At 49.8% G+C, this 72,089-nt stretch overlaps 1 long non-coding RNA gene across 1 annotated transcript; it reads left to right on the top strand.

Annotated features, from left to right (window-relative positions):
* The first annotated feature begins 28,963 nt into the window (after nucleotides 1–28,963).
* Nucleotides 28,964–37,481, top strand: LOC146829718 (uncharacterized). The gene is made up of 2 exons (XR_014962287.1): nucleotides 28,964–29,489; nucleotides 34,535–37,481. It is a non-coding gene; the product is annotated as an uncharacterized LOC146829718 (long non-coding RNA).
* Nucleotides 37,482–72,089: the final 34,608 nt, after the last annotated feature.

Raw genomic sequence — 72,089 nt, 5'->3', positions numbered from 1 at the left:
AGACTCAGGAGAGCTGCGGCAGATTTCATATTACAAATGCTTTACACTCGTAAACAACTCTCTTGTTGTCAAGAGCCCTCTTCAATGTGATTTTACTTTACACCACAAATGGAACCCCGTGGCATCCTGGTTTCGGTTAACTATATACTTTAACACAAATAAAGATGTAATTATTGGGCACTAGATTCACAATCATCTGTGGCAGAGGCTTGTTTTAGAGATAATGATAGGCACTTTGGCAAAGACAAATAGGCCATGTTATAAGTTTCGGAATCCTTTGGATCAATACCTCTCTGAGATGAAACACTTGGGCCTCATCGTCATCACAGAGCAATGATCGCCAGATTTCGGATGAACTGGCCACAGTACGTGGCCATTCCCAGGAAGCTATGGGGCATATTATCAAGAAACGGCATTAAAATTATCGCCGCTTTAGCGGCAGAAAAAAACTGCCGCTAAAGCGGCGATAATGGGCTTGATAATATGCCTCAGAGAACTCCCATAGAAGCCCATGTTCTGGTGTCAACATGGGCTTCTATTGGAATTCTCTGCGGCATATTATCAAGCCCATTATCGCCGCTTTAGCGGCAGTTTTCTGCCGCTAAAGCGGCGATAATTTCAACGCCGTGCTTGATAATATGCCCCTTCATTCATTCGTCTGAAGAAGGGGCGTCGGCTATTATTGCAATGAGCGCGTGTGTGGGAGAGGAACAGATGGTACTTCATGTGTGATACAAATGGACCACACACCAAGATTGTGCGCGGGGTAGGTTGTTGCAGAACATGGAGTTAGGGATGTAAAGTTAGACCTATATTAGTTCATAAACCACATTGCACTTTGTACGAGCATATTACTGGAAAGGAAAGTGGCTGGGGGAATGTAGTGTGTCAGTTGATGTAATCATGTCTGTATGTGTCACCTAGGCCTCCCACAGGAGAACAAGTGAGCGGAGGTGGTTGATTTCCTTGCACCTTCTAATTGTGGTAATGATCGGCATTTATTTTCCTCCTGGTTTTAGGGTGCCTATTGACACCCCCTGGATGCAGCACAGGGGGTAATGTCAGAACAAAGCTGAGCAGAAGACCAGTCTTGAAGTCCATCTCTCACCGATGACACCTCTGGACTAGGGGCTGTCATAGGTCACCAGCAGAGTACGGGGGGTCCATGGATTCAGAGGAAATGTTCCCAGGCCATCAATGTCCATGTTTTTCAAACTGCAGCCAGCCCTGATTTGTTGCCTTGAAAGCTGTGCATAAAGGCCCCGTTTGAGAATTGTTGAAATGGTGACCCTTCCCTGAAGCCCCCTCACACTGGGGCATATGTGTACTGAATGTCTACATATATCTGTGTTCCACTGTTTCTCCTTTGTTGTGTTATGTTATGTTATGTTCATTTGCACAGTGCACTGTCACCTGGGAGTGACACTAACCAGGTGAGGGTCTAGCCTCACCTAGGGTGGGCGGGGCTATTTGAAGAGCCGGTTCTTTAACTCAGTAAGAAGAGGAGGAGGAGGCTCTAGGAGAAGGCCTGGTCTAAGGACCCGTTTCTGTGTATGCGTGGGTTGTGTGCGAATAGGAGTCCAGCTGAGCGGAGGTGTCTGGAGGGTTTGTGGAGGGAGATACGATTGTTTTAGGTAGGCAGGGTTGATCTTGTGCAGTGCCACAAAAGTGTGAGTGAGGAGTATGAACTGAGCATGTTTGGGGATCGGGAGCCGAGGGAGCTCCATTAGGTGTGGCGTGATGAGGGTTCTGCAGGATAGGTTGGCGGTGAGTCTGGCTGCCACGTTCCGGATGGTTTGACGTCTTCTGATGAGTTTCTTGCTGATTCCTGCATGGAGGGTGTTCCCATAGTGTAGCTTGATGGTGACTACGGTGTGTGTGATGGTCATTCAGGTCTTGCTCTGGAGCCACTTCAAGATTTTCTTCAGCATCTTGAGGGTGTGGAAGCAGGATGCTGTGATGGCATTGACTTGCGCGGTCATGTCCAGCTTGTTGTCAATGATGATCCTGCAGTTCCTGGTGTGGGTCCATGGTCGGCTGGCTCCCAGGTGGAGTGTCATGGTGAGGTGTTCTTGCCAAAAATCACTACTTCTCTCTTCTCGATGTTCGGCTTCAGCTAATTGGACTTCATCCAGTTGGTGTTTCCGGCTGTGAACTGGTCCCGTGTGTGGGAGGTCTTGTTGGAGAGAGACAATGAGTTTCATGTCGTCGGCGTAGGAGAGGATGCTGATGTGGGCGTGGACAACCCTGGTTAGAGGGATCATGTAAGCTTTGAAGAGGTTGTCGCTGAGGGCAGGGCCTTGTGGCACTCCACAGATACTTTTGTGGGTTTCCGATGAGTATGGGGCCAGGCTGACAGCTTGGGTTCTGCCTGTCGGGGAGGAACATCTTCACTGGAGAGCGGGTCCTTGTATGCCAATATCACACAGGCATCCAATGAGGATGGGGTGGGAGGCCGTGTCAAATGCTGTAGAGAGGCCAAGGAGGATGAGGGCCGCTGTGTCTCCTCTGTCCCGGATCCTGTGTAAGTTATCTGCAGTGGAGATGAGCGTTGTTTCTGTGCTGTGGTCATTTGTGGTGATACGGGGCCTGTATAGGTTTTCGTTGGTCAGTGGATGCCTACAAGTGCTAAATGCAGGACTGGTGTCAATTTTGAAATACATCGAGCCGGAACAGTGGGTTGTGGTCTTGTCTTATAGTGCAGAAGCCTTGTCTTGTGAGGGTTATCTGTGGTGTCTGAAGCCTGATCTGTGGGAAGACTGTGAGGTCGCTTGGCTGTGTGACCGCTGTATGTAAACCATGTGTGTAACTTGAAGCCTGATCTGTGGGAAGACTCAGAGGTCGCTTGGCTGTGTGACCGCTGTATGTAAAACAGATGTGCAACTTGAAGCCTGTTCTCTGGGTAGACTGAGAGGTCACTTGGCTGTGTGACCGCTGTATGTAAACCATGTGTGTAACTTGAAGCCTGATCTGTGGGAAGACTCAGAGGTCGCTTGGCTGTGTGACCGCTGTATGTAAAACAGATGTGTAACTTGAAGCCTGATCTCTGGGTAGACTGAGAGGTCGCTTGGCTGTGTGACCGCTGTATGTAAAACGTATGTGTAACTTGAAGTCTGATCTCTGGGTAGACTCAGAGGTCGCTTGGCTGTGTGACCGATGTATGTAAACCGTGTGTGTAACTTGAAGCCTGCTCTCTGGGTAGACTGAGAGGTTGCTTGGCTGTGTGACTGCTGTATGTAAAACGCATGTGTAACTTGAAGCCTGATCTCTGGGTAGACTGAGAGGTCGCTTGGCTGTGTGACCGCTGTATGTAAAACATATGTGTAACTTGAAGCCTGATCTCTGGGTAGACTGAGAGGTCGCTTGGCTGTGTGACCGCTGTATGTAAAACATATGTGTAACTTGAAGCCTGCTCTCTGGGTAGACTCAGAAGTCGCTTGTCTGAGTGACCGATGTATGTAAAACGTATGTGTAACTTGAAGTCTGATCTCTGGGTAGACTGAGAGGTCGCTTGGCTGTGTGACCGCTGTATGTAAAACGTGTGTGTAACTTGAAGCCTGATCTCTGGGTAGACTCAGAAGTCGCTTGTCTGTGTGACCGATGTATGTAAAACGTATGTGTAACTTGAAGCCTGATCTCTGGGTAGACTCACAGGTCGCTTGGCTGTGTGACCGCTGTATGTAAAACATATGTGTAACTTGAAGCCTGATATCTGGGTAGACTGAGAGGTCGCTTGGCCATGTGACCGCTGTATGTAAAACATATGTGTAACTTGAAGCCTGATCTCTGGGTAGACTGAGAGGTCGCTTAGCTGTGTGACCGCTGTATGTAAACCGTGTGTGTAACTTGAAGCCTGATCTCTGGGTAGACTAAGAGGTCGCTTGGCTGTGTGACCGCTGTATGTAAACCGTGTGTGTAACTTGAAACCTGATCTCTGGGTAGACTCAGAGGTCGCTTGGCTGTGTGACCGCTATATGTAAAACATATGTGTAACTTGAAGCCTGATCTCTGGGTAGACTGAGAGGTCGCTTGGCTGTGTGACCGCTGTATGTAAACCGTGTGTGTAACTTGAAGCCTGATCTCTGGGTAGACTCAGAGGTCGCTTGGCTGTGTGACCGCTGTATGTAAAACGCATGTGTAACCTGAAGCCTGATCTCTGGGTAGACTGAGAGGTCGCTTGGCTGTGTGACCGCTGTATGTAAAACATATGTGTAACTTGAAGTCTGATCTCTGGGTAGACTCAGAGGTCGCTTGGCCCTGTGACCGCTGTATGTAAAACGTATGTGCAACTTGAAGCCTGATCTCTGGGTAGACTCAGAGGTCGCTTGGCCCTGTGACCGCTGTATGTAAAACGTATGTGCAACTTGAAGCCTGATCTCTGGGTAGACTGAGAGGTCGCTTAGCTGTGTGACCGCTGTATGTAAACCGTGTGTGTAACTTGAAGCCTGATCTCTGGGTAGACTGAGAGGTCGCTTGGCTGTGTGACCGATGTATGTAAAACATATGTGTAACTTGAAGCCTGATCTCTGGGTAGACTGAGAGGTCACTTGGCTGTGTGACCGCTGTATGTAAACCGTGTGTGTAACTTGAAACCTGATCTCTGGGTAGACTCAGAGGTCGCTTGGCTGTGTGACCGCTGTATGTAAAACATATGTGTAACTTGAAGCCTGATATCTGGGTAGACTGAGAGGTCGCTTGGCTGTGTGACCAATGTATGTAAACCGTGTGTGTAACTTGAAGCCTGATCTCTGGGTAGACTGAGAGGTCGCTTGGCTGTGTGACCGCTGTATGTAAAACAGATGTGTAACTTGAAGCCTGATCTCTGGGTAGACTGAGAGGTCGCTTGGCTGTGTGACCGCTGTATGTAAAACATATGTGCAACTTGAAGCCTGTTCTCTGGGTAGACTGAGAGGTCACTTGGCTGTGTGACTGCTGTATGTAAACCATGTGTGTAACTTGAAGCCTGATCTGTGGGAAGACTCAGAGGTCGCTTGGCTGTGTGACCGCTGTATGTAAAACGCATGTGTAACTTGAAGCCTGATCTCTGGGTAGACTGAGAGGTCGCTTGGCTGTGTGACCGATGTATGTAAACCGTGTGTGTAACTTGAAGCCTGATCTCTGGGTAGACTGAGAGGTTGCTTGGCTGTGTGACCGCTGTATGTAAAACGCATGTGTAACTTGAAGCCTGATCTCTGGGTAGACTGAGAGGTCGCTTGGCTGTGTGACCGATGTATGTAAACCGTGTGTGTAACTTGAAGCCTGATCTCTGGGTAGACTGAGAGGTTGCTTGGCTGTGTGACCGCTGTATGTAAAACGCATGTGTAACTTGAAGCCTGATCTCTGGGTAGACTGAGAGGTCGCTTGGCTGTGTGACCGATGTATGTAAACCGTGTGTGTAACTTGAAGCCTGATCTCTGGGTAGACTGAGAGGTCGCTTGGCTGTGTGACCGCTGTATGTAAAACGCATGTGCAACTTGAAGCCTGATCTCTGGGTAGACTGAGAGGTCGCTTGGCTGTGTGACCGCTGTATGTAAAACGCATGTGTAACCTGAAGCCTGATCTCTGGGTAGACTGAGAGGTCGCTTGGCTGTGTGACCGCTGTATGTAAAACGCATGTGCAACTTGAAGCCTGATCTCTGGGTAGACTGAGAGGTCGCTTGGCTGTGTGACCGCTGTATGTAAAACATATGTGTAACTTGAAGCCTGATCTCTGGGTAGACTGAGAGGTTGCTTGGCTGTGTGACCGTTGTATGTAAACCGTGTGTGTAACTTGAAGCCTGATCTCTGGGTAGACTCAGAGGTCGCTTGGCTGTGTGACCGATGTATGAAAAACATATGTGTAACTTGAAGCCTGATATCTGGGTAGACTGAGAGGTCGCTTGGCCGTGTGACCGCTGTATGTAAAACATATGTGTAACTTGAAGCCTGATCTCTGGGTAGACTGAGAGGTCGCTTAGCTGTGTGACCGCTGTATGTAAACCGTGTGTGTAACTTGAAGCCTGCTCTCTGGGTAGACTGAGAGGTTGCTTGGCTGTGTGACCGCTGTATGTAAAACGCATGTGTAACTTGAAGCCTGATCTCTGGGTAGACTGAGAGGTCGCTTGGCTGTGTGACCGCTGTATGTAAAACATATGTGAAACTTGAAGCCTGATCTCTGGGTAGACTGAGAGGTCGCTTGGCTGTGTGACCGCTGTATGTAAAACATATGTGTAACTTGAAGCCTGCTCTCTGGGTAGACTCAGAAGTCTCTTGTCTGTGTGACCGATGTATGTAAAACGTATGTGTAACTTGAAGTCTGATCTCTGGGTAGACTGAGAGGTCGCTTGGCCGTGTGACCGCTGTATGTAAAACATATGTGTAACTTGAAGCCTGATCTCTGGGTAGACTGAGAGGTCGCTTGGCCGTGTGACCGCTGTATGTAAAACGCATGTGTAACCTGAAGCCTGATCTCTGGGTAGACTGAGAGGTCGCTTGGCTGTGTGACCGCTGTATGTAAAACGCATGTGCAACTTGAAGCCTGATCTCTGGGTAGACTGAGAGGTCGCTTGGCTGTGTGACCGCTGTATGTAAAACGCATGTGTAACCTGAAGCCTGATCTCTGGGTAGACTGAGAGGTCGCTTGGCTGTGTGACCGCTGTATGTAAAACGCATGTGCAACTTGAAGCCTGATCTCTGGGTAGACTGAGAGGTCGCTTGGCTGTGTGACCGCTGTATGTAAAACATATGTGTAACTTGAAGCCTGATCTCTGGGTAGACTGAGAGGTTGCTTGGCTGTGTGACCGTTGTATGTAAACCGTGTGTGTAACTTGAAGCCTGATCTCTGGGTAGACTCAGAGGTCGCTTGGCTGTGTGACCGATGTATGTAAAACATATGTGTAACTTGAAGCCTGATATCTGGGTAGACTGAGAGGTCGCTTGGCCGTGTGACCGCTGTATGTAAAACATATGTGTAACTTGAAGCCTGATCTCTGGGTAGACTGAGAGGTCGCTTAGCTGTGTGACCGCTGTATGTAAACCGTGTGTGTAACTTGAAGCCTGATCTCTGGGTAGACTGAGAGGTTGCTTGGCTGTGTGACCGCTGTATGTAAAACGCATGTGTAACTTGAAGCCTGATCTGTGGGAAGACTCAGAGGTCGCTTGGCTGTGTGACCGCTGTATGTAAAACATATGTGTAACTTGAAGCCTGATCTCTGGGTAGACTGAGAGGTCGCTTGGCTGTGTGACCCCTGTGTGTAAAACGTATGTGTAACCTGAAGCCTGATCTCTGGGTAGACTGAGAGGTCGCTTGGCTGTGTGACCCCTGTATGTAAAACATATGTGTAACTTGAAGCCTGATCTCTGGGTAGACTCAGAGGTCGCTTGGCCGTGTGACCCCTGTATGTAAAACATATGTGTAACTTGAAGCCTGATCTCTGGGTAGACTGAGAGGTCGCTTGGCTGTGTGACCCCTGTATGTAAAACGTATGTGTAACCTGAAGCCTGATCTCTGGGTAGACTGAGAGGTCGCTTGGCCGTGTGACCCCTGTGTGTAAAACGTATGTGTAACTTGAAGTCTGATCTCTGGGTAGACTGAGAGGTCGCTTGGCTGCGTGGCCGCTGTATGTAAAACGCATGTGTAACTTGAAGCCTGATCTCTGGGTAGACTGAGAGGTCGCTTGGCTGTGTGACCCCTGTATGTAAAACGTATGTGTAACCTGAAGCCTGATCTCTGGGTAGACTGAGAGGTCGCTTGGCCGTGTGACCCCTGTGTGTAAAACGTATGTGTAACTTGAAGTCTGATCTCTGGGTAGACTGAGAGGTCGCTTGGCTGCGTGGCCGCTGTATGTAAAACGCAAGACCCCAATGATAGTTTCTCATGTTGCAAACAGATGCCGAATCTGCTGGAACTGGTGTCTCTGGAGAGGCCGCACAGCGTAACAAGAGCGCTTCCTGTGTCTAGGCGCTGCATCACTGTGTCTTCCTTTTCAGCCTAGTGTGGTTTGGCAGCAACATACTTGTGAACCCTAACTCTGCTGTGAAAGTAAACCAAGCCTGTCAAAAGCAGCATCACTCCGAGCATGACAGGTTACCAATACAACATAAGTGTGTACATTATACGTGTCCCCGTCATTAGCATATATGTTTAGGACTACCATTACAGAGAATGTGGACATCCTGCCAGAAAGCGGTCTGAAGAAATTAGTAACAAAAATACGCATTTTATAGCACATTCCCCATGCAACATCTACCCCTGATTATTTGAATGATTTTGACAATGTATGTGCTGTGGGTTTAGAAGAGAATTGAAAGCAGGCTGTTATAATGTATGTTACTATGAGACACTATTTCTGTTTCTTTCGGAGTGACGTCATCACAGGACACAGAACCAGCTCGGTGGCTTCCTGCATGGACGAAGCTCCCTCGTGCATTGCATATGAGAACTGCTCCATGTGGGGGGCTAACAACAGCTATGGTATGGTTAAGAAGACTCATGGCAGGGCAATTAGCATGTTATAATATTACCAGCTGAGCGGCATTCCTTCTATCTCAGGAGGAATGAGCGATGTATCTGGAAACGTGCCGGTCGCACACCCCAGCCAGGTGCGTTAACCCACTAAGCTCAGTTTTTGTGACTTGTGCATGAGTGCACCCTCAAACAGGTATATGTTGCAGCAGCCCAGTGACTAGACTGTAATCATACCTTTGGCCAACAATCAGGCACGCGCCACTCTGGACATGCAATTATAAATACTTAAGGAGCGTGTTATCCTGCCAAGAAAAACAGACCGAGAATTGGCCAAAAAGGGACAGAATCACTTTACGAAAACCTGTGTGTTGTGCTTTGCACTGAAATCTATTTCAAGTGCTTGTTACTTCGTTTCTTTGAAACCTTCCTGTAAAGTTCTCTGTAAGTAGCCGAGCTACACTGTAAAGTCCACACAAACATCTCTACTAGCATTGGGTTTGTCCAATATGTTTAAAATGCACAGTTTGTGACAATTTTGTATTTTGTTGTATTAGCTGTGAGGATAACTTCGCCCCCAACTGCTTGGTGTGTCAGCCCCCTCTCCCCCCCCACTCTAAAGCCCCTCCCCCCTAAAGTTCCGGTCTAGCTGAGCCCCTGGTTACAATGACAGAAGCAGGCCATCTCAGTTCTTTGGTTTTCGGTGGGCTTAATCAGTGTTGGGGTCCTTTATTGCAGACAGAGACATAAAGGGGTTTATTTAATGATGCACATGGCTGCTTTTACTGCAGTTTTAAACCAGCATCCGCTCCAACCGCAGAAATCCTTCCTGTAAGAATGTGCCATGCAGGAGGGATGCTCCTGCGCACTGATATCTGCGGCTGCCCTGGCGCCCACAGGGCGCCCTAGAAGGGCGGGCTTCTTAGTGTCAGCCAGGCACCAGCCCAACCCCCTTCTGCTAGGGGACCCTCGGGGAGGAGTCCCCCCACTCCTAGCAGCCAGTGGCTGCGGCGCGCAGGGCGCGTCACTTCCGGGGCTCGAGGAACGAGGGTGGGGGTATATAGGCCTCCCCCACCCTCTGTCCTTCCTCTTTTCATGCCCCGGACACGCCGTCTGTAGGGGGTGCCAGAGCCCAGGAGCCTCATGGGAGGTTCCTGGAAAACCGTGTTGGCGCCCCGTCAGTCCTTCGGGCGGTTGTGGGCCTGAACAACCGGAGGCTTGCCTTGCTACGCTCTGCCCTCAAAGGGGCGTGAGTAATAAGGGACCGTGACCCGGGAAGAGGATCACCGAATGGGCAGCACAGACAGGGTTCGCCCCAGTGCTGCTTGGCTCATCAGGCGGGCAAGCGGCCCAGTTGGTTGCCTGCCCTTGGATCGCCCGTAAGATAACCCACCTATTACATAACGGTGTATGTAATAAACCTGCAGCAGTTTCTTACCCAACCAAAAATTTGTGTGGTGTGTTTTATTTATGTGTAAGAACATGCATGCTACTGTGGGGGGTGGGGACTGTTGCCTCCTGCTGGCGCTATGCCGGAAACCGGCCCCAGTGCAAGGGAAGGAGCTACATGGGCGATAAAAAGTCTCACTATTCACACTAGCATGTACACGCAAAGGCTTGACAGAAACCTGCTGCTTCTGTTCAAAAATCACAGAGAAACGTTATTTTTGGCACAAAAGTACAGGACGGGTGGCATTGCTGTGGCTGCAGTCAGGCGATGACGAAGACTTTGGAATTTAAAATAACTGACCTGACAGGCATAGGGAATGGAATAAACTGGCTTGAATTGTTTAAACTTCTGCTTTTATACATCTTAAAAATATACTTTGCTCTTCGAGGAAGCAAACACAATAGCATCATTTGAATTATAAGTTAAAACAAAAAAAAATCTACATAACATTTGAAAGGCCTCTGTATTCAGGTAAAACTATAGCTGACACCTGCAGCTCCCTCCTGTGAAATGACTGCCCCTGCAGCTCCCCCCTGTGAAGTGACTGTCCCTGCAGCTCCCCCCTGTGAAGTGACTGTCCCTGCAGCTCCCCCCTGTGAAGTGACTGTCCCTGCAGCTCCCTCCTGTGAAATGACTGCCCCTGCAGCTCCCCCCTTTGAAGTGACTGCCCCTGCAGCTCCCCCCTGTGAAATGACTGTCCCTGCAGCTCCCTCCTGTGAAATGACTGCCCCTGCAGCTCCCCCCTTTGAAGTGACTGTCCCTGCAGCTCCCCCCTTTGAAGTGACTGTCCCTGCAGCTCCCCCCTGTGAAGTGACTGTCCCTGCAGCTCCCTCCTGTGAAATGACTGTCCCTGCAGCATGCCTGGGGTCGATCAGATGACTGAAGTGTGGTGAGTTCCCATGGGTGTTTGAGACTGCAGTACCACCTCCTGACTACAGGGGCAGGACTGAGCAAAAAACAGAAATGCACATTCTGAAACACAGGTCCCCACAAGGACAGTTTTTTTTAAAAGTGTGAAAATCGGTGCAGATGTTTCTGAAGTCATTTTATATAGTTTGGAAGACATTGCCTTGTGGGGGCTTGGGTTCAGGACCCCATAGTGCAATGAAGTCTCCACAGCGTGAGTGCATTTTTACACTGAAGTCCCCACAAGGATAGTACCACAAACCCACCCCCACCACCCCACACACGCGCACGCGCACACACACACACACTCACACGTGTATAGAAGGTCACAAAACACTATTCCAGGCCATCGTGTTGCTCCTGGCAGCACTTGCCTTCTGTACACCGTGTACGAACATCCACACAGTCAGCAACATGGGGCCCTAGGTTCTATCTCCCCGAACAAAGGGCATCTTACTCACCTAAGATTTGCATAAATAACCGGTGAACACCTACGACACACCTCTCAGACACCAAAACCCACACAATGACAGCTCACTGAACAGGGCACAGCTCCCCAAACAGAGAGGGACCAGAGAACAAAACACACAACATATTGCGATAGAATGAGTCACACTCAAGGAGCAATCGAAACCCTACAATCACTTGCTGAGGCACCCCAGACACAGACAGCTGATAGTGCTACGAGGTCATACTACCGTCAGACTGTGCGCTACATAAATAGCAACAGAACACGTGAGATGTACAGTACTGTGCTGCAGGACAGCTTCTTAATGGAAAATTAGACTTGCTTATAGTGTGGACACAACGGAAGCATGAAACAAACTGAAGATATGTTTTAAAAACATACTTCGGACGTGCAAAATAAAAGCAACACACCTTTTATTACAAGACGTGCACACACGTAGACTCGCTTTCTGCACACTGCAGCATTGCAGATGTTTTACAAAAAATCTATTGTACTCTGGGAGGCAGAAAGGAGTGTGTTCAGAATATGACCCCCCTGTGCTTACTTGAGAGAAAAAATGATTTGGTGGTCAATGAAAATGGTATCTTCCTCCTTACAGTATAAACAGATGCTTCATGCATTCACCTATAAATGAACACAGAGAGTAAAGGAAAGGTGTCCCCTGCATGGCACATGCCTGCCTCTCCCACCACTCACCCCACAGACTGCCCATGGGTCCACCAGGGGCGCTCCCTCTTCATGAGAAGGGTAAGAAGGGCGGGGGGAGCCGGGTATGCCAGGGCTTCTAGGGGAGCTGGATGGGGCAAAGGACGACTTCACTTGGGTAGACGCTACGGTATAGAGGGGATGTGATTCAGAGGACACGTGGTCTAATGCGGGCCTGGACTAGTGGGGGCATAGCCCATTGGAAATTAGGTGCGGTCTATTGCTGGTGTGGTCTCGTGGAAGTGTTATGTACTGAGGGCGTGGTCTAATGTGGGTGTGGTCTAGTCGAGATGTGACCGAGGGTAGGTGTGACTTAGTAGAGGTGTGGTTTAGTGCAGGTGTTGTGTAGTGGAGGTGAAGGCTAGTGGAGGTTTGGATTATGGGAGGTGTGTTCAATTGGATGTGTGATAGGGTGGAGGTATGGTCCAGTTGTGGTGTGGTCTACTAGAGATGTGGTGTAGTAGGAGATTGGAATAGTGACAGTGATGTGTGGTAGAGGTGTGATCTAGTATTAAGTGATGTGATGTAGGTGTGGTCTAGTGTGTGGTCTAATGAAGGTGTGGTCTAGTGGAGTTGCAGTCTATTGGGGGGTCCAGTGAACATGTGGCCTAATGCTGCAATGGTGTAGTAGAGGGTTGGTTTAATGGAGGTATGGTCTAGTGACGGTCTGGTCTAGTTGATGTGTGGTCCTGTGGATGTGTGATCTAGTGTAGGTGTGGTCTATGTAAGGTAAGGTGTAGTGAGGGTGTGATCCAGTGGAGGTCTGGTCTAGTTGATGTGTGGTCCTGTGGATGTGTGATCTAGTGTAGTTGTGGTCTATGTAAGGTAAGGCGTAGTGAGGGTGTGGTCCAGTGAACATGTGGCCTAATGCTGCAACGGTGTAGTAGAGTGTTGGTTTAATGGAGGTGTGGTCTAGTGGAGGTCTGGTCTAGTTGATGTGTGGCCCAGTGGATGTGTGATCTAGTGTAGGCGTTGACTATGTAAGGTGAGGTGTAGTCTGGGTGTGCTCTAGTGGGTTTGAAGCCTAGTGGAGGTGTGGTCAGGTAAGGTGTGGTCTAGTGAAGGAGTTGTCTAGTGCGTGTGTAGTCTAGGGCTGGTGTGGTCTAGTAGAGGTGTTGTGTTGTTAGGGTGTGTTCTTGTATGGGTGTGGTCTAGTCAAGGTGTGTTCTGCTGCAGGTGTGGTGTAGTTAAGATGTAGTCTAGTGTAGGTTTAGGTTAGTAGAGGTATGGTCTGGTGGAGGTCTGATAAGGTTGGGAGTATGGTCCAGCAGAGTTGTGGTCTAGTGGAGATGCGGTTTTGGGGTTTTGTGTAGATGTTGTCTAGTGTGTGTGTGGTCTAGTGCTGGTGTGGTGTAGTAAGGGAGTGATCTGATGTGGGTGTGGTCTAGTAGAGGTGTGACCTGGGGCAGGTGTAACTTAGCATATGTGTGGTTTAGTGCAGGTCTGGTGTTGTGGAGGTGTCGGCTAGTGGAGGTTTGGATTAGTGGAGGTGTGTTCAACTGGATGTGTGATAGCGTGGAGGTATGGTCCAGCAGAGGTGTGGTCTAGTGGAGATGTAGTGCAGTAGAGGATTGGTCTAGTGGTAGTTGTGTGGGGGGTAATGTAGTGAGGATGTATTCTAATCGCCGTTCCATTTAAGCTGTGCGCTTGCGCGCCCGCGCACCTCTGTGCCACCGAGCGTGCAGTGCCGTGTGTGGCGCCCACACAATCAATCAATCAATCAATCAAAGGCATTTATAAAGCGCACTACTCACCCGGAGGGTCTCAAGGCGCTGGGGGGGGGGGGGTCCGCTACTGCTCGAACAGCCAGGTCTTGAGCTTCTTCCTGAAGGAGAGGTGGTCTTGGGTCAGGCGTAGTTCGGTGGGGAGGGCGTTCCAAGTCTTGGCGACACACATTCCCGAGAGCGTTTTCGCCGCCGCTTTTATAAGGCGAGCGGCGCGAAAAACCGGCAACTTGTGGGCTCAACGAAGGAGCACTTCATTTCTTTTCTAGAGGGTGGCTGTGGCTTTTGTTTAAGCATTCATGTTAATTGCAGCGCCCGTCACGAGCTGCGATTAACATGAATACTTTAAACAAAAGCACACAATCACCCTGCAGCCACGCTGTAGTAACAAAAGAAATCAGCACCGAACACGTTGTGTGCTTTCAGTATCACCTGAAAACACACGCCGTGTTTGTCGGTTTGCCACATTTCTTTTCTTAACTTTCCATGTTCTGCACTTCACGTTAAATAATGATTGATACAACTTTGGGTGAACATTTCATTGTGATGCGAATCAATACGACCTTGGGCTCAGGTTTTACATTTGTGTCACAGGTCCATGGGATTGCATCTTTGCTTGGATTTTGGACTCCTAGATTGAGATTGATGTCATTTGAACTTTCCCTTTAAAAAATTGTTTTTTGTTCATTAGAAATAAATAGTGGATTTTAATTTTCAGGAAATCAGCTGCTGCAATTAAGTTTTTTATTTAGATATGCGTGGTGAAAGGCAGTGGCGCAACTAGAGCCAAATCTCAGGGGGGTTGGGGGGCTGATACAAATTTCAGGGGGGGCTAATTCTTCCAGCATTAGGCAGAGTGGAGATGCAGGGGCTCTAAGAAGGAGTGAAAAAACAACAAAGCCTCGTTAACAAGTGAATGGTCTTTTAAAGACCTGTGAAGTACTTGGGTGCTGCTGTAATAAGACGGATGCCAGTCAAAAACTATCTGTGTGTGTGCCCGGGAATCTGTCTCAGCCCGGACGCGACGGAGGGTGGTGGGGGGCGGCTGTAGCCCTTTAAGCACTATGGGCGTTGCGCCTGGTGAAAGGGGAGAGTCAAGTAAAAATCTTAGTGCTTGGAATGAATAGTTTCTGGTTTCTATTTTTTTTGGTACTAGAAACAAAAAGTGTCTGTTAATACACAATGACGGAAGGGGTTGTTTAGCGCTTTTTGACCTTATCATAAATTAATGAAAAGATGTATAGCTTTCGGTAATAGTAAATGTAATTTCTAACCAAAATACAAAGTTCCCTAAGTTATACTGGCTACTGTTGGTCACGCCGCTCAGGCATACTAAAATCTGTTTTACAGAGGAAAGATGTGTCCTATCATTAAGCATAAAGAATACTCTCAGAAACAGATGGCATGCATTTGGCAAACCTTGCTGTGCGCCTTAAGTGCCTTGTCTCTAGGTACCTGCCTTAGGGCGATCTTCAACAGCCGCAGGGCCTTGGAGCAACGCTGTCAAACCATGTTGGTCCCCGGGAGCCACTGTTTGTTACCGCACTGAGACCTTGTGTGAAATATCCTTGTATGCCGATAAAATAGCACCACTTGGGGACATGGGTCCAAACGTGGAAATCGATTGCCTGAAACATGGGGTAAACTGCTTGGACGACACTTGAGACCATCTAAGCCTCCTGTATTGATCTCTGCCGAGAGCGCACCCTGAGCCTCTGACGAGGTTCTAGCACCACCATTTAACCCACCGATTGCTAGGGACAAGGGGCTATGATCACTGAATGGACTACGCACTAAACTAAAGTTGTCAATAAACAAAAACAAAGGAGCTGACACAAACACAAAATCTATATTGGAGGCACATCCCCTCCCTCTAAACGTTGATAAATACTGGGGTTGATGGACTTTACTAATTTCTCCATAGGAAAAAAACAAGATTGGATGTACTTTGAATTGTGTTTAGCTCAGAGCCCTCTCATGTGCAGCTACTCCAGCAACATACATTTGGGCTTGCTGCTCCGTGGATCTAGAGGACAGTCACATAGGTGACAGTCACTGTTCCCTTTAAGGTGTGCAACTCTGTGGCCCCGAGCATACAGTGCGATGTGTGTGGCATGCACACACATTCCGAGAGCGTTCGCTCCGCCACTTTTAAGAGGCAAGCAGCGCAAGAAACGGACATTTCCTGGTTGCAGAGAAAGAGGCAGCCTGTGGGCTCAAGGAAGGAGCACTGCATTTCTGTTATTTTCTAGAGTGTGGCTGTGGGGCACATTGTGTGCTTTTGTTTAAGTATTCATGTTAATTACACACTAATAATTTTATCACTATGTGTCACGGTTGTAGCCATTGATCACGCTTGTGGCATTCCCTTGTATCGTGGTACAAGCAATTGTTTGTTTCGCCTGTTTGCTTCTTGGTGAAAAACATGTCTTGTAAATTGTCAATGTTTTTTTACTTTATGCGAAATTGGATACAGGACTGTGTCTCACTACTTACAAAATTTGTTTCTTTACATTGTTTAATTCTCATTAAATCGCACTATCTGGCTGGATAGCTTACATATAGAATTGATTTCTTTCTATATTCATTTTCGCTGCTAAATCACTTTTGACAAGGACCATTGTTCTTTTTAAAATTCATGTTAATTACAGCACCCGCCACGAGCTGCAATTAACGTGAATATACAAAAGCACACAAGAATAATATGCCACCTAAAAAAAAAGTAACAACATCCTGGAAAAAGCAAACACTCATAAGGAATGCAAGTATAAGTAAGGCATGTGAAGTGCAAGCAGGAACAACATGGTTACCTTAACGCTTTTACAATCATTATTCAGAAATCAGTGAGTGCTTTTGCCAGCGGCAGAGCAGAAGTGGACACTGTCCTTGTATTCTCTGGGCAAGAAGGAAGAGACAGAGTCATTTTCCTTCTCTACCTGCCCCGCCCCGAATTGCCACACACGCAGAGCCTTATCTGTGGGCCTTGGTTAGTTCTGCCGTCCTGGGATGCGTATTTAAAATAAAAAAGCAGGGGAACAGAATCTATTAAATTAAAGAAGTAGGGGCACGCCATACCCTGCCGATCCCGCCCACATCGACCACTGCAAGTGTGGTGCTTTTAGGAAGCAAGCAGAGGACTTCAAGGGTTAATGATCGTCGAATGGCTGAGCTAGAGTGCATCAGGTAAATCAACGTGATTGGACAGAGTCACTAAAAAGAAATGTTTGTGCTTGGAGTCGGAAAAGAAAGGGAATCCGATGGACATAGTTTGTTTGGCAGTGAGGGGAGAAAAGCCCGGCGGAGCGGCATTTTCATTCTATTGCTGAAAGATGTTTCATTCCCTTCTCTGTGCAGCATGCAGAGTATTGTACTGAAAGCTCTACTTTTTAATCTTGGGTTCCTAAATCTCGTACACTTGGGATTACCAATCCCATTCCCTTTCCCTAAAAACCTAATTCTCGACCCCTGAAATGATGTGCCCTCAGCAGCAGCTGCCGTGTGACGAGGCAGTAAGACTGTGGCGCACCATCTTTGGGGAGAAGGTGGTAGCTGAGGTAAGGGTTGGGTAACAAACTTGATCTCACGTAGTCCATTTTCGCAGAAAAAAAATTGTCTTTTTGGGAGGTAAAGCAAGGTTCATTGACAGTGACACCAGTTAAACGACGATGATTCGAGGCAAAGCAGATTATTTCCAAAATAAAGAGTTTTGAAGTACATAAGCGATTATTGCTTTAAACCCAGATCATACAAACAGAATGTCTGAAAATATGGATTATAGGCTTGTTCTTAAAAATGCCTCCTACCTCTGCCGGTCGCACTTAAACACTTGTGTGCCGCTCTGATGACAATCAAGTCCCGGGATCAAGTGACAAGACCAATACTGTGCTTCCGGTCCTCAAAAGTACACATCCAGAGAGCACGGTCGGTCAACAATCTCTGTCCAGGCTGATGCGGGGGCTTAGGGGGAATGGGCTCAGAAGGCTGTGAAACTATAACATCCTGCGCAAGAGGCTCAGGTTATGCGACTTCTCTGCTGGCGGGTGTGGCAAGGAAAAACAAAGCTACCGCCCGCCAGTGAGTCCAATCTTTGAAGCATGTGTGTGTTTCTGGTCACCAAAAGGGTGGTGTGATTGTGGGAAAACAGCAGGCAAGACCTGTCCTAGGGATCAAGCACATGATGGCTTGTACCCCCAGAGTAGACTTACAGGAAGGCTGGCTGTGGCACGGCTAATTGATCTGTTCAACTCTGGCCTGCCTGCTCAGCGCGGTTCATGAATATTGTATCTCTGACACATAGCATTTTAAATTTGAAGGTGCAGTTGCATATATATTATGTTAGACAATTTTAGCATGCTGGTGCTGCCTCATTGCAGTGCACCTCAATTGCAGTATTGTCAGAGGGGCGCTAGAATGCGTAACTAATGCTTTTTAATGCGGTGATGCAAACAGCATGCGTTAGTCTAATGCCTGATGTGGCCCTACTCTAACCCAGCTCTGAAACTGCGAAAAATACAATTATAATAACAAAGTTATTATACTTTTATTTATCAAATGCACACAATCACCCCGCAGCCCAGCTCTGTTCAGAAAAGAAATGCAGCAACATAGCTGCCAAGGTTTCAAATTGCAAGGGATTCAAACCTGCCTTAGCACCGTTCACGTGGATCTGTATGTGTGGAAATGCACCGTCTATTCATTTTTTTAAGCAAAAGTTTGGAGTGATATTTGGAGATGAACCCACACGCGCGGTGTGGTTACTGGCGCACATAGCCATGGCTGCAGCGCACAGAGACCTTACACTGCCGCACACAGAGGAAAAAAATTAGAGGGAACATTGATTCTAATGTGGCTGTGGTCTAGCCAAGGTGTGAACCGGGGCGGGCGTCACTTAGAAGAGAGAGGTGTGCTTTAGTGCAGGTGTTGTATAGTGGCGGTGTAGCCCAGTGGAGGTTTGGATTAGTGAAGATGTGTTCAACTGGATTTGTGATAGGGTGGTGGTGTAGTCCAGTAGAGGTGTGGTCTAGTGGAGATGTGGTGTAGTAGAGGATTGGTTTAGTGGTAGATGTATGAGGGTGTGTATTTTTGGTGTGATTTATTGGAGGTGCGGTCTCATGTGTATAGTCTAGTGCAGCTGTGGTCTAGTGGAGGTGCAGTTAGTGGAGGTGTGGTCTAGTGGACGTGGGCCTAATGCTGGTATGGTCAACTCGTATGTTGGTTTGGCAGAGGTGAAGTCTAGTGGAGGCGTGGTCTAGTTGATATGTGGTCCAGTGGATGCGGGGTCTGGTGTGGGTATGGTCTGGGGAAAGTGAGGTGTAGTTTGGGTGTGGTCTAGTGTGTTTGTGGCCTTATGGAGGTGTGGTCAGGTAAGGTGTGGTCTAGTGAAGGCGTTTTCTAGTGTGTGTAGTCTGGTGCTGGTGTGGTCTAGCCCAGGTGCGTTCTGATGCAGGTGTGGTTAGTAGAGTAGTGGTCTAGTGCAAGAAAATTGTAGTAGAGGTGTAGTGTAGTGGCGGTATGGTCCAGTGGAGTTGTGATCTAGTGAAGGTGAGGTCTAGTGCAGGTGTTGTTTAGTGTGTGCGGTCTAGTGCTGGTGTAGTCTCGTGGAGGTGTGGTGTAGTGAGGGAGTGGTCTAATGTGGGTCGGGTCCAGTAGAGGTGTGACCTGGGGCAGGTGTGACTAGGTAGAGGTGTGGTTTAGTGAAGGCGTTTTCTAGTGTGTGTGTGTGTAGTCTAGTGCTGGTGTCGTCTAGTCAAGGTGTGTTCTGACGCAGGTGTGGTTTAGTAGAGTAGTGGTCTAGTGCAAGAACATTGTAGTTGAGGTGTAGAGTAGTGGAGGTGTGATCTAGTTGAGATGAGGTCTAGTGCAGGTGTTGTTTAGTGTGTGCGGTCTAGTAGAGGTGTGGTGTTGTGGAGGTGTCAGCTAGTGGAGGTTTGGATTAGTGGAGGTGTGTTTAACTGGATGTGTGATAGGATGGAGGTATGGTCCAGCAGAGGTGTGGTCTAGTGGAGACATGGTGCAGTAGAGGATTGGTCTAGTGGTAGTTGTTTGGGTGGGTTGTGTAATTAGGGTGTGTTCTAATGTGGGTGTTGTCTAGTCAAGGTGTGAACCGGGGCAGGCGTGACTTAGTAGAGATGTGGTTTAGTGCAGGTGTTGTGTAGTTGAGGTGTAGGCTAGTGCAGGCTTGGATTAGGGGAGGTGTGTTCAACTGGATGTGCGATAGGGTGGAGGTATGGTTCAGTAGAGGTGTGGTCTAGTGGAGATGTGACGTAGTAGGAGATTGGTGTAGTGCTGATGTTATGTGGTAGAGGGTGCACAGGCATAATATCGAGTTTTTAATATCGAAGTACATTTATATCGAGTTTTAAATATCGTAGGGGCAGAATATCGACATCACGAATATCGACAACCAGAATATCGAACTGAAGGTAAGAAATGTTGATGTTGCAGATATCGAAGTTAGTAATATTGATAGTAAAATTATTGATGTTAATAATATCGATATTTATATTACTGTTATGTATTTTAGTATGTATTTTATATGTATGTGTTCTATATTTTTTGTTAGGTATTGTACTGTTTTTTTAAATATATGTATACAATTTTTAGAAGTTAGTAAAACATTTTAAAGTAAATTATGCGTTTTAGTACTGTAGCGGGTTGTGGGTTTATAGGGGAATAGGGTGGGAAGTAATTTAAGTATAGTAAATTAAATAATAATTTTAAGGAATTATTAATTATTTTTAATTAAATTTAGCATTTTAGTTCTGTAGCGGGTTGTGGGTTTATAGGGGAATAGGCTGGAAAGTAATTTAATTGTAATTAAGTAATTATTAATTTGTATTTATTGGTATTGATAATTAATTTATTGTTAATTAATTATTAAAATAATGTTTTATTAATTGATTGATAATTATATTCATTGTATTAATTCATTATTGGAGCGGGTTGTGGGTTTATAGGGGAATAGGGTGGGAAGTAATGTAATTGTAATTAAGTAATTATTAATTTTTATTTTTATTTTTGGGTATTGATAATTAATTTATTGTTAATTACTAATTGGTAAGTAATTTTTATTAATGATTATTTATTGGTAGTGCTAATTAATTTATTGTTAATTAATTATTAATTGGTAACTAATTTTTATGAATCGATTAATTGATAATTAAATTAATTGTGTGAAATTTTATGTGGAGTGGGTTGTGTGTTTATTGGGGAATAGGGTGGGAAGTAATTTAATATTATTAAAGTAATTATTAATTTTAATTTATTAGTCCTTTTAATTAAAGTATTGTTAATTTATTCATAAATCATTATTTAATTATAAAAATTATTTAATTTATAATTATGTTATTTTTAACCCCTACGCTATCCAACGCTTTCCCTACTGTTGCACTCACTGGAGTGGGAATAGTAATTTTTCCCCTACGCTATCCAACACTTTCCCTACTGTTGCACTCTCTGGAGTGGGAATAGTAATTTTTACCCCTACGCTATCCAACGCTTTCCCTACTGTTGCACTCTCTGGAGTGGGAATAGTAATTTTTACCCCTACGCTATCCAACGCTTTCCCTACTGTTGCACTCACTGGAGTGGGAATAGTAATTTTTACTCTCCCGCTATCCAATGCTTTCCCTACTGTTGCACTCTCTGGAGTGGGAATAGTAATTTTTACCCCTACGCTATCCAACGCTTTCCCTACTGTTGCACTCTCTGGAGTGGTAATAGTAATTTTTACCCCTATGCTATCCAACACTTTCCTTACTGTTGCACTCTCTGAAGTGGGAATAGTAATTTTTACCCCTACGCTATACAACACTATCCCTACTGTTGCACTCTTTGGAGTGGATATAGTACTTTTTACCCCTACTCTATCCAACACTTTCCCTACTGTTGCACTCACTGGAGTGGGAATAGTAATTTTTACCCCTACGCTATCCAACACTTTCCCTACTGTTGCACTCTCTGGAGTTGGAACAGTAATTTTTATCTCTACGCTATCCAACACTTTCCGTACTGTTGCACTCTGTGGAGTAAGTATATATATTATTTTATATATGTATACCTTTAATTTATTTTAACATTCTATGTATGTTATTATTTTTAAACATGTTTTAATATTTTTAACATGTTTCTTTTAATTATATATATTATTTAGTTTATTTTACATTATTTTTTTAACATTTAAAAAAACAATATTTTTTACAACTATATTTTTGACATCGATATTTTTTCTCTTGATATTTTTGTACTTACCATGATGTAGATAGGATGTCGATATTCTTGACTTCGATATTTTTGCATTGATATTTTGGGAACTCGATATTCGGTCCATCGATATTTTGGCAGTGATCCGTGGTAGAGGTGTGGTCTAGTATTGGTGTGATATTATAGACGTGTGGTCGAGTGTGTGGTCTAGTGAAGATATGGTCTAGTAGAGATTCAGTTTAGTGAGGGTGTGGTGCAGTGGACCTGTGGACCTGTGGTCTAATGCTGCTATGGTCTAGTAGAGGGTTGGTTTAATGGAGGTGTGGTCTAGTGGAGGTGTGGTCTAGTTGATGTGTGGTGTAGTGTTAGAGTGGTATAGAGAAGGTGAGGTGTAGCAAGGGTGTGGTCTAATGGGTTTGTGGCCTACTGGAGGTGTGGTCAGGAAAAGCGTGGGCTATTGAAGGTGTTTTCTAGTGTGTGAAGTTTAGGGCTGTGTGGTCTAGTAGAGGTGTCATGGGGGTGTTCTTGTGTGGGTGTGGTATAGTCGAGGTGTGTTCTGGTGCAGGTGTAGTTTAGTAGAGGTGTGGTCTAGTGGGAGAAAGGTATAGTGGAGGTTTGGCTTAGTGGAGCTGTGGTCTGGTGGAAGACTAATAGAGTTGAGGTATGGTCCAGTGGAGTTGTGGTCTAGTGGAGGTGTGCTCTAATGCAGGTGCTGTCTAGTGTGTTTAGCCTAATGTTGGTGTGGTCACATGGAGGTGTAGTGTAGTGAGGGAGTGCTCTAATGTGGGTGTGGTCTAAAGGTGTAATCTAGGGCAGGTAAGACTTAACAGAGGTGTGGTTTAGTGCAGGTGTGGTGTTGTGGAGGTGTCGGCTAGTGAAGGTTTGGATTAGTGGAGGTGTGTTCAACTGGATGTGTGATAGCGTGGAAGTATGGTCCAGTAGAGGTGTTAACCAGTGGAGATGTGGTGTAGTAGAAGATTGGTCTAGTGGCAGCTGTGTATGGGGGGGTGTTGTGTAGAGAGGGGGTGTTCTAATGTGGCTATGGTCTGGTCAAGGTGCGAACTGGGGCAGGTGTAGCGTAGTAGAGGTGTGATTTTGTGCAGGTATTGTGTAGTGGAGGTGTAGGCTAGTGGAAGTGTAGGATAGGTTTAGATTAGTTGAGGTGTGTTCAAATGGATGTGGCAGAGGTATGGTCCAGCAGAGGTGTGGTCTAGTGGAGATGTGGCGTAGTAGAGGATTGGCCTAGTGATAGTTGTGTGGGGGGGTGTGGTCTCTTGTTGGTGTGATTTAATGGCGGTGTGGTCTTGTGTGTGTTGTCTAGTGCAGCTAAAGTCCAGTGAAGGTACAGTCTAGTGGAGGTGTGGTCCAGTGGACGTGTGGTCTATTGCTGGTAAGGTGTGGACTAGTGAAGGTGTTGTCTAGTGCATGTGTGGTCTAGTGCTGGTGTGGTCTAGTAGAATTGTGGTGTTGTCAGGGTGTGTTCTAGTGTGGGTGTGGGCCAATCGAGGTGTGTTCCGGTGCAGATGTGGTCTAGTGGAAGAAAGGTATAGTGGCGGTGCAGTCTAGTGGAGGTTTGGGTTAGTGGAGGAGTGGTCTGGTGGAGGCCTGATAGTGGTGAGGTATGGTCCAGTGGAGGTAGGTCTCGTAGAGATGTAGTCTAGTGGAGGTGTTGATTGGAGGAGGTGTGGTCTAGTGTGGGTGTGGTTTAATGGAGGTTTGATCTAGTAGAGGCGCAATCTAGTGGTGGTGTGGTCCAGTGAGGGTGTGGCTTAATGGTGGTATGGTCTAGTGGAGGGTTGGCCAAGTGGAGGTGGGGTCTGGTGGAGGTGTGGCACAGTGGACTTGGTCTAGTGTCAGCCGCGGCCACTGCAGGTAAGAGCAGTGGGGCGGTGGGGCCAGGAGAGGGGGATTTCGGGAGATGATCACAAGGGAAAATTAAAGAAAGAATTAATTTCTCTAGTGGTCGTCTCTCGAAATCCCCCCTCACCTGGCCCCACCGCTCTTACCTGCAGCAGTCACGGCTTTCTAGTGTGAGGGTGGTAGAGTTGTGGTATGGTCTAGTGCAGGCGTGATCTAGTGGAGGTCGGCGGGTGGAGGTGTGTTCTTGTGTGGGTGCAGTCTAGCTGAGTGAGCTTAGTGAATAAGTCCTCAAGTGGTCATGTGTCTTATTGGAGATGTTGTTTAACAAAGGCGGATTACAATGAACATGTTGTGTGATTGACATGGGGTCTAAGTGGAGATGTAGTGCAGTGCTGGCGTGGACTAACTGGACATCTGTGACCTGGTGCAGGTGTGGTGTGGTGGGCATGTAGGCAAAGTCTAGGTGGAGATGTGGCCAGGTGGAGGTACAATCTCGAGATGGGTCTCCACTGTTGGTCCAGAAGGGCGGGATGCAGGTCAGATCTTCAGGCCAACCCCTCACCATGTAAATGACTTACATTATGGCTCACTATATACAAATGTATCATAGGCAGACAACCTGAAAATCCGGTATGGATTAGGCCTTACTGGACCTCTGCCTGATAGAGCCGATTTTGGGTTTTACAACAGCCTGAGCACCTCTCTCCTAGCTGTCACTCACAGCATGGTCTCCTTACTTGTACCTGTCTCTCACAGCCTGAGCACCTCTCTCCTCGCTGTCTCTCACGGCCTGAGGACCTCACTCCTAATTGTCATTCACAGCCTGAGCGCCTGTCCTAGCTGCCACCCACTGCCTGAGCGCCTCTCCTAGCTGTCACTCAGAACCGTGGCACCTCGCAACAAGCTCTCACTCACAGCCTAGACACCTCACTCCTAGCTGTCACTCGCAGCATGGTCTCCTTACTTGTACCTGTCTCTCACAGCCTGAGGACCTCTCTCCTAGCTGTCACCCAGAGCCTGAGCACCTCTCTCCTCACTGTCTCTCACAGCCTGAGGACCTCTCTCCTAGCTGTCACCCAGAGCCTGAGCACCTTTCTCCTTGATGTCTCTCACGGCCTGATGGCCTATCACCTAGCTGTCACCCACTGCCTGAGCGCCTCTCCTAGCTGTCACTCGGGACCTTGGCACCTCGCAACAAGCTCTCACTCATAGCCTAGACACCTCACTCCTAGCTGTCACTCGCAGCATGGTCTCCTTACTTGTACCTGTCTCTCACAGCCTGAGGACCTCTCTCCTAGCTGTCACCCAGAGCCTGAGCACCTCTCTCCTCGCTGTCTCTCACGGCCTGACGGCCTATCACCTAGCTGTCACCCACTGCCTGAGCGCCTCTCCTAGCTGTCACTCAGAACCTTGGCACCTCGCTCCAAGCTCTCACTCACAGTCTAGACACCTCACTCCTAGCTGTCACTCACAGTCTTGGCACCTCAGTCCTAGCTGTCAGTCATAGCCTGGCCACCTCACTCCTAGCTGTAACTCACAACCTGGACACTTCACTCCTAGCTGTCAATCACAGCCTAGACTCATCAATCCTAGCTGTCAATCACAGCCTGCACACCTCACTCCTAGCTGTCATTCATATCCTGGCCACCTCACTCCTAGCTGTCACTCAAAGCCTAGACTCATCACTCCTAGCTGTCACTCACAGCCTGGACACTTCACTTCTAGATGTCACTCACAGCCTAGCCTTATTACTCCTAGCTGTCACTCACAGCCTGGACACCTCACTCCTGTCAAGCACAGCCTAGACTCATCACTCCTAGCTGTCACTTACAGCCTAGACTCATCACTCCTACCTGTCACTCACAGCCTGGACACCTCAGTCCTAGCCATCACTCACAGCCTGGACATATCATTCCTAGCTGTCACTCACAGCCTAGACTCATCACTCCTAGCTGTCACTCACAGCCTACACTCATCACTCCTAGCTGTCACTCACAGCCTGGACACCTCACTCCTAGCTGTCACTCACAGCCTAGACTCATCACTCCTAGCTATCACTCACAGCCTGGATACCTCACTCCTAGCTGTCACTCACAGCCTAGACTCATCTCTCCTAGCTGTCGCTCACAGCCTGGACACCTCAGTCCTAGCTGTCACTCCCAGCTCTAGCTGTCACTCACCCTGGACACCTCATTCCTAGCTGTCACTCACAGCCTAGACTCATCACTCCTTGCTGTCACTCACAGCCTAGACTCATCACACCTAGCTGTCACTCACAGCCTATACTAATCACTCCTAGCTGTCACTCACAGTCTAGACCCATCCCTCCTAGCTGTCACTCACAGCCTGGACACCTCACTCCTAGCTGTCACTCACAGGCTGGACTCCTCATTCCTAGCAGTCACTCACAGCCTAGACTCATCCCTCCTAGCTGTCACTCACGACCTGGACACCTCATTCCTAGCTGTCACTCAGAGCCTGGACACCTCATTCCAAGCTGTCACTCACGGCCTGGGGGGCACCCTAGCTGTTAATCAAGCCCAGTAGCGTAGTTTACATGTCGTGGTCCCTGGTGCAAGCAGGAAAAGGGACCCTTTGACTGCTGTTGTGGTAGAAAAATACAGCAATCATCAGGGGTCACTGGGCCTCTTGGACTCTGAGTCCTGGTGCCATTGCACCTGCTGCACCAATGATAGCTGCCCCCTGATCAAGCCTGAGCTCCTCCCTTCCAGCAGTCACTCACCGTCTGCGAGTCTCACTCGTAGATGTCTCTCACTGCCTTGATTCCTAACTCCTAGCTGTCACTCACAGCCTGGGCTCCACACTCAAAGCTGTCACTCACAGCCTGGACATCTTACTCCTAGCTATCACTCACAGCCTAGACTCCTGGGCCCCTCACGCTGTCACTCACAGCCAGGGCTCCTGACTCCTAGCTGTTACTCACAGCCTGGGCCCCTCACGCTGTCACTCACAGCCTGGCCCCTTACACAGTCATTCACAGCCTGGGCTCCACACTCCTAGCTTTCACTCACAGCCTGGTTTCCTCACGCTGTAATTCACAGCCTGGGCCCCTCACGCTGTCACTCACAGCCTGGGCCCCTCATGCTGTCACTCGCAGCCAGGGCTCCTGACTCCTAGCTGTCACTCACAGCCTGGTTTCCTCACGCTGTCATTCACAGCCTGGGTTCCTCACGCTGTCACTCACAGCCTGGGTTCCTCACGCTGTCATTCACAGCATGGGCCCCTCACGCTGTCACTCACAGCCTGGGTTCCTCACGCTGTCATTCACAGCCTGGGCCCCTCACGCTGTCACTCGCAGCCTGGGCCCCTCACGCTGTCACTCGCAGCCTGGGCTCCACACTCCTAGCTGTCACTCACAGCCTGGTTTCCTCACGCTGTCACTCACAGCCTGGCCCCTTACACAGTCATTCACAGCATGGGCCCCTCACGCTGTCACTCGCAGCCTGGGCCCCTCACGCTGTCACTCACAGCCTGGGCCCCTCACGCTGTCACTCGCAGCCTGGGCTCCACACTCCTAGCTGTCATTCACAGCCTGGGCCCCTCACGCTGTCACTCACAGCCTGGCCCCCTCACGCTGTCACTCACAGCCTGGGCCCCTCACGCTGTCACTCACAGCCAGGGCTCCTGACTCCTAGCTGTCACTCACAGCCTGGGTTCCTCACGCTGTCATTCACAGCCTGGCCCCTTACACAGTCATTCACAGCCTGGACTCCACACTCCTAGCTGTTACTCACAGCCTGGGTTCCTCACGCTGTCACTCACAGCCTGGCCCCTTACACAGTCATTCACAGCCTGGGACCCTCACGCTGTCACTCACAGCCTGGGCCCCTCACGCTGTCACTCGCAGCCTGGGCTCCACACTCCTAGCTGTCACTCACAGCCTGGTTTCCTCACGCTGTCATTCACAGCCTGGCCCCTTACACAGTCATTCACAGCCTGGGCCCCTCACGCTGTCACTCGCAGCCTGGGCCCCTCACGCTGTCACTCACAGCCTGGGCCCCTCACGCTGTCACTCGCAGCCTGGGCTCCACACGCCTAGCTGTCATTCACAGCCAGGGCTCCTCACAGTGTCACTCAAAGCCTGGTTTCCTCACGCTGTCACTCGCAGCCAGGGCTCCCAACTCCTAGCTGTCACTCACAGCCTGGTTTCCTCACGCTGTCATTCACAGCCTGGGCTCCACACTGTGGAAATGTGGATTTTCCTGGTCAGTTATGTCCCCTATCTTGGACCCCAACGGTTCTATATGCATGTTACAAGTACATGTATGTTCCCTCCAGTTCCAGTTTCGAAGACGCAAACACATGTGCGTCCACCGTTAACATGTCCTCTGTCAGATCCGCCATGAATGGGCTGGATATTCGATTCCTAAGTATGAAAGGCCACCGACTTTTTATGGCTAAGTTACTCCATTTTTACAGTTCAGGCAAGTAGGCCCGATTCTGTCCTCAAAGCCTTTCCCTGCTCTCTGCCTCTGACAGCTTCAGCTTGAGCTCGCATCTGTGACCATGAACTCTGTCTCATTCTCTGCGCGGCCCACGAAGCCTGACATCAGCCTATTCTCTGCCAAGAGCTGTATTTCACCTTCGAATTATCTGCTTCCCCCTCAGCCGATGCATTCCTGCCTAGTAGCTTAAGTAAACATTCCTCCAGTTACCAAGCAAAAGGCCCGGTTTCTCTGCCCTCATGCAAGTAATTCATAGCCCTGTCATCATGGAATATTCCCATCCCCTCGCATTCAGTGTAGACACTTAGACGCTTGTACACGCACACACAGTCAGTATAGAATAGATTCTGTCCGAGAGCCCTTCCCTTGTGGATAACACAGTTCTTTAAACATAGGATATTAGATATGATTTGGGATTAGGTTGACATAACCCCAGACTTTTGTCTCCACATGTAGAGCTAAATGTCAAGTCCCCTTCACCCCCTAGTTGCACGTCAATTACACGTCATGCTGCTGAGCGCGCATCTCTGCCAAGTATTTCTGCTGACATTGCGAAATCATCTCCAGGTATCCACCCACACATGACAATTTACCCCTTATCATCAAGTGGACGCCCACATGGACGCCCACCTTCACGCCTACTTACACGCCCACATGCTCTTATCTCATTCTCTCTTGCTCTTTTGCTTACGTACAATTGAGAAATGTATATATACTGTACTCTGTGAATAATGTTTTGAGAATATTGAGAATACTTTTCAGCCCCGTCCAGATCCTTTTTGGTGATGGAGATATTCTCCCTTTGACTCGAGTTATTGGAATAAAGCCCTTTATGAATCTGATACCACAGACTCAGCCTCTTGCTTTATGCATGATCTTATTGTTAATATTTAAAAGTCTGAGAGCGTGATATTTTATTTACCACAGAATGGCGCCCGAACAGTTTAATCTCTTTCCCCACACGCCGGAGATGAAGGTCCTGTTTTGCCCCCTTCCATAGCCGTGATGGACTTCAAGCGTGCACGTCGCGGGTTTTTCCCGCCAACTCCCTCAGGCCACCGAAGGGGACAGACTGCGACAAGGCATCCATACGAGGCGGTGAGGAACGCAGATTGTCTACCCAGAGCCCACCTGCGAGAGAGCTGCGTCTGAGGTATACAGAGGCCCACCAGGTTTTCAAAGTCCCGATGTCCAGAGGGTCCGATGTCCGCAGTCGTCGAGTCCAGTCCATTCTCTGAGGCCTTCCGTTTCAAGGAGCTACTCGGTGAGTACCATCGCCGGGGAGGCGTGTTGACGCGCACATAGGTTGTGCCGGTCAAGACGGATTTGGGTACACAAATCCGGTCTGCACTGTTTAGCAGTGTATATGTACTGTTTAGCAGTATATCAAGTATTCCGAAGTATTCAGTTATTGTCAAGAATTCAGCGTGGTGATTAGTTAGGCAGACTGTCATCATTGTCGGTCGTTGTTAAAATGTTTAATGTTTAATGTTTAAAGTGTTCAAATATTGTGGTATGAATGATTGTTCATTGTTCACTGTTCATTATTGTGTTTTTTTCGTATTAAGTGAGTTCAAGAGTAAGTATCAGATCAGTTGTCAATATGCCGCTCTTCTCGAAGTTAAGACAGATTACTACCAGAAAAGGGGTGCTTGAAGAAGCAGTTCCTATTCCTCCTAGGGACACTACAGGACATTTTATTTTTCACAAGCATGGCTTAGACGCCATATTATTCCTTGATCTATGGGTGGACTACACCAAAGAGTTACCAGAAAGTCAGAGATGGCCCGTAGCTGGGACCTGGGATGCCGAATGTATCATGAAAGTCGAAGAAGAGTTGTGGAAGAGGAAAGCTAGACAGTCACAGAAAGACGCTGTTGAATTATGGCGTAAAGAATAGCATAGACGCACAGAGTAAGCGCTCAGAAAAGAAGAGAAAAGTATGGAGGATTCAGACAAAGCCCGAGAAAACGTGTTAGTTGAGGAAGGTATCTGAGTAAAAGCAGAACAAGTAGATGGACAACGAAACACTCTTATGAAAGAGAAAATGTAGACCAGCTTGGAAGGATGCCATTGAGTTTTTGGCGCAAGGCGTCACATAGAAGGTCAGAGTAAGTGTTTCACGAAGCAGAGAGGAGTGGACTGGAGTCTGGAAAAGCCAAGGATGAGATGTTACAGGAGGAATTTGAGCTGGTAAAATGAGCGCAGGCTGACAGAAAAAGAAATACTGACGTTGCTGGTATTTATCCCGTCCTTTCAGAGGACCTAGCAAGAGTGGCCCCAGTAAAAAGACCAGTTCTAATACATATATTAATTACATAGTAGCCCAAAGGTTCTTGAGCCCCCCACCAAATGAACAGCGCATAGCTGGTGTTTACATGGTCCAACATTTGACTACGTTGGCAATAGGAAATTGAGAGGGGTGCAGCTAGAGAAGGAGCAACTCCTGTGACACCCCTAATGTACAAAGTGTTAACGAAAAATAATTAGTGACAAGTTTAGCTTGGAAAAAGAATTGTTGGTATTTCGAATTTGCAAATTTTTCATGAATACAGGTTTGTGTTCTTGGTGGTCCAGTGAGCCAATGTGCAGGGTCAAGTCGGTAAGATTATGACCCCCTGAGTGCAAATTGTATGTAAAAATAATTTTTCAATTGAGCGAATTATTGCAGTTTTTATGGAATTGAGTAGTCTTTTTGTCTTTGACAGCTTCAGAGTGAGGAGAAGGTGGGGGCCGTGTAGAGCAGAATGTGATACAGAAATCGGAGACAGATTCTGACCTTGTAGCCAGTGTAGGTGGGGGCCGATGAGAGGAGCAGAACAGGGCACTGCTTAGAAGGCTTCTCTGACATCGCATCTGTGTAATGCCTGCAGCTGGAGAGCCTTGGGGCCAGGAGTAGGAAAAACAAAAAAAAAGATGGCTGGCAGCCCAGGCTCAGGCCGCGCTGAGGGGCTATTTTTAACTTCTCTGATAAGACAGGGCAGCTGAGAAATGTAAGTCGAGAAAGATTCCCTTGTTCTATTCTGTGCAAAACAAGTGCCCCGAGGAAATGTCTATGGAGAAGATTTGTTTTATTTTTTAGCAATTGTTATATTGCTTCTGGTCAGAAAGTAAAATGTTGCTCTTGCTTGGAATTTTAAGGGCTATGTGCCTATATAAAAACGATTTTCAAATTCAGACATTTTTGAATTGTGGCCACAAGCTGCCACCAGTTGCATTGGATAAATGATCCAGTGGTTACGGGTCTGTGAGGAAAGATGTGAGATGCATCTTCGACTAGGACATGAGGGTACATTGTGTACAAAGAAGCATAGCACATTTTTATAAAAAAAAAAAAAAAAAAAAAAAAAAAAGAGACAGGTTCGTGTGTTCGTCATTTTTTGATTATTGTTGCTGATCCTGTGTGTCAGACTTGACGCGGTCATCATTGGGATGACCCACTGCCAGATGGGGTTGTATAGGGCAGGTAAATAAGTTATTGATTATAAGCCTGACAAATTAAGCAGGCCAGAATGTTCGCATCTGAGCTGTAGGTACTGTAATTGCGCATCGCTGCTCATTTATATATGTTAGTGTAATTATCCATGCTTTCTGTGCCCGGTATACTGATGGCTTGGCACAATTACTAAATTTCACAGACATGATATTACCTTTATCATGCTGTCAAAATAGCAGACAACACGTTATCAGTGTATGTCTAATTGGTGTTGGAGATGAATGAAACAAAAGAAAAAGGCTATGCAAGACTAAAATATTTTTCACATAACTGCCTTTCTCTTATAGACAGGCAGCCTCGGTCATATGTTTCCAGATTGGACATTAAGGAACAATTATGATCTGTGCATTCGCATTTTAACTCTTGAAAGGCCTGTTTTAAATAAGGACTGCCACCACAGAGGGACATATGAGGCCCGGTATTTAGGGTAATGAGAAAATATCTGACAGGATTTCCTTTTTAAAGTTTGCTTTAGTAAGCTCATTCTTGTGAGTGGTGGCCCCAAAAGTTGACTTGTTTTTGAATTAGGCTATTTATTGTATAGGTGGAAATTATTGCACATTGACTGATTTCTTTAGCAGATAAATTATTAATTATCAACATTAACAACTGTTCTTAAACTTGGTTTTCCGAATATTTAGGTAATTTAGCATTCCTATTAGGGCCTCCTAGCATTAATATTGACTTCAGGTTGGTGTAGGTTCATGTAATAGGGACATTTGCATATGAGATGTCATTTGGCTAGCTTATGAGCTAACACAATGAGGTTTGTACATTAATTTGAAGGATTTCTCGCCGTTTCACATACGCTGTGTATCTCCTATAATTTTGCTTACGCCCAGTAGCTACACACAGGGATTAATAGTATTGTCAAGACACAGGGTGGCCCCTGAGGAGGTTCGCTTCCCGCTAGCCCCTTAAGAAATTAAGCCCCTTAGAAATTAGCCCCCTTAGAAATTAAGCCAAGGAAATAGGTATGGTGTTTTCCCCTTTTTCTCATGTTTTATTGTGATCTTTCAGGGGAATTAGTCCAAGCCCCTAATACAGCTTCTACTAAAGTCCTCTCTTGGACACAAGAACACACTGTGGCATTTGAAGAATTAAAGAGAGCTTTATGTCAAGCACCAGTTTTAGCAAACCCTGATTACAACAAATCGTTTATGCTTTTTGTGACAGAGCGGGATGGAACAGCACTATCTGTCCTAACACAAGATCATGCAGGAAAACACGAGCCCTGTGCTTATCTTTCTAGTACATTAGACCCAGTAGCACAGGCTTTGCCTGCGTGCCTAAAATCAGTTGCAGCAACGGCCTTAGCCATAAGACAAAGTGACTCGATAGTGCTGGGCCACCCTCTGACAGTACAAGTACCACACGCAGTAGAGGTTCTCTTGAACCGGACACAAACACAACACCTGACTGTAGCTAGACTGACAGATTATGAGCTGACGTTATTTCAACCACACATAGAGATCAGACGATGCAACATACTGAATCCTGCTACCCTTTTGCCCTCCAGTACAGAAAGCGTTTCACCACACAACTGTGTTGAAGTAATACATACCGTGACTAAACCAAGACAAGACTTGACAGATGTTGCACTCCCAGACCCCGAGCTAACACTATATGTTGACGGCTCATGCATGAGGACAGGGGCGGGAGAATTAGTGGCAGCATATGCAGTGACTGCTGATACTGTAATAATAGAGACTAAAAGAATAGACATATTGTCAGCACAAGCAGCAGAGCTCATCGCCCTGACACAAGCGTGCATAAGAGCTAAGCACCTGAGAGTAAACATTTACACCGATTTTGTGGAGAGAAAGAGGTTTCTTGACCTCTCATGGGGCCAAGATACAGCATGGCCCCCTTATTCAAGCCCTACTGGAAGCAATACATTTACCAACAGCCATAGCTATCCTAAAATGTAAAGCACATACTAGAGCCACAGATACCATTTCCCAAGGCAATGATCTGGCAGACCGAACTGCTAAACAGACAGCTCAGACCCCACTAGACATGACAAAATCACAGATACTATCACTGTCCAAAGCCATGACAGTTAGGGATCCTTCCAGGGATGTACAAGACATTCAGACACATGCTACTGTAGACGAATTAAAGAAATGATCGGAACAAGGAGGGGTACTGACTGATCAAGGTTGGATGACAAAGGGCAAATCCACATGGTTTCTTCCTGATACCATGGTACAAGTGATTATAAATACCGCACATAGTCCTGCACACTTAGGAGAGAAAGCAATGATAGATAGCTTACAGAATATATGGTTCAACAAGCACCTGCGTGCAGCAGCGAAACAAAAGGTCAGAACATGTATGATCTGTTGCCAATTCAATGCAGGTAAAGGCATTCCGATGGAACAAGGTGGATTCCATCCACCTGACCACCCTTTTGAAGTGCTCCAAATGGATTATATCCAAATAAACAGATGTAGAGGTTACAAATATGTCCTGGTACTAATGAAGCAGGTGTCCCTTCTGTTAGGGTATACCTGGAAATTCCATTGTGTGCGACATCCTGAAGCAGCAGGCCTTGTAGAAAGACATAATCAGACATTAAAAATTTGCGCAGACAAAGGTATAGACTGGATGGTAACCCTGCCGGTTGCCCTCTTTTACATGCGAATTGTAGCTCATTCTAGAACAGGCTTATCTCCCTATGAAGTGGTCTTTGGTAGACCACCAAAATATGTGGGCACTACAATGCCTAAAAGATTACTTATGTTGACAGTAACATGCTAACAGATTACCTGGCTTCCTTGATGTCTGCACTACTCTCTTGTTGTTCGCAGGTTGCTGCCGCCTTCCCTGACAACACCCAGGTCAAAGAATACTCCATCGCTCCTGGATGACAGGCGCCGAAGTCAGTGCTCTGGACCACGGGGACGGCCGTTAAAGTCAAAGTGCACCTTCACCACTCTTTTACAAAGGAAAAAACTTTGAACTTGGATTTTGAACAACATTTTCTAGAGGAGAATGCCCAGAAGTTTCCACAAAGCTAAACCTTGATTCAAAAAGTCAGAACCCGTTTGATCAATTAAGTCCACTAGGTGGTGAAGCGGTTGAACATGTATTCTGGCTCGCATAAGATCTTGGACAATAACATAAAGCAAAAATAAGAGAGTTAGATAAGAAGCAAATAGATGTATAGTGACTGTAATTTTTCAATATCTTAAGAGCATCACGATAATATGTATCAGCTTAATACTACATGCTATTTTTCCTCCTATTGCCTCACTTTTACACTCCTCCACTAATGATACCATAAAGCACACATTTAGTGATCTGCCATCCTATGAGCTATCATATCGACTTGCCTTACGCAACAATACCTTTATTCAGATGCTGCACCATTCACATCAGACTAGCAATGCTACAGACTGCTGGGTCTGTGGCCGACTCCCCCCTATCAGAACTATAAGGGAGTTTTGCCCCTTTTTCTCTATCCGTTCACACACAATGGCTCCTGTGGAGCATGGTTTAGTTTGATTAATTCCCTAGATTCGAATTCCGCAGTTTATCAAGACAACTGGGTATGGGGAAACCTGAATTTAGTTTTTGCTTAAAGTCTGCTACCCTAACAAGGAGGGACTTCCCAAAAGAACAGGAACTGATCTAAGAAATGAAGTATATGGATTAGGTAATTTTACACTTAACCTCATGATCCTGAACGTTGAATCTGAAGCTACACCAATCTTGCCCGCCATGTCCGTATTCCCAGTAAAAGAGGAATTATGTATAAGAAAGAATGGCTCCATACACATGGGCCATAGTAAATGCACCACTGTAATAAAATTCAGTGATCAAGGCAAGTCTACATTTAGAGCTTCTCGTCATTCCTACTTTATATGTGGCCAGACCGCATATATACGCTTACCTCTAGATTGGGACGGTACCTGTTACATAGCATTCCTCCTACCACCTGTTTTCCTAGCTCCTCCTGATTCTCATAGAAATACTCATTTAGTACACAATAGACAGCAGAGAGATCTCCCAATTGTCAATTACACTGAAACAGCATGGGAAAAATACACAGATTTCAATAAAGGTTTCTTTCCCTATATAGGTACAGTTACCAATAGTAAGCTGATACGTAGATTAACCAGAACCCTTGAAGCAGTAGTGAACGAAACTATTTCCGCCTTAGGCAATTTAACAGAAGAGCAGTCTGCTATGCGGATTGTTGTGCTTCAAAATAGTCTTGTCCTTGACGTTATCCTGGCCGATAGGGGCGGAGCTTGTAGGGTCATCGGATCAAGCCATTGCATTTTTCATACCAGAAAATTCGCCATCTGTATATAAAGCCATAACTCGCCTTCATAAGATTGTAAGCCAGATACACCAGAATCCAGGCACCTGGACTTGGTCCGGTTGGTTTTGGAGTGTATTATCTACCTTTGGATGGAGGGTCCTATCCTTCCTAGGTATTGGCCTTCTCATACTATTCAGTTGCTGTCTATGTCTACAATGTGGACCAGCGATCTGTGGTCTGTGTGCCACATCGTGTATTCCACCACCAAGATTTCATTCAAGATCACGGAAGAAGAAAGAAGAACAAATGATGCTATATGAACAGATCAATGGATTGATGAAGATTGATATCTCTTGAAGGGCAAGTAGGGGACAAGGAGGGAATGTGGAAATGTGGATTTTCCTGGTCAGTTATGTCCCCTATCTTGGACCCCAACGGTTCTATATGCATGTTACAAGTACATGTATGTTCCCTCCAGTTCCAGTTTCGAAGACGCAAACACATGTGCGTCCACCGTTAACATGTCCTCTGTCAGATCCGCCATGAATGGGCTGGATATTCGATTCCTAAGTATGAAAGGCCACCGACTTTTTATGGCTAAGTTACTCCATTTTTACAGTTCAGGCAAGTAGGCCCGATTCTGTCCTCAAAGCCTTTCCCTGCTCTCTGCCTCTGACAGCTTCAGCTTGAGCTCGCATCTGTGACCATGAACTCTGTCTCATTCTCTGCGCGGCCCACGAAGCCTGACATCAGCCTATTCTCTGCCAAGAGCTGTATTTCACCTTCGAATTATCTGCTTCCCCCTCAGCCGATGCATTCCTGCCTAGTAGCTTAAGTAAACATTCCTCCAGTTACCAAGCAAAAGGCCCGGTTTCTCTGCCCTCATGCAAGTAATTCATAGCCCTGTCATCATGGAATATTCCCATCCCCTCGCATTCAGTGTAGACACTTAGACGCTTGTACACGCACACACAGTCAGTATAGAATAGATTCTGTCCGAGAGCCCTTCCCTTGTGGATAACACAGTTCTTTAAACATAGGATATTAGATATGATTTGGGATTAGGTTGACATAACCCCAGACTTTTGTCTCCACATGTAGAGCTAAATGTCAAGTCCCCTTCACCCCCTAGTTGCACGTCAATTACACGTCATGCTGCTGAGCGCGCATCTCTGCCAAGTATTTCTGCTGACATTGCGAAATCATCTCCAGGTATCCACCCACACATGACAATTTACCCCTTATCATCAAGTGGACGCCCACATGGACGCCCACCTTCACGCCTACTTACACGCCCACATGCTCTTATCTCATTCTCTCTTGCTCTTTTGCTTACGTACAATTGAGAAATGTATATATACTGTACTCTGTGAATAATGTTTTGAGAATATTGAGAATACTTTTCAGCCCCGTCCAGATCCTTTTTGGTGATGGAGATATTCTCCCTTTGACTCGAGTTATTGGAATAAAGCCCTTTATGAATCTGATACCACAGACTCAGCCTCTTGCTTTATGCATGATCTTATTGTTAATATTTAAAAGTCTGAGAGCGTGATATTTTATTTACCACAACACTCCTAGCTGTCACTCACAGCCTGGGCCCCTCACGCTGTCACTCGCAGCCTGGGCTCCACACTCCTAGCTATCACTCACAGCCAGGGCCCCTCACGCTGTCACTCGCAGCCAGGGCTCCTCACACTGTCACTCACCCCTGCATGTTTTCGCAGCCTGTCGATCCCCTGCGCGCCCTTTCACCTATTCTCATTCCGTTCCCACCCCATACATACCTTACCCCCCCCCCCCCCACGCCTCCTCCCCAGCTTGTTTGCTCAGCTCAGGTTTGTTTCTCACCTCTGCTCACAGCGCCTAATCTGGATGTTTTCAGCTTCACCCTGCAGCCTCGCCCTGACCGGAGGGTGTGGACTGAGCTGAATTAGGGGTTCTGGCCGGTGCCTTGAAAATAGACCCCACCCAGTGCCCATGCCAGTCAGGGCACTCCAAGGACCACCGCCAGCAGGACTGGCAGCCTTCAATCCTGCATGCATTCCCAGCATGGCATTATATCTAAGACATGCAGGGGCAGAGAACCCCCGCTGGGGGTCGTGTTTAGCTCGACTGGGTTCAAATACCGTGAACATTTTTGGAAAGAAAAAACTGCCCAGGAGAGGAAACTCCAGGAACCTCTCAACCTTCAACGAACCCTATAATCAAAAGGGGTGGGTGAAAAATTCCGCTCCGTCAGTGTAGTTCCAGGAGTTTTTACGCACTCCATGTTCCGCTTTGAACATGGAGTTCAGGGAAAACTCTGCCAACCGCTGTGTGGCAGAGTTTTTTCTAGTGCTGCTCATTGGCGAGCAAGAATTTCTGTCCCCTAGTGCGATTTTCGGGCGCTAGAATGCCTCCCTGCTAGATTTCTTACTGCAGGCGGTTGTGTCAGTTTGTGAGCGTTCGCTTTGAGAAAGCTGCCACTCGAGTAGAAAATCTACTCAAGCATCAGAAAGAAACAGTGCCCTCTGCCACCCTGCGTGGTGCCGTTCGTGCTGATTTTACAACGCAGAACAAGCTTGCGGCGCAAAAAATCCGCGTGAGCAGCGCGACATGCCAAATTCCACCAGCGAACTCTGCGGAATCTCCCAGAGTTTTAATGTAACTCCGCAGAATCCCGCCTAGTGAAACTCTGCACGTTTCGCCAACCCCTAAAAACCTTCCCATCCCCATAGTTGAGAGCTGCCTGGCACACTGACCTTACCTCACCTCATGCAGACCAAGTCTGTTAAAGACTGGGCATCTAGGATTGGTCGAAGTCGAAGGGTGTTCTCAGACCGTTCAGCAATGCTATGTTATGTTACAAAAACTTGATATAGCGCTGTGACTCGCCCCTGAGGGGGCATCTCGGCACTGATAGCAGATCAACCATTAAAAGAGCCCAGCCTTAAGATGTCTTTTGAAGCCTGAAAACTCGGTGCTTGTCCCGATATGAAGGTGGCGCGTGTTCCAATGATGGAGGCAAGATACGAAAAGGATCGACCGCCGCATTTTAGTGTTCGAATGCGTCATGGATGGAGGAGGAGCTGGCTTCTTGATCTGAGGTCCCTCTGGGGAAGATAAGGGACCGGTTTATCCTGCAGATGGTCAGGCACTTTGCCTGACCAAGCCTAAAGATCAGACAGAGCAGTTTAAAAATGGCTGTTTCTTTACAGGTGGCCAGTGCAGGGCCCTGAGCAGGGGACTGCAGGTGTGCCCGGCGGCTCTTTATTAACCAGTCACGCAGCAGTATTTTGTGCCACCTGTAATTTCGATTGGAGGGATTCGGTGGATGCTACGAGTAGCTCATTTCCATAGTCCAGGCGACGGATTATCAGCGCCTGGACGAGGGTCTTCTGAGGGGTCAGTGGGAGCCACTGGAATACTCTCTTAAGGGGGCGCTTTACCCCGAAGCACACGCCACAGGTAGCTGTCACCTGATCTTTCCTTGATGATTTGTTGTCTAACAGAATACCCACATTTCTTACTGTGCTTTTAGGGCCGGGAGCTGGGCCGACCTCGGGGGGAGGGGGGGGGGGGGGGTGAATCAGTTGTCCAAAGGGACCGCCCTTTTCCAAGCCATCCAATCTCAGTCGTGTCCCCATTCAACTGAAGGCAACTCTGGGACAGACACGTAGCAATGCTTCTCATGCACGCAGTAAAACGTATTTTGACATTTTCCATATCTGGTCAGAGGGAGATGGTCAGTTGTGTGTCACCAGCATATGAAAGCAGTTCTAAGCCATAGGACTTATCCAACTGAGCCGGGTGGAGAAGTAAACATTAAAAAGTATGGGGTCAGGGCTGAGCCCCGAGGCACTCCCCTCCCTATGGAGAGAGTCTGTCACCCACGGACAGAGTCTTGGATTGAAATGGACCAAGGGTACTTTTCCGAGTCCTGCCCTTGAGAAAGTCCGTTAGCCAATTCCGTGCAGTCCCATGAATTCCCATCTCGCGGAGTCATTGAATCAGGATGGGATGAGACGCGGTGTCGAATGCCGCCGCAGGTCAAGAACCAGCGTAGCCGGCGTACCCGCATCCGCGGAAAGGCTGAGCGGTTCAACCACCACTACATGGGTGGTTGCTGTGCTATGAGCGGGCGGAAGCCCGATTGAGACGAGTCCAGCCGAAGATGTGTTTCTAAGCAAGAAGAAAGCTGTCTATTAACATGAGATTTCAACAACTTGCTAATCGAGGGTAAGCGAGAAATAGGACGGTAGTTTGCCACATCCATGGGATTGGCAGAGGATTTTTGGAGACAGGTGTGACAAAAGCGGCTTTCCATTCCGTAGACATCATGGCTGACGGTAGAGATAACTTACAGAAGATTGTCACCGATGGGGCAAGAGAGGTCGATAACATGGCTGCAATGTGGGGCGGGGCATAGGCCCTCTAGCCAGCTAGATTTAGTTTTAGCTAAAAGATCTAGTGATTGAGGGTGTGTGATTGGTTCAAATCTCTCCAGTGCAGCCTGGGAATTATTACCTGACAAACTGTCGAGTTCTGTGATTGGCGCCAAGTGTTATTATAGAAATTTCGATCAAAATCATCTATATCTGTTTCAAAACGAATAGCCAGAGTGTTTGTAAGGCCATTGTGGCTGGGCTGCAGGCAAGGGGATTAGAATGCGCCTTTAAGATCTTAAATCGCTCTTTAGCGGAGTTTCCTACTTGTTCAATTCTGCCTATAGTACACAGTCTTCGGGCTGATTTAATTTTTGTGTGGTAAGCCCCTAGCGCTTTTTTGTGTTGGTGTCTGCGGAGAGCATCTTTCAAAGACCCCCTACACATTCAAATCCTTACAATTTCATTTGTCTGTTTTGAATTCTGCTGTGTATCAGGAAGCATTGGGTCGGGACAATTTAGTAGTGTGGGTTCTGTAGGGGGCGACCACATCAAGTGACCCAGAAAAGGACTCTGAGAACGTATGCCAGGCAACATTAACGCCCGGTGTATTGTCCAAATCTTGGGTTTTAAAAGAGGCTTGAACGCTGGCTACAGTCCGCTGCTTCCAGCGTCTTATTCTCACCTTTTTTCCTGTTTTAGATTTTGTAGAGGAATATTTAAAGGAGATATTGAATTTGATTGAAAAGTGATCTGTCCAGGTGAGAGGTTCCGGTTCGTCGATGTGTATATGCTGGGAGTTCGAAAATAGGGGCTCTACAGTGTGGCCGGCTGAGTGCGTAAGTGGAGCTCGCGCATTTTAAGATTAGACAGTGGGTTAGAAAAGTCTGGATCGGATGCTACTTCAGCGTGCTGGTTAAAATCTCCAATTAAAAGGAAGTTAGGCACAGATATCACATAGGGAGACATTAGGTCTGTTAACTTGAGCCTGAAATCATTCTTAGGACCCGGGAGACGATACACTCTGGCTCATCTCCAGATGTCCCCGTGGGGAGTTCGACTCTCAATATTGCTATCTCTGCCCAGTCCGTGAGGACTGTCTCAAGTAGCTGTACTTTAAGAGTGTCTGAAAAATGATGGCTACTCCGCCCCCTCGGTCTTACTTCCCTGTCCAATCTGACCAGTTTGTAATTGTCAGGAAGTGCGATAGAAACACAAGGGAGGCCGCGGTCTCTTTACTCTCAATCTACACTTTCAACCCACACACCCGCACTTCATCAAACGGCATTACCGAAAAAAGATCCCCGGCAAAGAGCCCCCTGAGGGTGCCATCGGGCATTGCAGCGCCGGCCGGACGAGGAGCTTGCCCACTGATGAAGCATGACGCCCACACGGGTGTGTGAGGGCCCGTGCTCCTATTGGAGCATGTTTCACCTCTGAAACAACCGCACCTTAGCACGTCCATCACACCGCTGCACTACAGGCCACGTCCATCACACCACTGCACTACAAGCCACGGCCGATGCACTACAAGCCACGTCCATCTCACCGCTGCACTACAGGCCACGTCCATCACACCACTGCACTACAAGCCACGTCCATCTCACTGCTGCACTACAAGCCACGTCCATCTCACCGCTGCACTACAGGCCACGTCCATCTCACCACTGCACTACAAGCCACGTCCATCTCACCGCTGCACTACAAGCCACGTCCATCACACCGCTGCACTACAAACCACGTCCATCACACCACTGCACTACAAGCCACGGCCGCTGCACTACAAGCCACGTCCATCTCACTGCTGCACTACAAGCCACGTCCATCACACCACTGCACTACAAGCCACGTCCATCTCACCGGTGCACTACAAGCCACGTCCATCACACCGCTGCACTACAAGCCACGTCCATCTCACCGCTGCACTACAAGCCACGTCCATCACACCACTGCACTACAGGCCACGTCCATCACACCGCTGCACTACAAGCCACGTCCATCTCACCGCTGCACTACAAGCCACGTCCATCACACCACTGCACTACAGGCCACGTCCATCTCACTGCTGCACTACAGGCCACGTCCATCACACCGCTGCACTACAAGCCACATCCATCACACCACTGCACTAGAAGCCACGTCCATCTCACTGCTGCACTTCAAGCCACGTCCATCACACCGCTGCACTACAAGCCACGTCCATCACACCGCTGCACTACAAGCAACGTCCATCACATCGCTGCACTACAAGCCACGTCCATCACACCGCTGCACTACAAGCCACGTCCATCTCACCGCTGCACTACAAGCCACGTCCATCTCACCGCTGCACTACAAGCCACGTCCATCACACCGCTGCACTACAAGCCACGTCCATCACACCGCTGCACTACAAGCCACTTCCATCTCACCGCTGCACTACAAGCCACGTCCATCAGACCGCTGCACTACAAGCCACGTCCATCTCACCGCTGCACTACAGGCCACGTCCATCACACCACTGCACTACAAGCCACGTCCATCACACCGCTGCACTACATGCCACGTCCATCTCACTGCTGCACTACAAGCCACGTCCATCTCACCGCTGCACTACAAGCCACGTCCATCTCACCGCTGCACTACAAGCCATGTCCATCACACCGCTGCACTACAAGCCACGTCCATCTCACTGCTGCACTACAAGCCACGTCCATCACACCGTTGCACTACAAGCCACGTCCATCTCACCGCTGCACTACAGGCCATGTCCATCTCACCGTTGCACTACAAGCCACGTCCATCTCACCGCTGCACTACAAGCCACGTCCAGCACACCGCTGCACTAGAAGCCACGGCCGCTGCACTACAAGCCACGTCCATCTCACCGCTGCACTACAAGCCACATCCATCACACCGCTGCACTACAAGCCACGTCCAGCTCACCGCTGCACTACAAGCCACATCACACCGCTGCACTACAAGCCACGTCCCTCTCACCGCTTCACTACAAGCCCTGTCCATCTCACCGCTGCACTACACGCCACATCCATCACACCGCTGCACTACAAACCACGTCCATCACACCGCTGCACTACAAGCCACGGCCGCTGCACTACAAGCCACGTCCATCTCACCGCTGCACTACAGGCCACGTCCATCTCACTGCTGCACTACAAGCCACGTCCATCACACCGTTGCACTACAAGCCACGTCCATCTCACCGCTGCACTACAGGCCAAGTCCATCTCACTGTTGCACTACAAGCCACGTCCATCTCACCGCTGCACTACCAGCCACGTCCATCACACCGCTGCACTACAAACCACGTCCATCACACTGCTGCACTACAAGCCATGGCTGCTGCACTACAAGCCACGTCCATCTCACCGCTGCACTACAAGCCACATCACACCGCTGCACTACAAGCCACATCACACCGCTGCACTACAAGCCATGTCCATCTCACCGCTGCACTACAAGCCACGTCCATCTCACCGCTGCACTACAAGCCACATCCATCACACCGCTGCACTACAAGCCACGGCCGCTGCACTACAAGCCACGTCCATCTCACCACTGCACTACAAGCCACGTCCATCTCACCGCTGCACTACAGGCCACGTCCATCTCACCGCTGCACTACAGGCCATGTCCATCTCACCGTTGCACTACAAGCCACGTCCATCTCACCGCTGCACTACAAGTCACGTCCATCACAACGCTGCACTACAAACCACGTCCAGCACACCGCTGCACTACAAGCCACGGCCGCTGCACTACAAGCCACGTCCATCTCACCGCTGCACTACAAGCCACGTCCATCACACCGCTGCACTACAAGCCACGTCCAGCTCACCGCTGCACTACAAGCCACATCACACCGCTGCACTACAAGCCACGTCCATCTTACCGCTGCACTACAAGCCATGTCCATCTCACCGCTGCACTACACGCCACGTCCATCACACCGCTGCACTACAAACCACGTCCATCACACCGCTGCACTACAAGCCACGGCCGCTGCACTACAAGCCACGTCCATCTCACCGCTGCACTACAGGCCACGTCCATCTCACCGCTGCACTACAAGCCACGTCCATCTCACCGCTGCACTACAGGCCACGTCCATCACAGTACTGCACTACAAGCCACGTCCATCTCACCACTGCACTACAAGCCACGTCCATCTCACTGCTGCACTACAGGCCACGTCCATCACACCACTGCACTACAAGCCACGCCCATCTCACCACTGCACTACAAGCCACGTCCATCTCACTGCTGCACTACAAGCCACGTCCATCACACCGCTGCACTACAAGCCACGTCCATCTCACCGCTGCACTACAAGCCACGTCCATCACACCGCTGCACTACAGGCCACGTCCATCTCACTGCTGCACTACAGGCCACGTCCATCACACCGCTGCACTACAAGCCACATCCATCACACCACTGCACTAGAAGCCACGTCCATCTCACCGCTGCACTTCAAGCCACGTCCATCACACCGCTGCACTACAAGCCACGTCCATCACACCGCTGCACTACAAGCAACGTCCATCACATCGCTGCACTACAAGCCACGTCCATCACACCGCTGCACTACAAGCCACGTCCATCTCACCGCTGCACTACAAGCCACGTCCATCTCACCGCTGCACTACAAGCCACGTCCATCTCACCGCTGCACTACAAGCCACGTCCATCACACCGCTGCACTACAACCCACGTCCATCACACCGCTGCACTACAAGCCACGTCCATCTCACCGCTGCACTACAAGCCACGTCCATCACACCGCTGCACTACAAGCCACGTCCATCTCACCGCTGCACTACAGGCCACGTCCATCACACCGCTGCACTACAAGCCACGTCCATCACACCGCTGCACTACATGCCACGTCCATCTCACTGCTGCACTACAAGCCACGTCCATCTCACCGCTGCACTACAAGCCACGTCCATCTCACCGCTGCACTACAAGCCATGTCCATCACACCGCTGCACTACAAGCCACGTCCATCTCACTGCTGCACTACAAGCCACGTCCATCACACCGTTGCACTACAAGCCACGTCCATCTCACCGCTGCACTACAGGCCATGTCCATCTCACCGTTGCACTACAAGCCACGTCCATCTCACCGCTGCACTACAAGCCACGTCCAGCACACCGCTGCACTACAAGCCACGGCCGCTGCACTACAAGCCACGTCCATCTCACCGCTGCACTACAAGCCACATCCATCACACCGCTGCACTACAAGCCACGTCCAGCTCACCGCTGCGCTACAAGCCACATCACACCGCTGCACTACAAGCCACGTCCATCTCACCGCTGCACTACAAGCCATGTCCATCTCACCGCTGCACTACACGCCACGTCCATCACACCGCTGCACTACAAACCACGTCCATCACACCGCTGCACTACAAGCCACGGCCGCTGCACTACAAGCCACGTCCATCTCACCGCTGCACTACAGGCCACGTCCATCTCACTGCTGCACTACAAGCCACGTCCATCACACCGTTGCACTACAAGCCACGTCCATCTCACCGCTGCACTACAGGCCAAGTCCATCTCACTGTTGCACTACAAGCCACGTCCATCTCACCGCTGCACTACAAGCCACGTCCATCACACCGCTGCACTACAAACCACGTCCATCACACTGCTGCACTACAAGCCATGGCTGCTGCACTACAAGCCACGTCCATCTCACCGCTGCACTACAAGCCACATCACACCGCTGCACTACAAGCCACATCACACCGCTGCACTACAAGCCACATCACACCGCTGCACTACAAGCCACATCACACCGCTGCACTACAAGCCATGTCCATCTCACCGCTGCACTACAAGCCACGTCCATCTCACCGCTGCACTACAAGCCACGTCCATCACACCGCTGCACTACAAGCCACGGCCGCTGCACTACAAGCCACGTCCATCTCACCACTGCACTACAAGCCACGTCCATCTCACCGCTGCACTACAGGCCACGTCCATCTCACCGCTGCACTACAGGCCATGTCCATCTCACCGTTGCACTACAAGCCACGTCCATCTCACCGCTGCACTACAAGTCACGTCCATCACAACGCTGCACTACAAACCACGTCCAGCACACCGCTGCACTACAAGCCACGGCCGCTGCACTACAAGCCACGTCCATCTCACCGCTGCACTACAAGCCACGTCCAGCTCACCGCTGCACTACAAGCCACATCACACCGCTGCACTACAAGCCACGTCCATCTTACCGCTGCACTACAAGCCATGTCCATCTCACCGCTGCACTACACGCCACGTCCATCACACCGCTGCACTACAAACCACGTCCATCACACCGCTGCACTACAAGCCACGGCCGCTGCACTACAAGCCACGTCCATCTCACCGCTGCACTACAGGCCACATCCATCTCACCGCTGCACTACAAGCCACGTCCATCTCACCGCTGCACTACAGGCCACGTCCATCACAGTACTGCACTACAAGCCACGTCCATCTCACCACTGCACTACAAGCCACGTCCATCTCACTGCTGCACTACAGGCCACGTCCATCACACCACTGCACTACAAGCCACGCCCATCTCACCACTGCACTACAAGCCACGTCCATCTCACTGCTGCACTACAAGCCACGTCCATCACACCGTTGCACTACAGGCCAAGTTCATCTCACTGTTGCACTACAAGCCACGTCCATCTCACCGCTGCACTACAAGCCACGTCCATCACACCGCTGCACTACAAACCACGTCCATCACACTGCTGCACTACAAGCCACGGCTGCTGCACTACAAGCCACGTCCATCTCACCGCTGCACTACAAGCCACATCACACCGCTGCACTACAAGCCACATCACACCACCGCACTACAAGCCACATCACACCGCTGCACTACAAGCCACATCACACCGCTGCACTACAAGCCATGTCCATCTCACCGCTGCACTACAAGCCACGTCCATCTCACCGCTGCACTACAAGCCACGTCCATCACACCGCTGCACTACAAGCCACGGCCGCTGCACTACAAGCCACGTCCATCTCACCACTGCACTACAAGCCACGTCCATCTCACCGCTGCAGTACAAGCCACATCACACCGCTGCACTACAAGCCACGTCCATCTCACCGCTGCACTACAGGCCACGTCCATCTCACCGCTGCACTACAAGCCACGAGCTGTGTGCTCTTTTTGATGCTACTTTCCTTCTCCACCTTTAAATACTCCACGCTCCTGCCCACTCCGACTTTAAGTACCCCTTCTCCTGCTCCTTGCACAACAATAGATGCTGTCATTCTGCCCTTTCCTCTGTGAAAATCCCTCCTTGAATGAGATTCCCCATTCTCTAAATAACCCGTACCCAGGGCCACAGAATTATGCGGCAGGGGAGCACCAAATCATGCGGCAGGAAAAGGCAAATGATGTGGCATAATGAAGCACATTTTTTATTAGTATTATTTTGTACATTTTACACTTGGTGGTACTGTCTGGGCAAAGATGTCACCTCTTAGGGCAAGTTTAACAATCAAATACAGAAATAAGCAACTGAGACGATCATTAAATCTTTGCGACTGGCCTTTCACTGCCGGAACGCGTCGCCTCGTTTTAGTAACTTGATTCGTTCGAGCTAGAAACATGTATTTTATTCAAATCTGCAGATTATGCAGCAGACGATGGATTACGTGGCAAATGAGGTAAATCCATAATTATGGGGAAAGAGTGGCGGACACCGATTCACATAATTCCAGTGGCCCTGTCCGTGCTCCAACCCCGACCTTTAACTACCCTGACGTCCTCATCTTCCCCTTCTGTAAATACCCTTTCCTCTCGCTCTGTCCCCTCTTTAGATATCAATTCACGTTGTCCTAACCCCTCCTTCAAATACCAAGCCCTCCCGCCCTTCTCTCCTCTATAAATACCCCATCCTCCAGCCCTTCTCTCGTCCTCGTGACCCTCTCCTCTATAAATGCCCCCTCCTCCTACCCCCTCTCCTCTATAAATGCCCCCTCCTCCTGCTTTGCCCCCCCCCCCGCCCCCCTGCACACTCTTTCTCCAGGCTCCCTCGCTGCATTCCTTCACTCTTCGATCGATACTTCCCTCTGCCTCTGACTGTCTCCTTTTGTTAGTTATCGGTCAGTTATCGGTGATCGGCTCCAGGGCTCGGCCGCACCAGGGACGGACAGACATGGAGCGGAGCCCGCCCAGAGCAAACACCGCCGAGGCGCTCGATGAATAGCGCCGGGAGCCTTCGCGGCGCATTCCCCAGACAGGTGACGTCATCGGGGCAGCCTGGCGGGTTCTGCCCCTGCGGCCTCAGGGAGCCAGGCCCTCCCATAGCAAACACCGCCGAGGCGCTCGATGAACAGCGCCGGGAGCGGGAGGCTTCGCGGCGCATTCCCCAGACAGGTGACGTCATCGGGGCAGCCCGGCGGGTTCTGCCTCTATGGCCTTAGGGTGCCGAGCCCTCCCAGAACAAACACCGCCGAGGCGCTCGATGAATAGCGTCTGGAGCGGGTCGCTTCGCGCGCATTCCTCAGACAGGTGACATCATCGGGGCAGCGAGGCCAGCCCGGCTGGATCTGCCCCTGCGGGCTGTAGGGGAAGTGCCCTGTAGTGTGCTCGGCAAGGGCTCGGACGCGGAAATTAAATCACGATTTAAGTGGCACTTTCAAACGTATTCCTTTTATAGCGCTGCTCATCCAAGTGTAGGGTGTTAGAGCGCTTTACATCACATACAGAGAGACAATCATTCGAGAGAGTAGATCAAAGTACAGGAAATGCTGCATGAGACAATGAGGGTCACAAACTGGAAGGGTCGCATATCGACCACACTTGTAGACTCATATGTTGAGTGCATAGTGCCAATATCGGCAACTGTTGTCACATAACACATAGTAAGTACATAAATAAACCACACAACACTTTTGTAAGTGGAGAAATATTGCTGCAGGTTTATTAGCATAACCAATATGCAAACATGGTGGGTTATCTTACGGGCGATCCTAGGGCAGGCCAACCCCTATGCCGCCTGCCCTTCTGATAAGCCTAGATTCACCATGGCAACGCCAATTGGTGCATACCAAATCTTGGGAGGGGCCACCCCTCCCATCCGTGGACCACCAGTCCACGTGCTTACTCACGCCCCCCCCCCCCGAAAGAGGTGGGCGGAGCGTATGCTGGCAGCCCCCGGTTGCTCAGACCCACAACCGCCCGTAGGACTAACGGGGCGCCGTAGTTCTTCCAGGGTACAACTGTGCTGCTGCATGAAGTACCCCTTGGTATCTGCAGACTCTGGATCACCCTGTAACTCCTCCACAGCTCTGGGGGTGGCCACCATCACAACCAGGGCCCCCCACCAAGCTAGGCCTCTTTGCTTACACTGCTGATACCGGGCCTCTCCCAGGTCCAGCCAAAACAAGTCTTAGCCCATACTGGACCAGAGGCCAGCATGCCCCTTCTGGACAGGTGCCCCCATCCTTTCTAAACTCCCCGTGGATTTTTGACTGAAATGACCTGAAACCTAAAAGTAGGCGTAGGTCCAATGTTACCTTTGACTGACTGAAGAACAGTACCTTTGACAGCCACTCCTGCCATGAAGTGCCAATGCGGGGGGCGGTAAGAGTCGACAAGCCCGCTCTACATCCTCCTACACTCAGATATCTGAGTCTAGCACTAGTCGGAGTGTGTCCATCGCATTTCGTCAGTCACCACCCAATGTGAAGCCTTGCCCTCCCAAACTTCTGATAGTATACCATGGAGCAGACAGGACAGAGTGACCCAGAGGGGAACCAACGTATAAAATACCTCTTATTTTGAATACCGGGAAAGCCAAATGTTCTCCTGATACTTTGTCGCCCAAATGTGTTTCCCAGGAGTTTCCCCCAATCTTATGGACCAAATCGCCCCCGTTGGAAGGCCACTTTCACAACCTACATAGCTGCCAGCCAGAGCTGGAGGGCGGGAGAAATTACCCATTATCGTTACTCAAATCAATGGTACCTGTTTCCTTGAACTCAAGGCCGGCATACTAAATGAACCTACCAGGATCTGCATCTTGCGTTTCCCACTAAACCTATGTACCATGTCGCCCTGGTTGGAAGGCAACTTCCACAACCTGCAGCTGCCCGCCCAGGCTGGAGGGCGAAACTTTTCACACATTAACGTCACTCAAATCACGGTGCCTGTTTCCACGAACTCGAGGACGGGATACTAAGTGCGACCAGGATCTGCGCTTGAACCAGAGGTCGGACCCAAGCCCCTCTAAATTCGGCCGCTCAATCTGCCTGTTAACATGAATCCCAGGGCAGACCACCGGCATCTAACCCAAGCATGGCCCGGCCTGAGCTAAAACACCTCTGAAAGGCACGACAACGTGCTAACCACCAACCTTGCATTCAGAATGTTCACAGACATCTACCAAGGGAAATGCGCGCGATGAAGCAACTGGCACCGTGCCATCAAAATATCAACGTAACCTTCTCTGACTGCAAGAGAGCTCACATTATTGTCCGTATTATTGCTCACTCCCATACATGTCAGCCCTAACCAGGCAACCCGCACCGTTTTGGCACTGGCACCCTCCCGCCCCGGCAGACAGAGGGTGCCTAATCGTATGTAGCCCCAACCATACGTATGTCACTGACGGTATACCAGGGTACGATGACACTCAGCTGACTCTACTGCTGAGCGCACGTTGCATCATCACCGGTATGTCTCTGCCTGTGCCGTGTCTGGCTGCAATAGTTCGCGACATTGCCAGCCCCAGTCCCGGGCGCAAAAGAAGCTTTACAGCTGCTGGAGCTATCGATGGTACACTTGGCCTGCAGACACAGAAAGAGATGCCCTTACTACTGCTGTGTACGAACCCACAGGCATTGGCTCTCCATGGTGCAATACCTTCCTGCTAATAATGGTGGCCTTGGAGAATGTTGACAACCAAGGTCTGCCATAGCGGGAGTGCCAGCTCTGCTCAGTTTCTAGAAGAACACCTGGTTCACGCCCCCAAAATTACCACTTATCGCCGTGTTGCCTGGGCAGGAGCAAGTTGTGAAAGTATCCAATGCAACCAGGCAGTCTAACCTTACCCATAACAGTGACCCCAACTGGCCCTGAAGCGAGACAAACCATGCAAGGGCAACTCAGCCGCCTCCCTCCGACTTTCCTGCTGTTTATAAGCTCACAGATTGACGGCTGATAGGTCTGTTCCCCCTGTGACAGGGGTGGGGCGGGCCTTCAAGACTACTTAGCATGCACCATTTTTACCAGTGCCTAGACCCGAGTCTCCCTGCCCAGAACTTGTATGTATGTATGTATGTATGGCGTACTTGTATAATGCAAAACTGTCACCCGAAGGGTATCCTGGCGCTTCAGACAATTATACCAACACCACACAAACAGTCAAGAAGAGTTAGCCAAACCTAGGAAAGAGAAATGTTTTTAATTCCTTCCTAAAAGAAAGGAAATCCCTGGAGCTTCTCAGCGACAGGGGAAGAGTATTCCAGTGTTTAGCTGCCACAAATCCAAAAGCCCGCCCGCCCGCCCATCCGAGCCCTAATTACCTTTGGAATTGCCACGAGATGTGCTGACAAAGACCGAAGGGAGCGAGTGGGAACATACCACTGGAACAGTTCCTGCAGCGGAACAGGTCCTTGCCCATGAAGTCCTTTAAACACTAAACAAAGTGATTTAAAGATAACTCGTTGCCGGACAGGTAGCCAATGAAGATCGACTAGCGCCATAGAAGAGGAATCGGATCGGCGCCGGGACAGAGCCAGCTTGGCCGCCATGTTCTGCACACGTTGCAGCTTAGCCACCAAATTAATTGGGGCTCCCAGCAGTAGTGCGTTGCAGTAATCCAATCTGCTCAGTATGGTGCCACGCACTACTTCTGGGCGAACATGGGCCGGCAGCAGCGGAAGAATCTTCCACAGCATACGGAGCAGCATCATACAAGTGGCCACAGTTTTATTTACGAAAAGGTCCAGTTGAAGATTGGGCCCAAGCACTACACCCAGGTTTCTGGCAGAAACCGCTGCCAAGGGAGCGTCCTGAAAAGAGGTGGCCAAAAATCAAGGGGCAGTGACCGAGGGACACGATCCAGCGAGCAATGTAACACCTCTGTTTTTGAGCCATTAAACTGCAGAGAGTTCTGCCTCAACCATTCTGCAGTTGATGCCATACACTGATGAAAGGTTTCCAGAGGCACCGCATCCTTGCCCTCGATGGAAAAGATGAGCTGTGTATCATCGGCATAGTTAATAACCGAGATGCCGAATGATTTAATCAGACTCACCAGAGGGCGAAGATAGAGATTGAACAGGATGGGGCTAATGGCAGACCCCTGCGGGACACCCTGCTTAACCGCTTTAATCTCCGACTGGAAAGGTGGCAAGGCCACTACCTGGTGCCTATCACCCAGGTAGGAGATCAGCCAGTCACGAGCCAAGCCCTTCACCCCTACATCCTCAAGTCTTCTGACCAGGATGTCGTGGTTGACCGTGTCGAAGGCGGCCGACATGTCGAGCAGCACTAAAAAGGCTGCTCGCCCAATGTCGGCACGCGAACGAAGGTCGTCCAAAACGGTCACCAGGGCAGACTCCGTGCCGTGTGCTGGTCTGAAGCCGAATTGAGACGTGTCCAGGCAGGAATTGGTCTCCATAAAACTGGACAGATGTTTGGTAACCAGTTTCTCCAGAATCTTAATGGGAAAAGGAAGCAGCGATATAGGTCTATAATTCGTTGGACAGGTAGGGTCCAAAGTTTCCTTCTTTAATAAAGGTGAGACCACTGCTAATTTCCAACACTCCGGGACACGTGCCAAAGAAAGAGACTGGCAACAGATGGCATGCAACGGAGGAAAAAGCTCCGCCTGGAATACTTTCCAGTACTTGTGTGGCAATGGATCCAGCGGGGAACCAGAGGATACACTATTAGCCAACAGGCAAAACTCCTCAAGGGATGGAAGGGGAAAACTATCCAACTGTGCCCGTCTACCAACTACCCTTTTTCTCTCCTTGGCAGCCACTAGTGCAGGACCCTGTGCAGGCTGAATAACAGATGTAGTCGTTGAAGCAAGCTTGCTTAGGATCAAAGCAATCTTATCTTCAAAGGCCTGCGCCAGAGAGGTACACAGAGCTTGGGAGGCAGGGATATCATTAGCCGCAGATGCAGGTCGAGAGAGATCCCCAACAATCTTAAACAAGGCCTGCGTTTTATTCGATGCATTTAAGAGCGACTCCTCTAGGAATCGTGCTTTAGCACCTTTAATCTGTGTTTTAGAAACCAATAAGGCCTGTTTAAAGAGGGCTTTCTCAGAGTCTAGATAGTGTTTTCTCCAGGCCCGCTCCGCACGTCTACAGCAAAGCTTCAGTTGTAGTAGCTCAGCGGTAAACCAAGGCATAGCGGTCTTAGATCTATCCCTGATTTTGCGCAGAGGGGCCATCACCTCAAGGGATTTAACGATTTTCCGGCTGAGGCACTCATAGCTTGCATCCACACTATCTCCTAGAGAGATTTCACCACCCAACAGGGATGGCAGGCAGGGTTGTTTGAGTAGCATTGACCACTGCCTACCCATCTTAGTCCTAGTTCCGATACTTCCGCTCCCGGTTGTTACCAGAGGGAGTGCAACGGAAAAAAGGACCAGGGCATGGTCCATCCAACACTGAGGGAGGATATCTCGAACTACCACCTGTCTGGTGTCAGCAAAGATCAGGTCGAGAGTATGGCCCTTAGTGTGGGTCTGTGAGTGTACCAGCTGCTGCAGATGAATATCACTACAAGCCTGAACCAAATCCGAGAGGGCAGACCTTGTAGGGCCATCAGAACAAAGATTAAAGTCTCCCAGAATCATAGTCCTAGCATGGGTGTTAGAAAGCTCGAAGATAGTATCAGTTAACTCGGATACTGCTGACAAAGTACTGGCAGGGGGCCGATAACACAGCAGTCCAGAATAAAGAGTGCCTCCATGCCCTTTCATAGAAAAGGCCAAAGTCTCAACGCCCAAAATACTCTTAGTGTCAAGCATTGAGACGTCGAGCGATTCCCTATATATAAGGCCCACACCACCTCCTCTAGCTCCCTCCCGCGGATTGTGTCTGATCTTATAGCCAGGAGGACAGGCTAACCCTAACTCCACCATACAGTCCGCTCTGGTCCACGTTTCTGTCATAAACAGAACGTCTAACTTACCAGACTCTATGAGTAATGCAATTTCCATATGATGTTTGCTCAGTGATCGCACGTTCAACAGACCGCACAGCAAGGGCTGCGCACCCCGCTCAGTGGCATGAGGCTGCTGGTGCATACCCGTACCTGGATTGAGTTGTAACAGCATATCCCTAGTATATGTTAACCGAGCACCGGGCAATGAGACAGAGTCCCCGGCTCCCTGCACGACCTGTGCGCGAACGGGCGCAAACGGGCTTACCTCTGGCGCACCTCCGGCGCGCCGCCGTCGCGCTCGCTGCGCGCCAACGCTGCGCGCTGGTACACACATCCCTTATATGCTGTGGCGGTAATCCGCGCGGGAGTCCTGCGAGGACACACCTCTCGCCCCACCAAAGATGGCACCCGGAGGCAGCCTGATCCAGTTAGCCTCACCTAAAATGGCGGCCGGAACGCCGCAATCGCGTCCTAAGCAGTCCCCCAGAGTCTACCTAAATCCCGCAAAGTAGAGGTGAGTTATCAACTTTTAAAATGCAGGTATGACCTGGCTATCCCCTCCAATAGTAGGCCACCAAAAAGCACAGAAAGCACAAAGCGCCAGAGATAGCAGCGCGAATTACAATATTAAAAATGCATAAAACAAAAGCAGCAGCATCAGACTACGCGTTAACTTACCATGGACACCACAACACCCAAAGTTATTGCTCACCGACCTGAGTGCAGGAAGACACCGGCCGGTCCATGGACCCGCGGACCTCTAACCCCAAATAAGGTGACCTGCCACAAACAACAAAATTTCCAATATCTTCAACCCGAATTCAGAAGCCGTACTGCTGGGAGCCCAGGCCACCGACTTCGCCGCCCCTCGGTGAAAGGACATGCCGCGCTCATGCCCAAACCAAACGACATGCTACCCACCACACTTGGCACAGTCCCCTTGCCAGGTTGCTACGACCTTATTACGCACCTCCTGCAGGAGCCTGGGAATTGGTGCATGTGCTCTGCATAGTATAAATTAGTAAAAGATGCACGTCTGAACTGGCGTCGGATAGCGTTGATAAAGGCTGCAAATACTCCGCTCAGAGCAACCCGCTAGCCAATGGCTTCCATTGAAGCGGCGGTGGCAACAGGCCTCAAAGCACCGGAGGTGGTACAATGGAGTGCATCTCTGATCTAACAGATGCCCCTTGCATCAGATATCAACCTTACCCTTTTGGCTGAAAGCTGCTCCGTGCTTCTGATGCTTCGGCACCCCCAGCCAGCTAACCCTGATAACATCGGCCCATGACCGGGACTAATCATGCGATGAAAGCACAAGACCCACTAGTACGACGTTAACTCTAGAACCAGGCTCCACCACAAGAGGCCTACACAAGCCATGTGGCCTAACACGTTTACCCTGTGATGCGGTTGCAACTGGACTGCGAACAACTCCTAGGCATACTCTACCACTGTAACAAGCGGAGTTCTGGATGGCGAAGGTCTGCCCTGAGCCCGGCCGAAGCCCCCACAAGTCAGGAAAAGAAAGTACACCTTATATCTAACTCCTACTCACCCCCTAGGTTGCTAGCCAGAGTATCCCAGAGGCAGTGAATAAACTATTCAAACCGCACACCCATAATCGCCAACTAGGCAACCCACAGCGGCGACTGCATACACCTCTCACCTAGTTACCAACCGTCACAGACTGCCCCCACTAAGCCAGCTGGCACCAGTCCTCCCTGACTTGAGCCTTGGTGCCGCGGTGCGCCTCTTGCAGTCATGCAGGGGACAAGAAAATCAAGCAAACAACCATTGTTCCTGCAACATGTATAACATAATGCCCCGATGACGTGAAGTCAGCTACCGCTCAATAGAAAGCAATGACTGGTAAGCCTCCCTCGTCACCCCTGTTACGCGTTCAACACAGCGGCGTGATGACCCCGGGACCTGGTTAACGGCGTGATCGTCCCTGCACCCTCCAATAATCGCGCTGCATCGCCTGGCCAGTTCCAACACCGCTCCTGGCATTCCAGTGCTGACGTACCCTCTTCTAACATTATTTTTACTTGCAAGGCTTCCCCTTCATCAATCCTACTGATGTCATCAAAACTAGCAACACCTCACGATTCATGGATGTAATTTGAATGACTCTAGCATGCAGGTAACCAAATAACATTCCAAAATTCCATCTGCACGCTCATCCCTGCTCTATAATTCTACTCTTCATTGGAATATACTTATACAGTCACGGAAATTGGACGATATGTCACACACACAGCCAAGCTCTTATGAAGGGAAGGGAACAACCGACACAACCTTTCCTTATAACACTAATGTATCCAGCGTATCAACTGCACACCACATACCAATTGTGCTTTAATGAAAGCGCTGTAACGCAGAGACCCGTGTAGCGACAGTACCCAAGGTAGAAATATACCCGGAAATAGGAAAACGTTGATGCAATAAGGCTCAAAACCATATCCAGGCGTTCAGTTCCCGAACCTGGCCTCCCTCACCATGTCTGACACATTCTCAGACATTCCCAACAGACCGCTGCTCGGTGGCAAATCCACAGCTGTCTGACCAGTAGGCGAAGATTAGGCCCTATGGGCTGACCGCACGCATGCGGCCGAGACCCAAATCACCAGACTCGCTGCATGATGTCACTGGCGTTTTTCAACATACCCATAGATGATCTGGTTCGAATATGGATGGCACCAGAGTGGGGTCAAACACATTGAACAATACTGCCAAACCTTAATTTTGCTATGTGTGGCTTTTTCGCAAACAGTGTAAAGAGTGATAGTTACCCAAGTGTGAGTGACACTTATCGCAGGCCTAATAAAGCCAATGAGACATAAATATAAGAAAATGCACCAGTTCGAGCCACAAACCCAAAAAGATCGTACCCCTGATGCGAAGCACCAGAAACGGAAGGGCCCTTATTGATGCCGAGTTGCAGTTTGGAAAAAGACAGACGCGCCGAGCGGAGCCCGGCCGCACATAGATGAGCTGAAAAGTCGCCGCGTTCCTATTAAACTAACAACCGCGACGCCATGTACCTATGCTTGGGTTGCCACAGAGCGCTGTGTCCACAAATCTAGGGCAGCCAAGAAGGCTTAACCTGAGCACTCGCACTCCGTCCCAACGTAATCCAAGGCGATCGCAGCATGTGCCCCCCGGGTTTTTCTGCTCAGGTTCTATCCCTTGTCGGTGACGTATTGGTATTTGAAATTCCGCATTCTGGTCAGGACTCCTACCTACACTATATACAAAAGATAGAAAGGAGCCGCAGCCTCCCGGATGCAGCAAGGAATGGCCCAGTAAGACGTCTCTCACTGCCCTCAAGTTCGAGGATATTTCGACCGAGGAGTCTGATGGCCTGTTGACCGCAGACCCTGGCACCCGCATGGTCACAGGCTATAACTGGCATCATGCCCACAATGGCCTGTTCAAAACAAGGTAATTACAAACATGGAACGCACTACATTCCTGTTAACTACAGGATGGGGCTCATGCACCGCCATGTACCGATCTCTCCTTTGTGGACGGCGAACACCATCAGCGCAGGGTTTCTAACCTCTATCTGTGCCGACTGCCCCTGCCTAATGTTGCCGCAATACTAGAACATGCTACCCCCTAGCCTTAAATTTAGCAGCTGGGGCCGATATGCCACATCCTCTCCCTGGCGGCATACCTGATTGTAAAAAAGAGCCAATATTTTTTAGACAAGAGCCTTCAAAGTCCACGGTCTATAGATTGCTTGCCTCGTCTGATATGGCAACTCTGAACGAATTTCCCCCCAACAGTGTACCGCCCAAGATTAAACTATCGCGCAGCCCTGCAGCACTATACTCCTAGATATAGTTGGGCAATTACTCCATTATCTTTAGCTTTGTGCGGCGGTGTAAATATAAAATGAAGCATGCAATAATGTGGCACCATATCACGTACTAGCCCTTAGACCCTGGCTGTGCTAATACACCGATCGCATCACCGTACCGGCTGGCCGTAATTACCAAGTAAACAAGAAGGACGATAATGGGGCGCTGTGGATAATCGTGTTAAATACCTAATAACCTATCCATTCTTGAATCACCGGCTGCTAAGCTGGCAACCAGCTGGACACGTTCTCTTTCCGCGCGAAGGTCTGCAGTTTCCCCCGGACCTTATACCTCACCCCATAGGACCTTGCTCGTATTTGCAGAAAGCCCCCCACATGCCCGAAGCCTATTCGGGGGCTATCAGCTGTGTTTGTTGGGCTATTGCATAGTGCCGAGAGGGAGCGCCAACACTCAAGTGAGGATATGGGCCCCATCATGGGTACTCTACCCATCAGCATGCCTCCCTCACAACCCCGAAAACAAGACTGACCTGCATCTGCAACCGCTAGCTGACAGATAGAAAGAGAGCATACCCCGAAAAGAGGATCGACCTGCCTCGGCAACGATAGCTGACAGACAGAAGGAGTGCATATGACCCGATGAGCACGTGCTGGCTCAAGACCAACCGGACCGGAGGTAACACAGGAGCCCCGCACCCGGTATCGGCAGACGACCCGAAGGTATAGGAGCGCAGGCACCATAAGCAATGCACATCCAGGCCAGTACAATAGACTGATTGACAAGCAGGATGTGCCGTTCAAATTTATTGTTGCGTATCATATATGGCGCCAACCGCCAGAAGATTGGAGCACTTACGTAGCACCTTAGTACATTACCCATTCAGGTGCGGGGAGGACGAGAAATGCCCGGAGGTAGCAGAGGAGGGAATTGTATAGTTGGGTCTCGTGCATGCACAGCACAAGCTCTGCCACTGAGCTACCCTGCATATGGCTGGGGGGTGGAGGTGCTGGTAGCCCCCATGGCGACTCTCAGTAAAGGCCCTGGCAAGACGTGCTGGTCCACCAGAATGCGTGAACTCAGGGACCACCCTTTGCAGCATAGGCACATAATCTGCGGGTTACTTGTACCCGGAAGGCGCTGCTGGCCATAGGAGCTGCACCACATCTCCCCCCCCACTGCATCCGCGATCATCGCTAAACACCCGGACCGCCACCGCATTGACACCGGAGCCTACACGGGCTCAGGGCCATTCCACGCAGGCGCCGACCTAACATAGAGCCCCGGATGAGACCCGTTCCCAATAACGCAGACTGCCCAGGCCCCCGCTCCGATGGGAGTTCGAAAAACACATGCATGAAGGCGCAGCTGCTGTCCCTCCTGCCATATTGCGAACGGGCCGGAAACCAGGGGGAAGGGCGCCGCGCGGTGCTCTCCGCACACCCCCTTTCTCAGAGGCGGTCTAGCGTGCACCGAGGCCCTCCACTGCCAAATGGGCAGCGGCCTCTCGAGCCTTTCCCCAAAAGCCATACCTCGCCTCTCATGCTGGAGGAGAGGGGAGCGTCACGCAAGCCCCCCCACAATGAAGGGTGAAGTGACTGCGGGAAGGTTCCTCCCAGCTGGCTACCTCCTCCCTAGATCCCCGTCAAGCCCCGGGGACCCGTTGAGCTGGTACCTTGCCAGCGCAGCCTGCTGTGCTCTCGGAGTGCTCTCCCCACCCCCCCACCACCGAGGAGGACCGCAGCCGTGGCCAGGCCGTCCAGTCCCAGATACTACCCTGAAGCAGGGAGATCGGGACGTGGCGTAGTGCACTCACCGCGATAATTATGCACAGCAGCTCTCACGAAGAGGACGACAGGGAGGTTGGAAAGGCGAGAGCCTTGGGCTGTATTAAGCAGCGCGAGACAGATTCATTTGTAGGGGGTGCTACACTAATCACACCACCCCGCACACAAACATCAGAGCACCAACATGGGCAGTATATATGCCCACAATGAAATTGGAGCGCTGCACTAGAGCCCCGCGTTTTCCCTGCGCAAACAGACTCACCGATGTGGACGCGCCCCCGAAGCTCAAACACTAGGTTCCCGCTCCGAAGTCGGCAGGCCAAGCTGACGTGCCACATCCACGAGTGCAGCCCGGCCCCACAGCGCAGCGCCGGAGTCCGTCAGCCAGGCGCTCGGCGCGATACAATTCAACCAACCTCGCTGTCCCCAACGCAGATGCCGGCGAGGGACTCAGACGACCGGCAAGGCGAGACGAGAGGGACAAGAGGGCGAGGAAGGGACAGGGACCGCCTAAATACCCCTGCCCCCTCCGCCGGAAGTAACCATTCGCCGGACGTCTTCCCTGGCTGAGCCCAGGGACTAGACCGGCTGCCCCCAGTGCCTTCATGCGGCACTAAGGCGGCCGCCCTGTTAGGGGGGCTGCTGCGCAACCCCCCCCGGGCAGCCTTGCATGGGTGGGAGAAATACAGAGTCAAGATTTAGAACAGAACACAGTGATTGGGGCTGTCTGTATTAATAAGACTGTATAAGCAGGGCTTTAAGTGGGAAAAAAAGTGGGGGTGCTCTAAAAGGGGTGGGACAAACCTCTTAAAGGGGTGTGGCCTATCCAAGTAAGGGCGTGGTCTAAATCAAGATAACTAGCGTTGTGTTAGGGCTGGGGCAGGTTTGTTTGGGGGTGGGTTCCAGTGTTCCTTGTCCACCTACCTGTTAGGGCTAGCATAGGCCCGAGTCACGCGGGCTTTCTACAGCGCGAGCATATCCTGTGCATCAGTAGTCCTGTATTTGGCGCCCCGCCTCAGCTTTTGATACTCCTCTCAGGGTGAATGCCTGCTACCAAGCTTAAAATCCTCACCTTAAATGCGAGAGGGCTTAATAACCCAGTGAAGCGTAAAGCGGTTCTCTTGTGTCTAGAGCAAGCGAAGCCCACGCAGATATCTGCCTACTGCAGGAAACGCACCTTCTGGCGAAGGACTGTCACCGCCTCCAGTCACGAAAGTTCCCAACTCAGTTCTTTTCTTCGGGCACTACTAAAACAGCCGGGGTCGCCATCCTGGTGGCCCAGCGGTTTCAGGGAGAGATCCTGCTCAAGGAGGCCGAGATAAAAGGTAGACTCCTGACTTATAGATTTGCTATAGGCGCTGGTCGACGAGTGAAGAGCACTCTCTGCCACTCAAAGTCTGAGGAATCATATTGTGATCACTGTATATTTTTGATGAAGGATGTTGGAAGGCTAGCGACTACATTTGAATTTTTTCACAAATATTGCATTATTTGAATAGAGATACATTGTTAAGCCCTGAGGAAGTCAGAGATGCAGATGCATCCTATCTGACGAAACACATGTTGGCTATATGTGTACCTGGAGAAGATAAGACGTGTAAATGAAGGATGAGTAGTGACCCATGATTGAAATATTGAAGGAATAAAACAACGGATTTGGAACAAAGACTGATTGGACTTTGATTTTCACACATGGAGTGTTGCTCAGGATAAATTGTTTATGCATTGGAGGACTGGTCTCTCTGGTCCTAAATTTTTGGGGGGTATTAGTGGCTGCCCTCTACCTTGGAGCACACAACTTGATAGCTAGTATATTTGACTTTAGGGATTACTGTGATTCAATTTGCGCATGAAACCTTGCCATATGTAGCTGTGTTTATTTGGTTTCCCATTCACCATTGGATCAGTGTATGCCCCTAATGAGGGACAAGAACGGTTCTTTCACTCAGCTCTTACAGAGGCCTCAGCTTCCTCGGATCGCCACATTCTCTTTGGGGGGGAGAACTCAACCTGGTTCTTGACAACACCTTAGACAGATCATGCCAGCGCACACATCAGACAGGAGCCCTTGCAGCAGAAGGTCTGACCCGTTTACATGATTTAGGTTTTTGCGACCTCTGGCGTAGCTTCCATTCCCAAAGCAGCGAATACTCATACTATTCCAATGCGCATAAAACATACGCCCGGTTGGATTACCTGCTGGCACCTGCGCCGGTACGCGAACAGGCAACGGAGGTAGAAATAGGGGTAGTCTCCCTTTCGGATTATGCCCCTGTGACCGCTGTTCTCTCCCCCCCGCCAGTCCATCGACCCCCTAGAACATGGCGCCTCCGAAAAACACTATTGCACCGCAAAGAGGTGATTACACGGATACAGCGCGTCATCACTGACTACCTTACTCACAATAATAACACTGACACCACTCTTGCAACGCAGTGGGCGGCACTGAAGGCGGTCATTAGGGGGGAATTGATAGCCGGCTCCGCTGCAGAAAATGCTGAGCGCCGAAATAAACGGGAGGAGCTCACCCAACAGACTAGAGAACTGGAACAGATGCACCAGAGGACAGGAGCCCCTCGAGTGTGGAGGCAGCTTAAAGCCGTACGCCAGCAATTGGCTGCACTTGATCAAGATAGGGCGGAATTCGCGGCCTTGCGCCTGAAACATGCTTTTAATAATAGGGGGGGGGATAGATGCAGGCGCTTGCTTGCTCATAGATTTGCGCGAGACTAGACAAACACAGAGAGTGCAGGAGATTCTTCGGGGGGACGGTAGACGCGTCACGGAGGATAGTGACATTGTTGAGGCGTTTTGTGATTTTTACGCCAACCTCTACGTTAGCTCTCCGCTGGAGAGTTCCACTGGGGCAGCCTTTCTAGACTCCATTCCTCTACCAGCTCTGACTAAAGATCAAGCTGACTACCTCAACAGAGACATTCGGCCTGAAGAAGTCATCACCGCCATCTCGGCTTCTCTGCCGTCTTTTATAAAACGTTCTGCACCCAAGTCGCCCCCCTCCTCACTCGACTTTTTAATTCCTTCTCGGAGCCTGGTGCGATCCCGTGAGACCTTTTAGAGGCCTCCATTGCAGTAATCCCCAAACCAGGAAAGGATAAGGCTCAATGTGGGTCATATCGCCCTATCTCCCTGCTTAATGTAGATCTTAAACTATATACGGGGATTCTCGCCGCCCGCCTCGCACCTCATATGCCTGATCTGGTAGACCCGGATCAAGCGGGATTCATTCCAGAGCGTCAAACTTCAGACAACACGAAATGCGCCTTGCATCTTATCGAAAAAGCCACACACACACAGGGGGAATGCATGATGTTAGCTATCGACGCCGAAAAAGCGTTTGATAGGGTGCACTGGCCCTATCTGGAACAAGTTTTAGAACGAATGGGGCTGGGCGTGACATTCCGCACATATGTCTTGAACTGCTATAAGTTTCTGATGGCAATGGTCCGAGCCAATGGACACACATCTTCTTCACTATTGAGAGAGGCACGAGGCAGGGGTGCCCTTTTTAGCCCCTCCTTTTCGCTCTCTACATGGAACCATTGGCTCAAAAGATGCGGCTTACTCCGTCGGTCACAGGGATCAAATTTGGCGGCTACGTACATACGATCAGTCTTTACGCTGATGATATTTTGATTTCATTATCTAACCAGTGGGACGCGTTGCCAACCTGCCTCGAAGGCTTAGATCTCTTTGCACCAACTGCCGGGTTCAAGGTGAATATGGACAAGTCAGTTGCCCTAGACCTGTCTCTAGAGCGGCTCACTTGGGAATATCTGCAAAGCTTGTTCCCCATCCAATGGGCGACAGACGCAATCCCATATTTGGGGATCCAGCTGACTTCCTCTCTCTCCAAAACGGCTATTACCAACTACGCTCTACTGCGACAGAAAATCCGGCGAGAATTAGGGCGGTGGAACCTTTACCCCTTATCATGGCTGGGCAAAGATGCTGCAGGCAAGATGACCATTCTTCCGCAGATCCTCTATCTGTTTCGTACCATTCCCCTTAGGCCACCTCCGGGCTGGATACAGCAAACGCAATCGGAACTTGCCCAGTTCATATGGAATGGTCGGAAACCGTGACTAAAGCAGAGGCTGGCGACGCTCCCCCCAGAGGGAGGCGGACTAGGGCTCCCCGATTTACAGCTCTACTTCCAGGCAGCACAATTGCACTTTTTGGTTGAGTGGAGTCGATGGGAGTCAGAGAAGCACTGGTTATTCCAGGACCAGGCGGTAGCTGCCAGACCCCTGCAGGAAATCCCATTTCTCCGCAAACAACACAGGCCCCCTAACTTGTATGCTTCATATATCACGCAAGTCCTAATGGAGATATGGGATCAAACCAGCATTAAGCACGACCTCACCACCTTCCCGTCCCCACTCACTCCATTGATGGACAACCCGGAATTCACCCCGGGTATGGATACGGTAGCTTTTGCGCAGTGGCGGCCCTCTGGGTGTCAAAACCTCTACCACATGTTTACAGAAGAGGGAGTTATACCTTTTTACCAATTTAAATCAGAATATGGGATGCCGGAGTCGGAGAGACTTCGATATCTGCAAGCGCGACACTGGGCGCTCAGTGACCAAGTCCGCTCCACGGCTGATAGACGCCTCGTTCCCTATGAACACTGGCTTATTACTCGCACGACAGACAAAAAGCGAATATCTGATTCATACAAGATGCTGCAGGCCAGATTTGTTCACACTTATAGCTCCGAACGGGCACGTTGGGAGAGGGAACTAGATAGGACACTCAGTCACAAAGAGTGGGAAGACATATATTACAGAGCACGACCCTCCGCCTATCACATGGGACTCACTGAGACCCTCACAAAGATAGCAACCTACTGGTATTATACTCCTGACCGCATCCATGCCAGGGATCACACTAGAGACGCGACATGTTGGCGGGGATGTGGGCAAGAAGGCACATTGGCACACCTCCTGTGGGAATGCTCCCATCTTCAATCTTATTGCAAACAAGCATTGGATGAAGTAGATAAACATTTTGATACAGAAATTCCTCGACTTCCTTCCTATGTTCTTCTGGGCCTCCCGAATCCGTTGACCTATCCATTGCGCTCCCGCAGAGGCCGCCATACTCACACACTGGCGTACTGCACATGTCCCGACCTTCACAGGCTGGCTCCACCGCTTGTGGCATGTACTGGGTATGGAGAAGCTAACACTGACATTGGCAGGGGAAGGGTCCAAATATGTTGAACTGTGGCGGCCCTTTCTGTCCATGCTGGCCACTGAATTCCGAGAACTTACTTGCCCCCGATAGCTCCGCTTGCCGCGCCTCTCTGATGCACAACAGACGACATAAAGCTGGAGGCCAGGTACAGTCTAGTTAGCTTAGGTGGTGGACTTGGAACACGGTGGGGGGAGGGGAGGGGGGAGTTTGGGGGTTTGTATTGTTCTGTTCTTTTCGCTCCCCATAGCATATGCAAGGTCCCTTTGCATTGGCGTAGACCCATACTAGCTCTAACGAACCCCGCTTGTCCTTTTCGGGTCATGGCTTTAGCAATGTTGAATAGCGTGATGGCTAAACCTGCATAAGTGTTTCTGTAACGTGTCTTTTTTGGAAAAACGTCAATAAAGAGATTGAAACCATAAACCCTGTAAGACATCAGAGGTCTCTGCAGCAGATGTCTAAACTGGGTAAGACATCAGAGGTCTCTGCAGCAGGCGTCTAAACCTGGTAAGAAATCAGAGGTCTCAGCAGCAGGCGTCTAAATCCTGTAAGACATCAGAGGTCTCTGCAGCAGGTGTCTAAACCAGGTAAGACATCAGAGGTCTCTGCAGCAGGCGTCTAAACCTGGTAAGAAATCAAAGGTCTCAGCAGCAGGCGTCTAAATCCTGTAAGACATCAGAGGTCTCTGCAGCAGGTGTCTAAACCGGGTAAGACATCAGAGGTCTCTGCAGCAGGCGTCTAAACCTGGTAAGAAATCAAAGGTCTCAGCAGCAGGCGTCTAAATACTGTAAGACATCAGAGGTCTCTGCAGCAGGTGTCTACACCCTGCAAGACATCAGAGGTCCCTGCAGCAGGTGTCTAAACCCTGTAAGACATCAGAGGTCTCTGCAGCAGGTGTCTAAACACTGCAAGACATCAGAGGTCTCTGCAGCAGGTGTCTAAACCCTTTAAGACATCAGAGGTCCCTGCAGCAGGTGTCTAAAGACTGTAAGACATCAGAGGTCTCTGCAGCAGGTGTCTAAACCCTATAAGATATCAGAGGTCTCTGCAGCAGGTGTCTAACCCCTGTAAGACATCAGAGGTCTCTGCGGCAGGTGTCTAAACCCTATAAGACATCAGAGGTCTCTGCAGCAGGTGTCTGAACCCTGTAAGACATCATAGGTCCCTGCAGCAGGTGTCTGAACCCTGTAAGACATAAAAGGTCTCTGCAGCAGGGGTCTGAACCCTGTAAAACATCAAAGGTCTCCGCAACAGGCTTCTGAACCCTGTAAGACATCGGAGGTCCCTGCAGCAGGTGTCTATACCCTGTAAAACATCAGAGGTCTCTGCAGAAGGTGTCTAAACCCGGGAAGACATCAGAGGTCTGTGAAGCAGGTGTCTAAACCCTGTAAGACATCAGAGGTCTCTGCAGCAGGTGTCTAAACCCGGTAAGACATCAGATGTCTGAACAGCAGGCGTCTAAACCCTGTAAGACATCAGAGGTCTCTGCAGCAGGTGTCTAAACCTGGTAAGACATCAGAGGTCTGAGCAGCAGGCGTCTAAACCCTGCAAGACATCAGAGGTCTCTGCAGCAGTTGTCTAAACCCTATAAGACATCAGAGGTCTCTGCAGCAGGTGTCAAAACCCTGTAAGAGATCAAAGGTCCCTGCAGCAGGTGTCTAAACCCTGTAAGAGATCAGAGGTCTCAGCAGCAGGTGTCTAAACCCCATAAGACTTCAGAGGTATCTACAGCAGGTGTCTAAACCCTGTAAAACATCAGAGGTCTGTGCAGCAGGTGTCTAAACCGGGTGAGAAATCAGAGGTCTCTGCAGCAGGCGTCTGAACCCTATAAGACATTAGAGGTCTCTGCAGCAGGTGTCTAAACCCTGTAAGAGATCAAAGGTCCCTGCAGCAGGTGTCTAAACCCTGTAAGAGATCAGAGGTCTCAGCAGCAGGTGTCTAAACCCTGTAAGAAATCAGAGGTCTCTGCAGCAGATGTCTAAACCGGGTAAGACATCAGAGGTCTCTGCAGCAGGCGTCTAAACCCGGTCAGAAATCAGAGGTCTCAGCAGCAGGCGTCTAACTCCTGTAAGACATCAGAGGTCTCTGCAGCCGGTGTCTAAACCAGGTAAGACATCAGAGGCCTGTGCAGCAGGTGTCTAAACCCTGTAAGACATCAGAGGCCTCTGCAGCAGGTGTCTAAACCTGGTAAGACATCAGAGGTCTGAACAGCAGGTGTTTAAACCCTGTAAGAATCAGAGGTTTGTGCAGCAGGTGTCTAAACCCGGTAAGACATCAGAGGTCTCTGCAGCAGGTGTCTAAACCCGGTAAGACATCGAAGGTCTCTGCAGCAAGTGTCTAAACCCTGTCAGACATCAGAGGTCTCAGCAGCAGGCGTCTAAGCCCTGTAAGACATTTTAGAATCAGCCTCTTTGTACCAATTAAACTAGAACAGATTTACTATCACATGTGTCCTTGTTACCAATTTCTTTAAAACCTAAATGTATAAATTGACGTCAGCCTCTGCTTTTCATGACTCCGCCTCTTGTGACTCCGCCTTTGCCCCCACTGCCACACCTTGACCCCTATTGATGGGTTCTGGAGTCAATTGTATCTAAACCCAGGACTGCAAGAAACAGGTTAAGTGACCAGCACTGTGTCCCCCACCCCTTCTCCTGTCCCCAGTCAGCAGCTGGCTGCTGTGAGGCTGGGTTTAATGGTCGGACTGCCTTCCGGACAGCATTACTGACGGGGGCATGGACAGCATTACTGGCGGGGCCGCGGACAGCATTACTGGTGGGGCACGGACAGCATTACTGGCAGGGCCACAGACAGCATTACTGGCAGGGCCACAGACAGCATTACTGGCGGGGCCACGGACAGAATTACTGGCGGGGCCACGGACAGCATTACTGGTGGGCCACGGACAGCATTACTGGCGGGGCACGGACAGCATTACTGGCGGGTCACAGGCAGCATTACTGGTGGGCCACGGACAGCATTACTGGCCGGGCCACAGACAGCATTACTGGCGGGCCACGGACAGCAATGTAGCGGTCTAGTTGTCTCCCCCAGAGACTGCCTCCATAGCCCGGAAGAGCACCCACACATTGTAACACTCTCTGGCCAGGCGTGGCCAGAGAGCATAAATAAATGGGTGGAGGTCGCACAGGACTTCCAGCCCAGACTGTATTGCCATGAGTGTGTGTCTTCATTCCAGTGTGTCTAATTACATAGCATTATCATAGTGCTTAGCATAGTGCTACACTGGCGACGAGGGTGGGTTCTTCTATCCCTCGCATGCTGTCATCGCACCTGTGCAGCTGATTGTCGCTGCTATCCAGGCACCCGTTTCCCTGCATCGGAGATCACCGCATCTCTACATGAAGCCGAAGACCGCGTGTGAGTGGTGAAAGTCTGGAGCCGCGTCAACTGAGGTACATCAGCTATACTCCGCGCCTCGCCCGCTAGTGCTGCCGAGCGGGCCAACGCTCCGCTCCATTGTGCATCTGCATCGCTCTCTCGCGCGCACCGCTCTGCCACCCAGTTCTGGCAGTCACACGCTGCTTTACAGCGGTAGACAGCACCACCTGCTGGCTTCAGAGGACACTGCAGGCCGAAATCACGCTGTGTGGCTGAACTGAGGCATCGTGCTGCAAGTGTTCTGCATGTGCCCTGCTACATACAGACTGCACATCCTCTGCACACCCTATACTGGCCCTGCTGCATACAGATTGGACAGCCTTGTACAGCCATCCACTGGCCTCACAGACTGTGCAGCCTTGCGCAAACCCTCCACTGTCATCGCAGAGAGAGAGAGAGCTGGCCTGCTGCAGGTACAACCCATCGCCAAACAGCTCGGTCCAGGTTTGCCAGAGGTGGGTACCTCTAAAGTGGCGCAACAGACCCAGCGCGCAGCGCATCTTCGTGGGAGAGGGACTCATTGATCCCATTACAAATCCATCACTGTGCTGACACAGCAGAAGCACCGCCATGTCACTTCCCCCGGCAGCGGCCGCGCCTGCAGCCCAACAAAACACGCCTCCAGCACAACTAGTGGCACAGCCCACATCGCAACACGCACAAATTTCAGCGCTGCCCCTGTTCAGTGAGCTCATTGATCCTGCGACAGCCTCACCAAGATGGACGATCTAGATTGGCAGGCTCAACAACTATTTTCCCGCCACTCGCGAGACAGACGGTGCAGTGAAAAGGTCGCTGTTACTCCATTTTGGAGGGGAAGAAATATACAAACTATTTGCACACCTCCCAGACACCGGTGCCCCGACCGATTACGACGCCGCAGTCAGGGTATTAAATGCCCATTTCGACCCACAACTTAATCCAGATTACGAGCGTTTCAAGCTCGGGCAAGCGCGTCAGAGGGAAGGCGAGACCATGGACGCTTTCCATGCTCGGCTGTGAGAATTGGCCAGTACCTGCATGGACGACAACCAGAATAAGGAAGTAAGAGACCAAGTGATCCAAGGATGCCGCAAGAAACATCTTCGGATCCTCATACTGCGGCAACCAGGTATCACCTTGGAAGATATTCTTATCCTGGCAAGGTCGCACGAGCTTTCTGATGCCAGAGCCACGGTCATGGACGCCGCACTTACCCAGCAAACGAGCAGATGCAATACGAACTCCATCCCGAGGCGCAGGTGGACAATGGCTGACCAGAAACTCGTGAGGGTCATGCTGTGGCTACTGCGGTAATAAAGAACATCCACCCGAGGATTGCCCTGCACAAGGTCAGACGTGCTCTAAGTGCGTCATCCCCAATCACTATGCAAGCGTCTGCAGAGGAGGGGCACGAAGCAGAGGAACTCATGGAAGACGTCCGCCGTCTAAGGTAGTACGGCAGCTATGGCTCGATGAAGTGGACAACCCCAAAATGGCAAAAATTCCAGCCAACCGGAGGCAGTACCTAGAAGATTCATCCACAGATGACGAGACTGAAGCCTATATGATATCCTTTGCGAGTGATCTAAAAAGAAGACAGAGATCCCAACCGACGTGCACCATCGAATTTGCAGGAACACCAGTGACGGCTCTAATCGACACAGGAGTGTCTGTAAATGTAATGGGCTGCCAGCAGTACAGACAACTGAATCCAAAGCCGGTGTTAACCCGTCGAACGTGAAAATCCTGACATACGGAAGCCATAAACCACTACCTCTCAAAGGGAAGATGATGGTGCAAGTCAAGTCGAACACTCACAATGTCACCACGACGTTCCACGTCATAGAACGACATACTAGCTGATCTAAATGGTTCCCGATGGTTTTCCAAACTCGACCTCAATGCGGGGTACCACCAGCTGAAGCTGGCGGAGGAAAGCAGGTATATCACGACTTTCTCAACTCACCTGGGGCTACGCCGCTACAAAAGACTCCATTTTGGCATATCTTCGGCAGCAGAAATCTTTCAAAATGCAGTCCAGGAAATGCTGTCAGGGCTCCAGGGAGTTCTCAACGTCAGTGATGATATACTTATTCACTCAGCAACGCTCGAAGAACACCATCGCCATCTCAGAGCCACCTTGCAACGCTTGGTCGACCATGGTGTGACACTTCAGCGGGATAAATGCCAGTTCTTCCAAAAGTCCATTGAGTTCTTTGGCTACGTGTTCAACCAAGACGGAGTGCAGGTGGACCCCAGGAAATCACAAGCCATTCAGCAAGCACCAGCACCCAGCACAGCATCGGAAGTTCGGAGCTTTTTGGGCATGGCCACATATTGTGGACGGTTCATACCCAATTTGGCTACGGTGGCTGAACCTTTAAGAGCCCTCACGAAGAAGGATGCAGTGTGGCGATGGGGAAAAGAAGAAGAAGAAGCATTCCAAAACGTCAAGTCGACGCTGCTGAGCAAAACCACCATGGCCTATTTTGACACTGCACGACGTACGGAAGTAGTAGTGGACGCCAGCCCCGTAGGATTAGGGGCACTCCTCGCCCAAGAAGTAGAGCCAGGAAAGTGGGTTCCCCTAGCATTTGCGAGCAAAGCGCTCACACCAACCGATGCCCGTTACTCCCAAATTGAACGAGAGGCGCTAGCCATCAAGTGGGCCTGTAACCACTTTCATCTCTACATCAGTGGACATACTTTCAAAATTGTAACTGACCACCAGCCACTACTTCCGCTGTTCAAAGGCACCACTCCGCACCCACCGCCCAGGATCGAACGGTGGGCCATACAGCTACAGCATTATCAAATGGACATGGAGTACAGGCCCGGAGCCAAGAACCCTGCTGACTTCCTGTCGAGGCACCCGTTGGACGTACTCCCAGGAAATACCAAACAAGAGCAACGCACCGAAGAGTATGTATGCATGCTGTCTCAATGGGCCTGTCCACGAGCCCTCACGATAGAGGAGATAAAAGCTGAAACTGACAATGATGCAGTACTTCAAAAAGTACTAGAGGTCATGGGAAGGCTTCCTCCAAGGCATCACAGGGTGGAACGAACCAGACCGACTCCGGATAGGGAAAATGTGGCAAGTCCACGACAAACTAAGCACGTCTGATAGTGGCGTTATACTACGAGGGTCACGGATCGTAATCCCAATAGGCCTCCAGGAACGAGCAACAATTCTAGCGCATGAAGGCCACCAAGGTACCGTGAGAATGAAATCACGAATGCGAGAAAAGGTGTGGTTTCCGGGTTTAGAGGCCGCTGTGGACACCACCGTGAGTAACCGCCGGGCCTGCCAGCTCACCAGCAACCCAGAAGTA

Source organism: Triturus cristatus, chromosome 5_2 (genome assembly GCF_964204655.1).
Source record: "Triturus cristatus chromosome 5_2, aTriCri1.1, whole genome shotgun sequence".
In the NCBI taxonomy this organism is placed as follows: Eukaryota; Metazoa; Chordata; class Amphibia; order Caudata; family Salamandridae; genus Triturus; species Triturus cristatus.
This window is presented reverse-complemented; position numbering and strand designations above follow the sequence as displayed.